Below are 67716 nucleotides of genomic sequence, written 5' to 3'. Positions count from 1 at the left end.
TTAGATTATAATCTTTTCGGAATTGGCTTTTGTAAGTTTGTGACTAAATTTCCTCAACATCCTGAATCAGTACTAAACCTACGAAGAAGCGCTTCATACCGGCGTTGAACGACCAGTTACAGCTATGGAAAATTGAATCGACTAGTGGATCTGGATCGTCAATTGAATCAACTACCAATATTCAAGTCTTAATGTACTTTTTGGTCTTCAAACGTTACCTGCTTCACCAATATGGTGTAGTAGGGTTGCCATGGCTTCTCCTGCAGGCTAGACTGCTTTACAAACTGATATCTCGTCTCTCCTGCTCTCTCTTGTTCCCCAAGCGCAAATCCAGTGTTTTTCGGATTGTTGGAGTGTTGGTGTGGGGTAAATATCGCGATACCAGCTTGTAAGAGGCTCCAATGTGGATCGATATTATCGATATATGTCCATAATGCGTAGGCCGAATATCTGACTGCTATGTTAGCGACTTCTATGTGTTCCCTTCACAGAACTCAGTTGTATTTCGCGAGTAGGTGGTTAGAACGAGACCAGTTTCGGGAAGTTCCACCAGTACGAGCACTTGGGACGCGTAAAGTGTTCCTTACACATCTTTTCATCCATGAAAAACTCCATAAGCCAGCACCATTTCCTATGTCGGCATCAACAAAATCCGAAGAGGATCTCGTAGAGCACCTTCAACACAATTGAAAGATGGAACAAGCTTTGACGCGCAGAGCTGGAAGGCCATATGACATAATCGTCTGGTAAGTCTCGTTACGTACTCAGGTTGCGATGTTTGGAACACGTTTGTCGGCCAAATTCGAGCTTAGATCGCTGACATGTCTTCATACTCATTAGGGGAGCTACTGGTATTCTTGAGATGTGCTACTTGGTCAAGATAATCGCTCTCACTCGTCCTTTTTTCTTAGGTTTCACTGGACAGCTCGTTGCTGAATGTATGCAATTCCAACTTTTGAGAGCTTAAGCTTATCTTATCGCCAATGCAAATTACAAGAATTTCAAAAGATTGACAGCTTCAGAGCTCATCAAGCAATCTGAATACCAGCTAACGCTCGTGCATGTCTCTCCTAGACTTGGCAAGATCTGGACCTGCCGATTTACGATGGGGAATAGCTGGCCGTTCAGCCAAGAAACTGGAAGAAATCAAACAAATGGTCGAATCAATTCGCAAATTCTCCAAATTCCAGGTCTTTGTCGCCGACTCGGATGACAAGGCATCACTCGATGCATTTGTAGCTCAAACTCGTGTAGTCTTGACAACCGTCGGACCATTCATGAAGTACGGAATGAAACTCGTCGAATCATGTGTAAACAACCAAACACACTATATCGACTCGACTGGCGAATCGCCGTTTGTCAAGAAGGCTATTGACTTGTATGGCGAGAAGGCCAAAGCTGAGGGAACTATATTGGTGCCTATGAGTGGATTCGATAGTGTACCTGCAGATCTGGGCTCTTTCTTGGTTGCTCAGCATTTCAAGGTCAAGCATGGAAAGAAAACGGCACAAGTTGCTGCTTCAGTTGTTAAGATGTCTGGTGGTATCTCGGGCGGTACTCTTGCGTCTATGATCAATATCATTAATAGTGGTGAAATGGGATCCGCAGCAGGTCCGTATGCGCTGACCCCAAAAGGTATGCACAAGAAAAATCGCACATTCGTGCATCTGCTGACGTACCTTATTCGTAACACTAGAGTACATTCCTGCTGATCCAAAAGGTAGATTGTTAGAGGATAATAGTACCACTAGCTTATATCGCTCATTACCTTCATTTTACAGCCGCACCTGGTCCAACCATATTGAAATACGATCCAATCATCAAAATGTGGCGATGTCTGTGGTATGTGTAGCACTGATTATGTTTGTCTCTTGCAAGATCTGAAACGCCTTCGCCGAACACTTAGGCTTATGGAAGCTGTCAACACTCAAGTCGTCATGCGATGTGAGTCTTTGAGGATTGTGTCCTGAGACATCACTACCAAATTTAACTGCAATCGTCTCACAGCAAATGGTCTTTTTGGCAACCAATATGGAAGCAAGTTCAAATACTCTGAAGCTATGGGACGCAAAAGTATCTTCTCTGCAATTGCAATCAACGTTTCGAGTAAGAGTTGTTTATACAACTAGAGTTTCAACCTTTTGTCAATTGCTAAACTACGTATGTTCTTCTTTGTTCTAGTGGGTGTGGCAATTATCTCCGTTTTGATTCCCGTGGTACGATGGTTCTTGGCATATATGATTCCTCCAGGAACTGGGTAAGAGTCGCATCGTCATTGTGAAGAAGTATCAATATCTGGATTCCCCACTTTTGCAATCGTATTCATCCTTAACTTCCCTAGTCCTACTCGAAAGCAAATTGAAAATGGTTCAATCCATATGGTCTTTACTGGAGTCTCTGAAACTGCTTCTGTAAGTGAACCTGGCGAGATTCGACACCATTGATTTCAGGCATTGACGTAGTTCGTTTTGATTAGACTGAGGAAAAGCCTCTTCAAGCTATAGCAGAAATCAAGTTCTACAAAGATCCTGGTTATGGTGAGCCAACAGAAGGCACTTTATTGCAACATCCCGCCTTGACATTTTTTGCTCACCCGATTTCGCTTTAGGTGAAACTGCGAAGATGCTGGCTGAATCAGCATTGAGTGTCCTTGATCGTGAGAAAATGAACAAGTTGCCGGACGGTGCCTTTAAACCTGTTCCTGCGGGTTTCTTGACTCCTGCTACAGCTTTTGGCAATATCTTGATTGATCGGTAAGTTTTTCTAGTCATCTAAAGATAGAAGTGATTTTTAAACTTGTGCATCTTAACTAGATTGATAAAATCAAACTGGAGTGTGACTGTTCGTGACGCTTGATTTCCTGCTTGAAACTTTCCTTGTGTGTGCTTGCTTGTGTATGTAAAACCGTATGTATCAAACAAAAAGAGTTCATAAGAACGATCGTTGCTGGATTGTTTGGCGATATTTCAAAATTTATTAGAAGCAGCATCTATATTATTCTATCACAAACTATAGCAACAGCGACTATAATACAATTATGCTACAGGCTTTGAATCCAAATCAGCCAATACAGTTCTTTTCTCTGGCTTTTTCTTTGGGGGAAAGCCTAATACCAAACATATGGCAAACCCGGCGAGACAGACTGCCAGACACAACGCCATGGATGCCTTCCAACCACTAACGCTATAGACTGCAGAGCAGGCCGCACTACCGGCACTGAATCCAGCAAACCCACCTATTAGTAGAACGGATGTGATTCTTGCTGTTGAATTAGGTGCCTTGTTGAATGCTGATGATTGAGTAGGCAGGAAAATCAGCTAGTAGAGAAAGACAGATTTAGAAACGATTTCGTCTTTCGCTGATTCTCCGGTCGATACGTAGCATACCTGAGATCCAACGTCTAGGAAGAACATTGAGACAAAAATGACGGACACATGGATCTCTCCGGCAAACATGGCCAGGAGAAGTGATGTTGTGCACAACATGTAGGCTTGGTATCAAAGTGTTAATGTCGTTAGTTCAGGGTGTATAATGCTACGACGATGAGCAAACAAAATATTTACCTATAATGATGGTGGTATAAACGCCAAGGGTATCAGCAAATCGTCCAAGTGGAACTCCTAATAATGCACCGGCCATCCCTACTAGCGCTACCAACCCAATTTGTGCAGCGTTGAAAGAGTATCGGTCTCCAAGTAGGAATGTCAAGACTGTGAGGAAGCCATAGTTGAAGAAGTTGACGCAGAAGAACGAGACCAAGCCCTACGTTCAGCTTTCTTTAATCTTAACACCATTAAGGATAATTAAAATTCAAATACGTACCACAACAACTTCCTTATGCTTGACAAACATGACACACATACTCTTGAGCAGATTGCCATACGACTCTTGCGTTCTCGACGGTATGTCTGGCAAAAAGACAAACAGTACTAGATCTAACCCAAGCATGACACCTCCAAAGATACAAAAGACTGCTCGCCATCCTAAGTATTGAGCTATAGCACCTGATATGACTCGACCACCCAAACCCCCTATTAAATACGATCCAGAGAGATACCCGAGAGCTTGTCCCATCTTTTCTGGTTTGGCGATGGCGGAAATTACGGGGAAGGACATGCTCTGTGGTACGGATAAGAATCCCCATACGAAACTACAAAAGAGGGTGTGAGATTGAATGACACTTCACCTAATTAATGACATTCATGACAGGAACATGACACTTAAACTAAGTGTTTTCGAGCTAGTACGCAGTTTGTTCGCTGACAACACAAGGAACTCACAAGAGAATCTGCATTGTCAAAATGTTCTGACACAATGAAATCAGGATGGTCAAGACACCGTAGACTACTGTGAAGTAGACCATGAGAGAGCGAGGACCGAACAGATCGATCAGTGGATTGACAAAGATGTTTGCCAACCCAAATCCAATTCCCGACGTGGTTGGTATCAGTCCAAGCTGCGATGGCGTGGCATGAAATTCGTCTCCAATCAAGTTCAACAATGGGTATACACAGGTCTAATGAGTGAAAAGTAAGCGTTAAATGATCGATAAAGTTCAAGAATCGACATCAGAGCCTAAGAAGTGATGAATGATGCAGGATCAACACTCACATTAACAGAAAAGTAGACAAAGACACAAGCAGCCATGAAAACATTGAACGTCATTGTCAGTTCAAATGTCTTTGGGTCGTAATGTGCTGGTTTAGGAACAGGCAGACCCATTCTAACGGACTTCATCGGCAGGATCACCTTCTCAGACACTATACCAGCTGGATCATCGTCTTCCACCACTACAGCTGTCTCATTCACACTGGCAGCTCGTTTCTCATTTTGGGCAGTTTCGTGGAGATCACTTTTGAATGCGCTGGTGATGTCCGCAGACTCTCTGGGCATAGATTCGCCATTTGCAACCGTTTGATTATTCATGGCCAGGCTGCCGTCGTCTCCTTTCGAGTCAGGCATCAAGAATCAACTTTTTGGTGCAAGTTTGCTAGGATTGGAGCAAAAACGAAGAAAAGGTCAAGAAAAACATATGCGGTCGGTTGAAGCTAGTAAAACGATCGAATACGTGATATATTTTCAAAAAGTTTGGTTGCTTTCGTAGCCAAATAATGTGGTGTATTTCAGTGTAAGCATCAACCAAACTATTTTTCCATGTACCTTTGTGGCATTCTTTTGGTTTTGCTCATCAAGCTTGTTGCAGTTCTGAAGATCCTGGAAAATCATCTTTCCTCCATGTGCCAGATCAACTGAAGCATCAAAGATCTCGACCGTGTTTGGCACAGTGTGAAAGATATCACCATGCATCAGTTCAAAGACATTCTTCCCGATATCAGAGAGATCGTTCCAGATACGACTAATGTTGACATGTTCATTTGCATTGGATGCCACATTCTTCTTGACTGATTCGGCAGTATTGTCAGTTGGTAGTTTGATGACATCAACCAGTGGCGCTGGCTTGATGACCTCGACGTTGGCCTTGGTTTCTGGCACAACGAAATGGATACCGCCACGGCCACGATCATGATACTTGCTATCTGTAAGAAGCAACTTGTCAATGCCTGTATGTTGCAGACGTCGAAGACCGGATGCTCAAACCATCAATGGCATGTTGAAGACCTGCACCCACATTCCTGAAGCCCCATGGTACAGCCCTTTGAGCAGAGGAAGCAAGTACGAGTAGCAAGACCCCTTAACTGTATGGCGAGATTAGTTAGTCTGAAGGCACTTGACGGAAACAGATCCGAACATTGTTACCTTCATGAGCAGCAACATGATCGTCAAACTTTAAACTAGACGATGATAGCACATAGCCTTGTCTCTGAGTAAACAGTGTTTCTGGAAATTAATGTTGACTTTGGCTAAATATTCACGCCACACAATGCGCATCTGCATCGACTGCCGATGTGACAAATTTGACTGCAACAGCCTGATCACAACTAGGAGTCTAGACTTCGGGTTACGGATTTGGGACGGTCTGTAAATGTTTTACTGATAGTATTCTTCCGCTTGTACCCGACCAATGAATCGAAACATATAACAGAACTCGGTCAGCACTTTGACGTCGACACCTTATTTAGCCTAATCTAAAAACAGGGTTATTGGCACTGACAGCTCGTATCGCTCCTGGTCAGTTTCATGGAGATCACTTTTGAATGCGACGGCTGCAAACTCTCTCGGTAGGGATTCATCATCGGCTATCATTTGCTTGCCTATGGCAAGTGTATGCCGTCTCCTTTGGAGACAGCCGTCAGAAATTACAGCAAACTCGCACGAGAAGTTGACTGACAAACGACGGAAACCTTGAATACAACATAGGCGGTCGGCTGAAGCCAGGCATTACTTTGAATACGTGATATATTTTGCAGCAAGTTTGGCTTTTTTAGTAGCCAGAGATATGATTGTATTTGGAATGTTATTCGCCACGGGTGACCATCAGAATTTAATCAGTTTTGTTGGCATTCTTTCTTTTTGCTCAGCATTCTTTTGTTTCTGTTCTTCAAGCTTTTTGCACCAGATTTGGAGATCCTGATAGATCAGCTTGCCTTGATGGGCCAGATCAGCTGAATCATCAATGATTTCGACCGTGTCTGGCACAAGGTCAAAGACATCACCGTGAATCAATTCAACGACATTATGCCCAATATCAGAGAGATCCTGCCAGATTTGACTAAAGTTGGCATGTTCAGTTGCATTGAATGGCACATTCGTAGCGACAGAATTGGAAGTATTAATATTTGTAGTCTCAGCTCTGACATCCGATACGAGATTCCTTCCACTATTCATGCCATCTAAATTCAACAAAAAGAAGCCTGTCAATCATTTGGTATTCATCCAGCTGAGAAAGGACATTACGTACCAGAAGTAACAGTTTCAATGTCTTCAGAGGAAGGCGCCTTTTTAAACCACCCAAAACCATGGACACAGGAGATGAGTGCAAGTAACAAGACCACCAACTGGGCATTGAGAAGATTCGTCAGTCTCACGAAGAGCAAGCATACCACGAAAACTGGACCAACATTGTCACCTTCGTGAGCGGGAACATGATCGACAAACTATATAAGAGTTGATACAATGGCTGGGGTTATGTCTTCTCAATTAACGTTTTTCCGGTTCTTGTTGACACTTTCGAGCACATGAATGCCATTACAATTCGATATTCATGTGACTGCCAACGTCAACGTTGACAATCTGGCATGTATTGCCTAAATTGCAAGTACCACTTTGAATTTTTATGATCATTGACTTGAAACAGTCAACAAGCTGTTGCAGATATTGTCTCAAGCATTTGAAAAACGCCATGTAATCGTAACATCCGAACATTTCAACATGACGTCGGGGAACCTTTCAACTTTGACAATTTTAATCAGCCTAATTCAAATGCAAATTTAATTGACAGATTGTGTCAGAAAATAGTGGCAAACGACGGTTTCTTATGGTTGGACAGTGGATTAAGCAACAAAAGGACTTGAAGTCAAAATCTGAAGGTGTTCATCTACCCCAGGGTGAAGAAAAGGCAGTCCCTTTCAATTTGAAGTCGGCACCTGTCACTGCATGACTTTGGCAGCTGGGAAAATTCTTCAGAGAGCTCGCCTTCACACAACTTTTTACTTTCACTCGAAAGCAACACCAACATCAAACCAGAATTATACACACATCAACTTCAAACTTCTTTATCGAATCAATGACTAGCAGCAAGAATCACTGTGTCCTCATCTTCCGTGCCAATGGCTACATGGGCTATGAAATGTGTCGTGTATCTGCGAAGGTGCCAAAACGAAACACTTGTCTCGAAAACCTGAAGCAAAAAAACGGTGCCATGTCTAATAAACTAACACAGTTTCATCTCGATCTAGTTGATGTTGTCTCATGTGTCTCGCACGCCATGTATCAAACCTTGAGCAAATGGGATATACCTCCAGAAGTCCCCAAGGGTTCTACTTGACTGGAAGTGACAGCATCACTCTTCAAAACATGATTGATATGATGTCCCAAAGTTTCAATACTCCAATTGCGTACAACAAGGTCCAAATTCAGCAATGGAAGCAATTGTTGCAAGGAAAGATCTCATCTCTTGCTGTTTCGCTCAGGGGAGAACTCTTTGAGATGGTGAGATTTAGACTGTTTGGTTGCGATGTTAAGGCCTTTATGCAACCAGAACTGTCCACATAATTGGTTTGCTTAGATGGAAGATGGCAAATTGATGAGGTACTCTGGCGATGCAGAAATGCTATTGGGTCACAAACCTGAGCGTTTCGACCAATGGTTGAGCAAACACCAAGCTGACTTTGGTGGAGCTCCTGCTCCCAATCAAATGTAGAATGGTTTATCACTTTTACTTCTTTTGGTTTGTATATACGAGATTCAGAAAACTGCTGCTTCAAGTAAAATACAAGTTATATTCTGTGACATATACAAAGTGATATTTTGCGATATTCAAAATATTGCCTTTGGGACACTCCAACCTCATATTTAGCAACAGCGCTTTACTATCTACTTGGAACAGGTCAAATATACATTCAGATGGCGTACACTCCTATCAAATTGAGCTCGACACGAATCAATATCGACCTTCCACGGAAGTTTGATGTCGGCATCATGAAGGTTGGGCACGCTCAATATGAGCTTATCCAACTCTACATCAAGAGTCGCCTCCTTTGTTGACTCCTGTAGAATAAGAATGTTCAGACACTTGATCATCAATCAAAAGCCAAGGACTCGACATACCACAGCGGGGAGACGTATCTTGACCTGAATATATTCCGGACGACCAGTTTTTGGAGTTGGGATAACCTCGTATTCAGGAGCAGGAAGCTTTTTCGGTTTGGCTGGAGCTTTTGATGGTGCATCTGGTTTGTTCGAGATTATAGGTGCTGTCTCAGCAATGGAGGGTCGTTTGGCTCGATAGATTATATGTTTGGCGAGCGGTCCTTTGGACTTCATTTTTGGGAATGAGATGTCTATTACATCGACAATTAGCACAACGTCAGAACTGACGAAGAATAGATTCCATACCTCGACTGAGCAGCATTCCACTCTTTGTTTCGACGTGTTGCAAGACCAGTTCCATCAGGAAGATCTGATAGTCTTCCAGCCTTGATGCGAGTTGTAGCGCATTCGTGTGTACACAAACATCGTATACGCAAGCTTCTCGTCCAGCTAATCTTGAAGTAGTGAGCATTGTGAAACCCATAGATGAGACAGTATATGAACGTACCTTTATCCTTGTCTCGTCGAGGAGTGCTTAGCGAAGTTGGTACCTTGTAGGTTCCATCTTCAGTAGCTATAGCCTTCAGGATTTCTTCATCGCTTCCAGGCGGTGGACTGGGAATCTGAGACGAGTGTCCAAAGTTGATAAAGACCTAATTGAAGGATGAAAAGACTAAGCCTTGCTTGACGAAGACATAAAACACTGCTACTTTTGAAAACAACCTTTATCCCTTCAGCCCATTCCCCAGAAGCAGACTTCTTTCTATTCACTGTCTTGAGCACGAATCCAGGCTGAGGAGTCACTTCGTGTCTCTCCTTTTGAGTGTCTGATGATGCATTCACTTTGAGGGTTGATGGCATCGATTCGGCTGATAGTGAACTGGCCAATTCTGGATTCTGGGCAATCTTTGCCATTAATTCTACAAATTGTTCAGCATGTTCTGCTGCTAGTGGCAGTCCAGGCGATGGATCTCCTGATTTCTCCATAGATTCCAGTAAAGCACGTAAATCTGCATCTTCAGTAGGCTCGTTGACCATCACGAGAACTTATTCTTCTTTTCAGTATCGTAAGAATGGATAATGCGAAGCCGACTTCGTCTATTCGCCTTTATCTTGCTTCAAGCTCGGTGTAATAAATATATGTGTTGTTCAAGAATGTTGGCTTGGACTTTACATGAGATAGTGGAGAGTTTACAAAGTGCTAATGCATGCAAATCCGTGTGATTTATAGGTGTGAACCTCTTTTACTTCGCGAACGTTTGGTATTCGCCGTGCAATAACGTGTTTTTACTCGCAGATTCTGTTTTGCGGGTCATGACCACGGTGGAGGAAGCTCTCAAGTGTATCGACGATGCCTCCGGGAAGTACTTGAAGGAAGTGCGCTCCTTGTCACGAGAAAAACGTGAAAGTTTTGTCAAAGGCAAGACATCAACCAATTAATTTAGCGATTCTTCTCATATGCTGACCATATTTGATTTGTGACTTATAGACTGCTATGTCGTCACCTTTGGAATACGGTACGCGTTATTGCAGGTCAAGTCGACCCAGCCCCTTGTTGGACGTGCACTCACACGTTTCCTCGAACAGGTCTGCCTTCCTGCAGGACTATTTTTGGCCTGAAGATCAGGCGAGCTTGGATCTGTTCGCTGTTGAGGTCTCAAAAGTACGCATAACCACACCGTTTGACGTTTAATGCTGTGTGTTGACAAGTCGTTGTCGTGTAGTTGAACAAACCGTGTCGCTGGCTAGTACTTAACGAGGATTTCGCCTATTTGGTGAGCGAGGATGTCAATGAGCTCACGAAACATGTAGAGAGTGAGCTCCAATCTCGAGTCATCGTGGATGTTTCTGGGACATTGGGTTCTCCTGAGGTGCGTAAACTGCTCTAGCATCGAACACTAGGATGCTAATGCACAGATTGCGCTAGATTTCCACTGATTATAGTCAGTTGATGGCTTGTTTCAGTACGATAGAGCTTGCTCTGCTGTCAAGCAATGTAGCCATTGTCAACGTGAAGATCGAGCAAGCTCATCAGATCCCGGCAATTAGTGCCTTCCTTCTTGAATATTCGGTGATATACACTCTCAATGACGATTCGAGTGGTCGTAATTGTCTGGCTATGGTGCCTCTCCGGCTTTTCAAAGTCGTTCTATGGTATGTTCTGTCTCTCTAGGTGCAAACTACCCATAAAACGGTTAATGCTGATTGTTTAGGTATAAGTCAAGTATTTGGCATCATATGATGAGCTTTAGCTGCCCAGACGCGTTGGTTCGTGCCAATTTAGCTGGTGAGATCTCGCGACGAAGACATTCAAGAATAGGCGCGTTATTCAGTTTGAAGATTGAAGAATCTATTGTCATATTGCCCGTAGTCGCCTTGTAACAATATCACTAATTTTCCTTATACTCAAGACAACGTTGCGAAGATTTGGTTGCTGCGAAGCAGTGGAGTCAAGCTCCCGATGCATTCTTCGCTCAGGATCTTGACTACCTAGTTCGCCTTCAAAACACACGAATGAACCCGATCAGTAATTAGATCAATCTTATATTCTTTGGATCTTCTCTGCTGTTGTTTCTGGACTTGTTCTTCCTCTCGCAAATGTTAACTAGCCCTTTGACGCAAACATCTGCAACGTCCTCGTTGATGGTAGAATTCGCGACATGGAGGAAATTGGATTTATTGAAAAAGACTGTTGAATCTATCTTGTCGGATGCTCTGAGAAAGGTACCAACTGTTTCAATCTTAAATGGCAATGACATTTGAGCTCATGTGTTGTCTTGCGAATAGGTCTCCGCAATGTCGGCAGTCGAGAGAACAATGGGTCTAAAGCAATTGGTTGAATTCCTGGCTACCATGGACGATGTCACATCTGCTATGTTTTGCTCTATTGAAGACGCTGGGTCTTGTCGAGGTACAGAATTAGCTTGGAACTCGGTTCGTTGGCTCCCTTTTGCTAACTGTACTACATGTGTATCAGTCATGAGAAGTACTCTGATGGTACTACGTGCTTTAAGCTCTGGATCTTCCAGAGGTGAGAAGTTTGTCGTTACATGTTTTTCAGGTAGGAAATCTGACTCTCTTGACAAACCTAGGATTCTCAAACTCTGAAGAGGCCCTTCAAGCATTTCATCTAGTGGAAGGATTAGTGCTCCTTCACCCAAAAAGCAAGCAAATGGCCTCAACCAGTGACGTTATTGAAGTAAGACTTCCTTCGCCGTGGGGACAGGGATCCAGGCAAAACCTAACCTATGCCACTATATTTTTTCCAGTATATTCTCACATGGTTGCAACGAGTCAACCCATCCACTTCAGCAAACACCACATCAGCAGCCCTCGACGCATTGCAAGCCCTCATGGTCGAATCGTGTCGTTCACTACGCGCATTTGATACAACAGGAGGCGGTATCGAAGTCGTGGCCAAATTACTCTCATCCTCAACTACACCAAAAGATTTAAAGTATGCTCTTCAATTCAAGCTTCCATCACCTTGAATTTCCCGTCTAACGTTTTTTTTTACCCCAGACACAAGCTTTTGGAATTGCTCTTCGTCTATCTTCACCCTGAGACCACATTTCCAGATGTACTGCAATCCAATTTCATGGATGTCAAGAACAAACAGTCTCGGTTGGCCATGCGTCTTGGCAACGAATTTGTGGAAAAGATACTACATAGTTTACGGGTGAATGGACGGACGCTACATCAGCTCTCATAGGGACGGGACTAACATCGCAACGATGCTCAACACCCTCATGTTTCTAATTTTGCCGTACCGAATACACACAGTCATCAGCAATCAATTTCCGATGTTGTTCTTGATTTTGCTAGTGAATTGTCACAAGTATGAATATTCATATTTGCTCTCCTTAAAACCGAGGGTATAGCATATCGTAAATATGTCTGCGAAAAACAAGGAAGTATGCATGACAAGCCGTAAATCTCACAAAATGACTGCATTTTTCATATATGGTTTCTATTCAAGGTCTGTGCTAGCAAACGATACAAAATTAGCGATATTTTGGGGACTTTTGCCATTACTTCACATCATCATAGATGATTGAGCAGAAGCACCTGGACCGAATTCCGCTTGATGTTTTCGGATCCAGTCAGCCATGTTCATTGGCTCACGGTCACAGAGCTTCTTCATGTCATGGGTGCAGTGCTTCATCTTGCCGTCATCCATCTAAAAGAAGTGCAGTCCGTTGCGTACACTATGCCAAAAAACCCTCCACACTTCTAATCCTTACCATTCTGAAGCATTCCATCATCATTTCGATTTCCATCATTCCCATATGGTTTTGAACCATTTGCTTCCATTGGTTTTCATCGACTTGTTGGTATGAGTAAGCTTGACCCAAGTTTTGCGACATCATGTCCATCATCATTTGAGGAGTCATCATGTCCTTGCCAGTAAGGTGGTACTTCATGTGTTTCTTTGAAGCAGCACCCATTCCAGTGGATTGCATGACGGAAGCCATGACGCCTGAAGCAGAGCCAGAGTCCATTTCCTTCATGCATTCTCGCATGCCTTCGATGCAGCAGCATGCCATGTCGCCTGTTTGGAAAAAGGAAACACCATTTAGCCGTGTAAAAATGAGACTGCAAATGATTACAAAATTTCGAAAATACAGGCAGAGCTGATACTCACACATTGACATGGGACAGCACTCAGCGTTTGGAGATACAGGCCATGAGAGTTTCTTTTCTTGACGAAGTTCCTCTCGGTTGGTCATGATGCATTCGAACATCATGTTGTGGTACATGACTAACGAGTCAAATGCGTCAGAAAAGAGAAATTGATCGAGCTTTGAAATTCCAAGAAGTTCGAGTATTACCACAACAGTGTCCTTTGAAGTGCTTTTCAGCAGCCATTTCGATGCATTGATGAATGCGGTGCCACATCTTGTATTTGGAATCATCAGCACAGTAAGCTGTGGTTTCAACCATGCATTTGCAGTTCTACAGGTCGAGATGTTGAAACGTGTCAAGATTGCAGACATAAGTGACAAACGAAACAAAACCAGAAAAAGCAATGTCAACCTACCAAATGGTGGCACATTTCAACAGCACACTCCATAGCCTTGGCCATGTCAGCATAATCTTCAGCCACCTTGCTCTTCATGTGACGCATGGCAGATGGATCAGTGCAGAGCATCATACAGTCGACCTTGCGCTAATAAGAAATGTAAAAATGACGTGCATTTTATTCAAATACTGAAAATGCAGAATCACAAACTGATTGTCAACAATGTCACAAGTAAAACTCCCACTCACAGTGACATGCTTCTTCCAGCAGTCCATGTCAGTAGGCTTGTCCAAGCAGATGACCTTGCACTTCTTGCCAAGGTCCTTGAGCTTGTCAACCCATTTGCCTTCAGAAGAGCAGCAAACTGCATAAACTTCTTCCAAGTGTTCTTTCTTGGCACCTTCGCAGAGTTCACGGCACATGTCATAGCCCATACAGCCGTTGGCAGGGAAGACGAGGACACAGTGCTTCTTGCTGCTAGTCATTGATTCGGTCACCATGTTTGAAGTTGGAGTCGGAGTATTGGTGGTTGCTTGATGTTGGATTCTGGTGTTGAGAAAATGAAGGAGAGAGTGAGAGAGAAACTAGCTCTCTAATGTATTGATCCGGCTGTCAAAGTCGTGCGCTGACAGGGGCCGACTTCAAGTTGAAAGGGATTGACTTTTGTCGAATGAAAGTTTAACAGCATGGTGAAACTTGCAACAAAGACATTGTGTTGTTGTATTAAACGTCCTGCAACAAGAATCCTCCTTTGCCACCCCATTCTCACGCGATCTGTCAGTTAAGGTTGTGTTTGAAGTCGGATCACCGAATTGTCAAAGTTGAAGTGCACGACGACTTCATGTTGATAGGTTTAGAAGCTCCGTGCATAGGTTGTTCCGAATGTTTGAAGAGAGCAGCAGTATGTAGCGAAATGTGGTCCCAAATCATGAATCTCTCCTTGCAATTGCAATTCCTACAGTCGAAGTCAGAGTGTCATTTTTGAAGTCGGCAGTCAAAATTTTGGACGTGAGGGTTTATCCAAGACTATCAAACTATTAAGTCTCAATCACAAACATCTGGCTCCCAAGTGATAAGGCCCTTCACTACTGTCGACTCTTCTATAATTGTCCATCATGTTTTCGCTTATGAAGGTGACATTGCCGCGGCAGCCTTTTGTGAAGTATCAGCTGCAATTGTGACTAACAAGACCTTCTCAAAACATAGTCGATAGTCTTGCTTCTCGTACTTGTGTCTTGTGTCCAAGGTTTTGTATTGTGGCCGTTCTACAAGAAGACGCCTACATCCCAAGGTTCTCAACGTGCTATTTTTGGTATGTTACATATTTGCCCGATGTATAGCATTACATTGACGGGTTGACTTTTTCTCCAATTTAGAGGGAAAGCAGAGTGGAACTATTTCTGCAACTTTGTCTGAGACAACAACGAACACTACTTCCAGCTCAGACAACACGACCAGCTCAGTCAATACGACCACTGCACTCAATGCTACTGAGCACTTCAACGTGACTCGAATCTGGGGTGATCTTTCTGACGTCGGGAAGAACGTCTATGATGTGATTCACAGTGGTCTAAAACATGTTGTGAATGACACAACTGCGATTGCTGGTGATACCAAAGACTTGGAATATGAAGGAAGCTTGATCTTGAAGGATCTCAAAGATTGGTGTAGTAAGCTCAGAGCACACAGTCAAAAGTCTACCAACAACACTACTTCTACAAATAGCACTACAACGTCCAAGTAGTGAAGCAATATATCTGGCTGTCCGACTTGTTGAAAAGTATATCACATATTCAATAAAATGAGTAAAAGAGTAGCATCAACCGGCATCAACCGACCGTGCATGTTTGTTGCAGCTTGTGCTAGATTTTGCCAAATTGCTGATCAAAAAATAGTGTCGGATGCCTGACTCGAAAGGAGACAACGGCAGCCTGGCCATAGAGAATCATATGGTATCCAATGGCGAATATATGCCCAGAGAGTCTGCAGACATCACGAGTGCACTAAGAGATGATCTCCACGAAAACGAGCAACGAGCTGTCAGTGTCAATGAGACAGCTGTAGTGGTGGAAGACGATGATCCGGCTGGCATAGTGTCTGAGAAGGTGATCCCGCCAATGAAGTCCGTTAGAATGGGTCTGCCTGTTCCTAAACCAGCACATTACGATCCAAAGACATTTGAACTGACAATGACGTTCAATGTTTTCATGGCTGCTTGTGTCTTTGTCTACTTTTCTGTGAATGTACGTGTGAATCTAAGATGATTGATAGCTTATTAGACTCTGGTGTCGCTTCTTCATCACAGATCTCAACCAGACACGCTTTCGTCAATCCTTAGACCTGTGTATACCCACTCTTAAACCTAATTGGAGACGAATTTCATGCTACTCCAGAGCAACTGGGGCTGCTACCAACAAGTCTTGGAATTGGATTTGGGTTTGCAAACGTTTTTGTAAACCCACTAGTCGACCTATTCGGTCCTCGCTCTCTCATGGTCTACCTTACAGTGATTTACGGTGTCTTGACTATACTGATTCCATTGTCGCAAAACATTTTGACCATGCAGATTCTATTGTAAGTCTGTCTCTAATCTCAAACAATGTTATAAACGCTCAATCCATCCGCTTGATAGTGCTGTGTTTGGGTTCTTATGCGTGCCGCAGAACATGGCCTTTCCTGTAGTTTCTGCCCTCGCAAAACCAGAAAAGATGGGGCAAGCCTTGGGGTATCTCACAGGATCGTTTTTAATCGGCAGTCTCGCTGGCCGAGTGATATCTGGTGTTATTGCACAGTATTTAGGATGGAGAGCAGTCTTTTATATCTTTGGAAGCGTCTTGTTGCTTTTAGCTCTGGTTCTCTTTGTCTGTCTTCCAGATATACCACCGAAAACGCAAGAAGCGTATGGTGCTTTGCTCAAGAGTATGATTGGCATGTTTTTCAAACACAAGGAAGTTGTGGTGGTATGTACGAGCCTTCTGTTCGTCTCCTTCCAATTTGGAAGTCTAACGAATCTTATTTCAAGGGCTTGGTTTCATTCTTTTGTGTTAATTTCTTCAACTACGGCTTCCTGACCGTCTTGACATTCCTACTCGGAGACCGATATGATTTCAACGCTGCGCAAATCGGTCTCGTGGCTCTAGTGGGGCTGGCTGGTGCAGCGCTAGGAGTTCCAATTGGACGACTGGCAGATACTCTCGGTGCCTACATCACCATCACTGGAGGTACGTCTTCGAGTGCTCTTGCCCTGGAATCTGAAGATACTAAAACTAAAACCTCGTCTCATTTCAAGCGTACTTGTTGTGTGCTGCTTCACTTCTTCTCGTCTTGTTTGCTGGAGAGATTCATGTTTCCGTTATCTTTGTGACTATGTTTGCCCTTGATGTTGGATCTCAGGTATGCGAATGCAGCAAAATCGCTGTCAACCAACCCTTTCTAACCATTCTTTCTGATTAGCTCGTATTCCTACCTGCACAATCAGCAGCTTTCAACAAAGCACCGACATCAACAGCACGAATCACATCCGTGATGCTCATAGGTGCTTTCGCTGGATTCAGTGCAGGCAGTGCAGCTTGTTCTGCACTGTACAGTTCTAGAGGGTGGAAGGCATCTATGACATTATGTCTCGCAATGTGTCTTGTAGGACTTGTGATATGTGGAATATTAGGCTACCCCACAAAGAAGGCATCAGAGAAAGATTCTTGTTTGGTGGCCTCGGACGAGAAGGCTTTAGCTCAATAACATGATACTGCTAATGCTTGCCATGCCAAAAAAAACTAGTTTGATATAGAATCATTTATAGATGCGTGTTTCTAATAATACAATAATACTTGAACATTGCATTCTACAGCAATGACATCGATTATGAATTTGAGTCTTTCATTCACCGGCCGTCAAACGCGAAACATACCAAGAAAATAAAGGAGATCTCCAATTGATGACTGAGAGGTTCTGGAGTTCAGAGCGATCGCGTCTCCTACATTATAATTTCTCAAATCAGACCATTCTTCCAAATCTTTACATACAGTCCGGCCCGTTCACTAGAAATGAGGCTCTTGGTCGATTTTGCTCTTGCAAAAATCTCCTTGCCCCAATCGCCACTTTTTACTATCGATCGGTCTTAATGAAGGAGGTTCTAGTAGCATCAATCTTAATCAAGCATTAAGATTCAGTCCATTTCTTTACGACACGTGGGACGCTTAAGCTGGAGACATAAGTGTGGGGTTTTGCGAAACTCTGTGGGAAAATTGTGAAAGGAAGCAGGTCCTCTCCGCCAAGTGAGGCAGGCGACTGGCTTTATAGCTTATTACAATTATATTGGTCCTTTTTGTTGATTTATTTGGTCTGGAACTGGTTTTAACACAGGCATTTGTGTGATAGATCTCGAGGACGGATTTGCTGGCCAAAACATACCAACACGTAGAAGATCTCTCTCAGAAACGCACGAATGACTTCGAAATGTATCGAGGACTACCATCTTCAAGTCTCATGCGGACCGTCACATGGCAAATTATCGGTGGCGAGTGTCAACGACGAGTCGAATCCGATATATATAGAAAGTGAACACTTTGTTGGGTATATACTGATACGGGTACTCAATTTCGAGGGCAAACCAGCAACGGGAACCGCCCCTATACATAATCCGTCATCATCATACTTTCACAACAAACAGCGACGATATTCTATAGTATTGCAGGGGAGATTCAAGGAGGCTTGGAATGGTGATGATGTTATATTTTGCAGGTAGGCCTCGTTGTTGCCCTTACTTGTTAGATATCCACTGCCTCTGTCTCTTTACGAGACTGGGTGTTTTTGTCACGCTGTCCTTTTCTTAGCATCATAAATTTCAGTGGACATACTAACCAACGTCTCTTTTAGTGAACTAGACCACCCTCTACATATCATGCCGACGGGCGCTTCATTATGCGTCAAATTAGCAAAATGGATGGACCCAGCCATAGAAGCAGACATATATGCTGCCAAACCGTACATGAACAGCCCGCTACTCTGTGCCATGAACTCCATGTCCATATATAAAATTCACGATGGAGTCGCCACGATATCAGCCAATATAACTACAGCCAAGTCTCCAACAAAACCCTCAAGGTTTACTCTATCATCCCGAACAAATTCAGTACAATCAATAGCAGAAACCCATATAAATTCACCGACATCATCGGAAATAATACTGAGTAGTGAAAAGTTTGATGCAGGGAACTTTGTCTTTGGGCAGTGTGCTATACCAGAGGATTGTAGTGCTCTCTTTAGCAAATTAGATGTGACGCCACCGAGTTTGCCTACGTATGAGAAGAGGAAGAGGCATTTCCTACATGCTAATAAGCGTAGTGAAGTGACGTTTACGCCGGACGAGATCTATGCAATGGACTTTTATGATGCCTATATAGACTTTTCCACAGCTAATATACGTCTTCCAGGACTCTGCTTGCCGGTGTGGAAGTACTGGGAAGGTCAAAGGGTTAGCTTCTCAGCCAAGTCTCGAGATGGTAGTGCTGTATTCTTTGCAGTAGCATTCGAATTGGTGCTTCGTTGCAGCCCACCTCCAGAGACGGATAAAAAATAGTGTAGAAATACGATAAATTGATCCTCTCAAGTTGTGTCTATTTGGTTTGGAGAAAACAACCTCTACATTTTTGATTTCGCTCTGATATAGTTTGTAGAAAAGTAATTTTTCTATATTTATAGTAAACCTCCATATCTAAACATGTCAAGGAAATGCATTAGTGATTCGACAACAGAATGACGCATTCCGCAGCACTTACCCAAAGGTAGCCTTGATGGGGTTCCAGTAATATGTTGTCCAGTTCTTCTCGGTGATTTCCTTCTCACCGACAGGGACATCCTTCTGGACTAGCTGAAGTGTCGTAGATTGATCCCCTTGTATCAGCTCGTAGCTAAAGAAGGATGACAGCAGAATGTGTTATTGAAAGGCCGCAAAATCTGGATTACAGCAAACCCCAATCCAGTACCTAACAGTTGAGTAGTGCCCAGAAGGCCAGCTCTTGAGTCTCCATTTTTGCACAAACTTCTTGCCAGGTTCGTATTCTAGCAAGGTACCGGTCACATTATCTCCAAACAGCGAGAATTCTGATCCAGCCTCTCTCGAGACGACGACCTTATTCCTAGACCAGGCTTGGACACGACCCATATCAAAAAATACTTCCATCAGGTCATTGGCTGAGCATACGAATTCTATGTTATCTGTGATGGATGTAACGCCTCCTTTCAGCGCTTTTGATGACTTGCTTGCGTCAGGAGCACTCGTACTGCTACTACTAGCATTGGGTGCTATCGATGGTGATGGTGTGTATGTGGGTGTTTGGGGATGGCTATTCATTTCTTCTGGAGCAATGTATACATCCTTCATATGACTGGAGATCATGTCACTTTGGAAATCTTTAAGTGCATTTGCAATCATTCCAGGGAGAAGCGACCTGGCGACTTTTAGAATAGCCGCCTTTTCAGGTGTTGTCGTATCACTCATGGTTATTTGCATTTCTAGTTTGTCAAGCTTCGAATCGTGATCAAACTCGGGAATGTTGATTCTGCCACCTGCAGTATTCTCAGCTTGATCGCTTCCTAAGGAGTCATTTCGTGTTAACGTTCGAGTAGACTTGACGATGAGAATGGTTGGAATGATACCTTCCCATCCGATAGACAAGTCAGAGAAGTCAAATATGGTAATGATCTTGTTTTTCCTCTGACTCAATTCACAGTCGCCCTCCACCGAGTATAAATCCTTGATGGTAATGGTGATTTCATCTTGAGAATCGGTTGCATCTGTAAGCTTGGTCTTCATGTAGTCCCTGGACCAGTTTGTGATATTCTTATTGACCCTAAGTTTCAAGAGTTATAAACACGCAAACAATGCGGGGTTTGCAATACGAAGACTCCTCACCAGTGCCTGCAGTAAGAGTGGTAAAAGAGCTGTAAGTTTCAAGTTGGACGTTTCGTCTGCAAACCAAAAAAACTGATGAAGTCCAACCAAACAAGAACAAGGTGGACTAAAAATGACGTACCAATTCCCAACATTCTTCCAATTAGTCTGCGTCATCGCGCTCTCCTTGCTTTCTAGTGTAAGACTGTCTGTCTTTTGCGAATTGCGATCACTTTTTCGTTCTTGGATAATGTTTCGATGGTTTTCTACGGGGTTGAAGCGGCGTGAATCGTAAGAAGAGCGGACAAGGTACGCGCTTATTCGCTTTCGCAACATATAAATACACGTCTTGCGATTGAGATTGTATGTGATTTCGATCGAAATTGATCGAGAATAGAGAGTTCTTGTTTCACCAAACGAATCGGGGCGGGCTTCGGACAGCTTCTAGCCTCTAGCCTGTAATATTGTCAACTATTGACGTGCACTTTGCATCGTTGGTATTCAAGTTGACGTTGCTCATAAGTTGCTTGTGGTTAACAAAGCTCCAAACACCTCACCATTTAAGCCTTAGATGTAGAGGAGAAGCTTGATGAATCTCTGATAAGGCTCATAATCTGCCGACTATGGAATCCCCTCCCTCACCCCGACAGAGGTTTGGAATATTCAAATCCAGAACCTCAATCAATAGGAATGTTGCAATCCAGGTAAGAGAACCCAGCAAGTTGATTTCTTTCTTGTTCATTGTGTCTTAATTGGCCTTCTTGTAAATCTTGTGAGCCTTTGTAATCCAATGCTCACATCACCAACCCACACATTTTTGTATAGAACGGTAAAAGCTTCATTGAAAGCCGCTCATTTCACGTCAGACTCTTATAAACTCTTGTCAATCAAGGGGGGAATGAATCTCACACTACATCGCCGATACAATCAAGGCCCCCAAGTGTCTTTGAAAAGGACGACGAACCATTCATCCCAGCCTTGTTATCACATGTTGCCCGATACTTTAGAAGAGATGTGCCACTGAGCACACATACCAAGGATATGGTGAACTACAAGGACAGCTTCACAGGAAAGGAAGCGGTCGAGGTCCTATGTAAAATGCTCAACACCAAAGACAGAGGTTTGGCATTGATTGTTGGCCGAGCTTTACAAGCCCAGAGATTCTTTCATGGTGCGTGAATGGTTCTTCAGGTTGATTTCTTTCCGTTCTATAGCTGAAACCTCCACATCCAGATGTCACATACAATAATACGTTGAGAGATTCGACGAATGAACAGTACAAGTTCGAGTCAGCGCTAGCACCGCTAGGTGCAACAGATTCTCAAGACTCAACAGCTCCTTCCGCTCCCACTGGTGTCTTGACCTATTTGGCGAATTGCTATTCGCCAACTTGTGGTGAGGACTGTTACTCCGAAACATGTCGACAAAAGAGAGAGAACGTAAGCCCGAAGTGGACCCCAATTATCATATATGAATGCTCCTTCGCTAACATGCCATTGAGACTTAGAAACGAGTTGGTAGTCAACAGCTGGAACGTAGTGAAACCTCGTTCTTTGGAGATGATGAGCTAGTAAGCCACGAATTACTACGATGATATTTAGCAGACACTGACGAGACGTCATGGCTTGCAAAAAGTTTGTAGAAGAAACGGAATTCTGGTCCACATCGGTCTCCCAGGAGATTAGAGAGTCTGTTTCCGAAAACGAACGAAAGAGACAAGAAGCTATCTTTGAAATCATAGCCAAGGAACGAGAGTATGTCGCTGACTTGGAACTCGTCAAGAATGTAAGACATCTTGTTTACCATGGGGATATTTTTCTCTTGCAATCAACCTCTAACTCGTCGAACTTGCTCACCATAGACCATCATCCATCCTCTCCGTGAATCCATGGAAATCTTTCCTACCGCCACCAAAGAAAAGATTATTACTGACATGTTCCTAAACATGGAAGAGTTGTTCGATATTAACTTTGGCTTTCTTCGCAAGTTGGTTCAACGACAACGAACCAATCCTGTCGTAGATGCTATAGGTGACATCTTCTTGTCGATGCCCTCTGATCCTGTTGGTGGAGCTTATATGTATTATGGTTCAAATCAAGTGTTTGCTGAAAACACATATAGATTGGAGAGAGCACAGAATCCAAGTTTCAACAATTTCATTGAGGTACGTGTGGTCATCTCAGCATCGCACGTATGCTGTTCATTTGTCGTTTGGATAGCAATAGAACTCAAGTCTTGCTGCAATTTAGGCCGTCGAACGCGAACCAGCTCTTCGAAAGTTGTCTGTCTTGAGCTTTCTTGGTAGACCAACACAACGAATGGGTCGATATATTCTCTTATTGGAGGGTGTATTGAAACGTACTCCAGAAAACCATCCCGATGTCACGGCAATACCACGTGCGAGGGATTCTATCAAAGCTCTTATGCATGAAATCAACATCAAAACGGGAGAGGCTGTGGATGCTTTAAAGCTGAAGCAGTTATCTGAACAGTTGTCTTTCAAGCGAGACAAGATGGTATGAAACCTGGGCTCGCAAGTCTGAGAGAAAAAGGAATCGAACTTCACTAGGACTAATAAACGCATGTTCAAACAGGACATGGACGATTTGCGCTTGACTGAACCAGGTCGCAAGATCTTACGAGAAGGCCAATTTATGTATCGTAAAGAGACAGGTGTCAAGGTCCAACTCACAGTATTCTTGTTTGACCACCTTTTGCTGATGGCCAAAGAGAGATATCGAGCTTACGGATACAAGGTCCACAAGATGGTAAAGGTCCCCTTGAGTTGAGCGCTTGAGCATCGTTTAAGGTCACCTTTCTCCCATTTAGCCAATACCATTAGAGTTGCTAGTTCTTCCATCGGAATCGTCGGTAGCAATGGGTGGGAGCAAAAGAGCCTCAGGGAGATTCGGTTCTCCTATACCCTCAAAAGGATCTCTAAGCGACGTGGCCTCATTTACGACTAGTAGCAGCAAGTCAATGTCATCGAAAGCCTCTTCAGTCACGCAAATGATTGAACCGACAGATGCAACCAAGTTTCCCTTCACGTTCGCTCATCTAGGTAGACCTTCTGTAATATATACCCTATATTCCAATACCGAAGTTGATCGTCTCACGTGGCGGGATGCCATTCAAACTCAACAAGATACCCTACTAAAAGATAAGAAAGTGTTTGATCTGGTTGTATTAGACGATGGAGGTTTCAGGACATCCAATCGCGTCCTATCGTCTGCTGTATTTGGTCGTAAACTCGTATTAGGCACCGAGAAAGGATTGTATATCGGAGAGGACGGATCTTGTGTTGCCAAAGTGACTACAGAACTGCCATCTGCATTTACCAAGATACTCGACTTGGATCGTATCACACAGGTTGACGTATTGATTGACTTTAATATCGTATTGGTATTGCAAGGACGAGAAGGCAATCTATTGGTCTTCCCGTTATCATTACTTGATACGCCTGACGTCGATCTCGTGGCTGCGGCTGCTACTGGACAACGAGTTGATGTTCATATTGCATTCTTCAAAGTAGGAGTCAGTTTGGACAAGACTTTGGTGTGTACTGTAAAAACACAGACTCTTCAAACTACAATCAAAGTGTTGGAACCAATTCAAACTGGTAAAAAGAAGAAGGGCAGGTGGTTCTTGTCTGGAAGTAATGATGCTTTGAAAGTGTATCAAGAGTTTTATATACCCGTAAGTGACATACTCATAGCTTTTGAAAGAGGAAAAATATTAACCCATGGCTCAAATAGGCTGACTCCACTTCGATACATTTCCTCAAAACCAAGATATGTGTCGGCTGCAATAAGGGCTTTGAAGTGATTGATTTGACGACACTAGATACCATTGGTAAAGTCCGGCGCATCTCTTTGCTGGTCAACGACACGACACGTTTACCTTTTTTATTTAATGAAGGGTTGTTGGATCCTCAGGATGCTTCTTTAGACTTTGTTTTGAGCAAAGACGCTTTGAAGCCTATGTCCATGTTTAGGTTGAAGGATGGAGAGTTCTTGTTGTGCTATGATGGTGCGTAACGCAAACTTCCATGTATAATCCACAGGGTTTCATCTTTCTTTTTTTGGCCCTCAGAATTTGGGTTCTACGTGGATCGTCTGGGACGAAGAAGCCGTCCTGATGTGCTGGTGAATTGGACAGGCTGTCCCACGTCTTTTGGTGCGTATTGATGGAGTTTGTCAATTTGCCAATCGGTCTGTCACCAACTCTTTTTGCTTCTCTACTTGTAGCATATTCTGCTCCATATTTACTTGCATTTGATCCCTCATTTATTGAAGTTCGCAATGCTCTTACTGGTCAACTACAGCAAATCATTCCCGCCACATCGTTGCGATCTTTGGCTACAGAACCTGATCGAATTCACGGTGTCATGTCCAACCCGTTTGGGAACGACATTGTATTTGCCATCAGACCCATCGCCTCGTCATGAGATTATTGTGTGTATATATTTGTGAAACCCCAATACACTATTGGTAAATTATCGAGGTACTCCGACTGGGGTTTACCAGTATAGTGCAGTTTGGCCTGCTGCTAATGTTACGCCAGAGCATAGGGTGACCTGAGTAAGAGGATAAATTGTTTGTATAGTCCTCCTTTTTTTGCTGAGGAGCAGCTGTGGACGAAACTTACTGCAACAGATCCATTAACATTCAGCGTAGGTCCTCCACAAACAACAGCGGGATTGAAAGTAGTGGAACAGTAATCACGAAGAACAATTCCACTTCCTACAAACGTATCAGATCGTTTCCTCTTCTTGTAAAACAGCGAGCTACCCGAATAACTGTTTGGCAAACACTTCCACATTTCGTATAACGATGTCGAGGTATTGGTATATGATGAGGTTGTCGTTGAGCAGCAGCAGTTGGACGTAAAGTCAGACCACGAAGCGTAGCCAGCAAATTCAAAGTTTGTTGCGCTCGTGTTTGAGAGCTCGGCATACTGTAAATGGAAGGAAGAAAAATCGACTTTAGTGGTTTATTAGGAATGAAGATTTAGGTTCGATCACTTACACTTGTTGCACCAACGACATCACTGTCTGAAGCAATACGGATGATTCCGATACCGGTCATGCAGAGACCCAAAAAGACGGCGAGGCCCATCACCAAGAAGAATTGGACCAGGACTCGAAGGAGGAATACGTTGAGTTGTCCGTCAAGTCTTTTGACCAACTGGTCAAAAAAAGGGTGAGTGATACACACAAAACAAATACAGTAGGGATATGATAATGTCTCACCTCAACAAGTCTCTTCTCTTCCGGTGTCATCTCAGGCTTCTTCTTCTTTTTCTTATCCTTGAGCGTCTTTTTGTCCTGTCTGTGATCCTCATACTCGTACTCATCTTCCGATTCTTCAGACTCGCGATCCAAATTATCTCCATCATATCCACCCTGCTCCTCATACCCACGAGTAGCAATAGCAGCATGCTGATGATGCTGATTCGAAACATTTGCCTTGCCTTTAGCTCCTTTACTAGGAACTTTACGGCTGGCCATGAAGGACGGCAGAGCTTCATCTTGCCCCGGATCAGCGTGCACGCGTCGTCCACGGTCCTTGGCGAGTTGCACCTTGTTGGCGGGTGCACCACCGATTCGCGCTTTCTGGGATTCAATGATGCGTTTCTGGAGTCTGGCTTCAAAGTAGGAGCCGACTACGATACAGAGGATTGGGATTGCGAGGTTACCGGTTGCGACTGCGTAGATGGTGTTTGGGGGAACATTGAGTTGGAAGGCGACGAGGACGGCGAGGACAGAGTTTGCTGCGTTAAGGCCGACACAGGCGATTGATAGGACGGTCTAAAGCGAAGAAAAAATAATTAGTTACAATGAACTAGGGGCGCCAAAAAATGATTAAATAGAAGCTAATAAATGCTACCAAATCTCACCTCAGTAATGTTGACGTACGGCCTCGAGTACAATGCAGTTATGAAAAAGAAACAGTGGATGCACGCAATCACCGTCTATATAAAATCCAATTTGGAAATATCAGAAAAACTTCAAGGAAAAAAAAGATGCTTTACCCCAGCCTGATCTGAAGCTCTTACCGCAATAGCGATCTCATGATAAACTGAAAACACAAAGACAGCAACAACCAAGAACTTTTGAACCACAACGTTCAAATTGTAGTATCTCCACTTGTAGTGGTATCCAAAGTACAGGGATTTGCAACTGTTTTGGGACAGACTACCGTGGATGAGCCACGACTCGGCTTGAGTTGTGGCCCCGAGTGGGGGAATGTCTTTGAGGAATTGGGATACAACGGATACGAGGGTGTGGATCAACCCTGGAGAAAAAACGAAGTCGTCAGATACGTAATGTCGTCCTTTCGACTTGAGATATACTTACATGGGAATCCAAGTGTAGCTGATATGACGACGAGAACAGCTCCTGGGAGGTCTAAATGTTTGAGTCAGTATTAGGGTGATGTGCATACGCGAAGAGTAAAAGCACTAAAACCGCTCACAGAAGGGGTATACTTCTGAGATGCAAGATAGTGAAGGGTCCTTGTTCTAAGAGAGGAGAAGGAAGTCAATGCAAAATTCAACTGTCTATCAGTACTACCAGCGCGACTTTTACCAGTCGCAAATCGGACACAGAAGGACACAATTGAGCTGCAACATTGGCAGGACAAGTCGACTGGAAAGTACATGCTGTGCATGCGGTACTGTTTGTAGTGTTTCTCAAAAAGGTTGAAGAGATGGATGTAATGTCTAAAACGATTAGGGCGGCGTTAGTAACAAGAAAAAAACCGAGTTCGACAAGATGCGAGATGCATTTTCATGACGTACCCAAATCAATTCGATTCGTAACGAATTGTTGACCTAGATTACAGATTTATGCGTTAACGTGTCCCGGTTTCTTTCTTAATTTCTTCAACCATTGAGTACCTGCAGAGCAAGTAATTTGAGTACACGGAAACACGTTGAAAACAGCCGTAGTTTGGGGAATGTACAGAATGACCATGCCAAGTAAAGCAAATTGTGTCATGTTCTTTCTGAAGAAGGAGTTCATTCTCTTGTTCATTTTGCGTCCCTGTTTTGTCAGAATGTTAGCAAAAACAAAGAGCTGCGCGGCGATTGCACTATTGCGGACTTACAGCCAAAAAGAATCCAGATATAATGTTGTAGGACAAGAGAGTTCCAAAGACCAACAAGATGGTGCCCAAAGCAATAGCAATGGGCTGGATTTGCTAACAGGATTTAGGTCAACGACAACAAACAGAAAATCTGAGTCCCAGATTGTATACCTGTCCCTCAACTTGAGACAAGTAGTCACTTGTGTATGGATTTGAAGTTGCTCCGACCAGCAGCAATCCAGAATATAACAAAGCACCGGCTACAATCATGTTGCGTAGAATCTTCCACCATGCTAGCGACACAGCAAAATAAATGCTTAACAATTTTGCAATAAAACAATGGGGATAATGCTTGACTTACGCTTCATCTTGTAATGCGACCCAGAAGCCAAAAGCTTCAAGTTTGGTTTGATTTCATTCGACAGAGCAACCGTTGAGACACTTCTAGCGTTCAAAATGTCGGCGACATTTGGATGTCCAGAGCTTGCAGCGTGAATTCTCGCTTTCTAAATCAGTTTGTCAAAATGTCGATGTCAGCAAAAACAAAGCCAAAAGTACAAATAAACTGTACCTTTCTCTTTGCTAAGTGTCTTCTGACTGCCCATATGATGAGGTAGACTACAAGGAGAAATCCAGCTCCACCACCACCAGCCGACATCAAAATGGAAGCAATGTTTTGTTGTGACGAATATTGTGTTGTTGGTATGAATTGTAATGCGATTCCTAGATGTGTTGCGGGTAAGCCAAAAAAATACTTATTGCAGGACGAAACATAGCTCTCACCGGCAGCAAGACATCCAAAACATCCTAGCAGCAATCCATACCAAACGACAACTTGTGGAGACTGGATTGAGTAAAGGGGGTTCAGAGAAGCGATGTACGTCGCTCAGAACACTTTGCCCTCACCTTGAAGAAAATCAACATGAACAGGGTAATAAACATGGGTATAAAGTCTAGACATGAGACAATCAGGGTCAATCTCAGATCACATTCATGAAACAGTTCTGCGAAAAAGAAAGACCAAACTCACAGGCCAGTATAATGTACTGTGCCCGGAAATCAATAGCTGGCACATATGTCGTAAATTGCACAGATAGATCCAGCCTTAAATTTTTGACCTGTGTAAAAAAGCTGACGAGTCAACCAAAAAGCTCCGTTTGCGTAGCTCTGGTCGTCAATTCGTTGAAACTTGCCACGGCTAGAAATCCATTCCATTGTGCAGGCCATGGAATGTTGAAACTACTAATAATGGACAAATGCTATAGAATGGTGATATGTTAGACAAAATATTAATAAACCAAGCTCTCGCGACAAAAAAACGAGACTACAAAATAACAGATTATGGAATCTTGCATACCTGAGCAAATGTCACAAGAATCTGAAAGATATCAACCACCCCCATTTTAATAGAGTGGTGTAGAAGAACACAAGCAACCTTTTGTTAGGTGTTTGTGATTTTTGCAATTTGCAAACAGTTAATATAACAAGAGCCAGGCCCTTGATGGTGTATTCTATAAAAAAGGGCCTCTTTTGAATCCAATTGTAGTTAAGCTAGGCCTTGACGACCAAGTTGCTTTGCTTCTCTTGTTCCGGTTGCTCAGAACCGGGTTCGAGAAATGAGGGTTGACTCTTTTGTTTTTTATTTGTTTGGAATCAATCCTTGTTTATAACCACGTATGCTGAAATATGAGTAGCGATCACCGACCATAAGGGCAGGAATTCGCTTTATCTAGAAACGCTCAACATTTTGCGAATTTGGAACTATTCAGATCTATCACGTATTGGGTGCAGCTACTCATCAAAGTTCGCTTAACGCAAAAAACACTTTGGAAATCACATCACCTCACAGAATGTGGAAGATAGTCTGGTTATCACCAGCCGCTCCACTTTTAGAGTCAATCTTGCTCTCGCACCAATTAGAAAAGCTTACCGAGGGCTATTGTAAGTCATCCATTTTTCACGCAATTTGTTAGCAAGTTTTTCGCAGCAGGTTTAGTCCACAGTCCTATGAGATCTTCCTTTATAAAACTCCTCTGTATCAAGACCTGCATGTCCACGTTCTGGTCACTTTCCTCCAAGACCGCGCAGTCTCTCCCCATCATCATTTCTGGTAAAAAAAGTAACGATTTGTGAGAAAGTTCTTGAAAAGCTGCTAGTATTGGACAAGTAGGTCGCGTAGGAGGCTATATTACAGTACGTCTTGAAGCTTGGAACGACCTAGATCTACCGCCCTCACCAGTAACTTCTCTCCCTCTTGCGAAACAGTATTTACAATGGAATCGACAAGAAACGAGGGAATGGACCCATCACGGTATCCACTACAGAACATAAATACAAGCTCTACATACTATGCTGCCCTACCGAATCCACATAGGCCTGCTTCTCCGTCTGCCGCCACGCCATTTGTCCCTCCATCATCGATACATCAACCATACAATAACATGATCAACAATAAAACACCAGGGATGGAAGCAGTCTTGTCGGCATTACAGGAGCAAGCCGAAGCGGTGAAAAGTCTGCAGGCTGCTATGCTGGCCATGGAGAATGCATCGTCGTCGCCAATACGCGCTACGGCCCGAACCAACAATATTGTTAAAGAAGGAGGAATAGATGGTGGTAGACGAGTCGGGGAACTAGATGCTGAGTTGAGGAAGCTACGGGGTCTGAGTCCTAGTCGAGAACCAACACCGAAATTACCCAACGACAATGTGATGACTCCGGCAATGTTGGCTGCTATCGACGCTGCTGTTGCTGCTAGACTGCCGCTGCTTGTGGAAAAGGCTCAAAAGCAGTTACGAGATGACATTAGTCGTCTTAATAGTTCTGGGGCTGTCAATACTTCTGGTATGGCACGGTATGATCGTGAACGTTTACATGGACTGGTACACGATGAGGTGTCTGTGCAGTTAGCCAAGAAGCTGCCAATGGAAATCACTACGCGGATAGAGACAGCCGTGTTTCCGCAGATAGAGCATTTGCTGGAAACATGTAGGGTGCTTCAGAAAAGTGTATTGGCCAAACCCGACAAGGACGAAGTACACTATGACATATCAACTAGTATATCAAAGACGCTAGCCGCTTTAGATAAGCGAGAGTCACAAATAGAAGCTGAGATATTGCAGCAGGTTTCTCACAAGGTCAATGGAAAAATCGAGACCATGACACAACTCCATCAGTCATCGCTGGATCATAAACTGGAAGTATTTAGTAAGCAGCTGGAGACTTTTAAATCTGAAATGGTAGCTCTAAGTCATGAGAATGAAGAATCTCATGCGCGGGTCCTGTCTGGCCTACATGATGTATCGGGTATTGCATTACATGAACCGAAAATCAAGCAGATGATTCGGGATGGGCTGGACGAGTCAGTTACCGACCTACGTAAAGTAATCTCACAGAAAGTAGATCATGCTGTGCTCGAAGAACTCATGAGACATATAGCCAGTCGAGAGGAACTACGAGCCATGCTAGACAAGAAACTACATACGTCTTCTGGTGGTGCTGAAGACGGTATCAGCAGTGTCGTAAAAATATTCGAATCGAAATTATCAGCATTTCGTAAAGAATTGTCGTCAAAATCGAAGAAGGCGTCAGAGATACATACCGAGGCTGCTAAAAGGGATATAACAGATGGGATACTGCAACATGTGCATAACGACTTACGTGCCATGTTTTCTACATGCACTGACGAGATAATGGGATCAGTTAGGAATGACGTAGATCTGAAACTGATTGGACTGAAACGGGACATGATTGAACGATTTGGGCGACGTACATCACCTAATACATCAATACTGCCAGAAACCAACCACCATCATCACCCCAATAACAGTGAGCCGATAACGAATGCTGGTCCTGGAGTACCGATAGCTGATATACTCGCAAACGAGGAACGACACAGGAACCAAGAAGAACGAGTGCGTTGTGAACTACGCCAGTTCATAATCAAGTCTCTTGAACAACACTATACCGATTTAATGAGAGAAGCAGATGGTAAAATAACGAGTCTACGACGAGAAGTTCTGGATGCACTACGGAAATCACCACAAGGAGGGGCTATAAGCAATAGTAACAACAATGGTGGTGAAGTTCACGTAGTAGACATGGAGAATGCCGTGAAGTCTATAACGAGAGATTTCGATGAAAAGCTGTATCTGGTATGCTCTGATGTATCTGCCGTCAAGTCTGCACAGGAGCAGATTCTTAGGAGACCGCTACATCGTGTTGCTCAATGGTTGTGGAAGTCTCAGACTCTCAAGTTTGGATCCGCGGTACCGTGGAATTATCAGAGTGTCAATACAGGTAAAACATTAAATTCGGTTGGCTGATGGACAAAAAGGTTCCACTCTTATCGATGACCTGCGTCTTTCACTAGATCCCGACAACTTCACATGGACGTCAGACTCACCACATATTCGAGTACACGACGGTGGCCTATACGAGATATCATTTGCCTTCTTCACCAAAGCAAAACCGTCAATCCAGCTGGTTGTTAATGGAGAATCTGTCTTGTCGGCCATCAATTCGGCATCGTATGTTGTTCATCATGGTTCTGGATTTGTTGTATCTGGAGAAGGTGCTATGGAACCGGGAGTTGTTAGTGGTCTGAGTCTACTGGTATGAATCTTGTGTTTGCATATGATTTTCATTTCTGGCCTTTGATCTAACTTGCTGCACCTCATTTCAGGACTTTTTGGCTCTACCGCCTAAATCTACACTATCGTTGCACTATCATGGTGCCAAGAAACAGATACTGGGACACGGATTCTTCAATCTGCGACGATTGTATTGAGAAATACACAACCCTTTTATATATGTGAATAGTTTGTACCTTTTATTTAGAAATTAATTTAGTTTTGGTCTTGCATCAGAAATAATGCTTGTGTTCTATCGTGGCTGCTTGGCGCCCGTTTCTCATATGAGGCCTTCCGTCCATGGCTCCTTGCCAGCTCTCTGACCCTTGCTGTCGAGGAGTAGAGTCACGGGGCCATCGTTCTTGATGTCTACAGACATCATGGCTCCGAATACGCCTAGGCCAAAAACGTGAGGAAAAAAAACCTCACTAGAGAAGAGATATTGAACTCATATTTTCGAGTCTTCCATACCATCCTTTATCTTATCTTCCTGATAACTGGATCGCAACTTTGCCAGAAACTTGTCGTAGAATTCTTTGGATGTATCTGATTTCATTGCTGAGAAGAACACTGCGTGAGCCTTCCATTTTGATGTTGGTAAACGAGCGTGGTTGAAACTTGCCTTGATGAAAGTCAGGTTTTGAGCCCTTGTAAGCTGTTCCGTACTAATGAGGATCGTGCAAGTGAGAAAGCGTGATACAACGAATGCTGCACAGTTTCAACCACAGTTTGGATCTTCCAAAGACATTCATCACGTACCAGCGTGAACTGCGACACACAGAGGATCTCTAGCTGGAGATCAGTCACAGATCTGAAATAACGAGTCCGAGTGTTAGCACAATGCTAGCGTGCCTTGCGAAGCTTTGTTCACACACTTTGCCCATTGCTTGTTCCCATCTGGATCAGGAAACAGTCTGACCGAAAGTAGTTTCTTGGCTAACGCGTCCATATCAGCTTCCTGTCAAGCAAAGCGATGAGCTCTGATCGTCATCACGTCCAGAAGTTTTGATGTTGGTTGATGTTGATGCTCAACGCACCGTGTCATCGGTCGTAATGCCAACGAGAACACAGAATCCACGTCCGATTTGAGAAATAAGGTCTGGCCCAACTACAAGATTGAATGATTTGACTTAATGTCAGCTATCGTGCAGAAAAAGAAGACACGAATTAACAAACAGTGAGTATTTCGAGACTTGCCCGTGACAGATGCGCCTGTTACGCGTTGGATTACAGCCCTCATCGTTTCCCAATATTTAGATTCCCTCGAGGTAGTTTGGATTCTAGAGCCAAAACCTGCGAGAATAGACCCATCGGCAATCAGACGAGGTCAGTGATTGAGTTTTGAAGGGGGCCAAATTAGGTGCATAAATCTAACAGACAGCGATACGTAGAAATTGTATTAGATATAGGGTCATAGGTCTCACTGGGCTGGCTTCTTCAGTTTCAGAGGAAAACGCCAATTTTGAATCTGGAGACTACGAGGGTGCGATAGTAGACTAGCACATAGTATCGGTCTTGGAATTGCTCGGATAATGACCTCGACAACCGTGGCTGCCAAGCGAGTAGCAAAGAGACTCGCTGGAAGCCAACATTCCCTGCTTTTAAGATCACAACCATCGTCCAAAAACGGGCTAGCTATAACCACTGGATCTCTAGTAAATGCTTCCGCTTCCACACAATCCTCTGTCGCTACTGCCTCCTCTTCCTCAACCGTATCCCACTCGTCGCTAAAACAATCAACCTCCTCGTTTCGAAGGTCGGGTGCAGCCGCTACTACTGGAAGCACTACTTCCAATAATGCTAATAATGCTAGTACCGTCGCAACTGGTCCTACAAACGCTCCCTCAAGGAGTACTAGTCCTCTGCCTTCGTCTGCTTCCACTTCTGCTAGTCGAAAGAACAACATACATGCAGGTATGTTTTGTCATGAAGAGATGAGATCATGCAACATATATCGAACCGCGATCAATCCATATTTGATTTGCTCCCTGTTATACATACCATTCTTCCACAGGCTTCGCAAAAGTCTTGATCAGAGCACTGGAAATCTTGAACACCAGAATGACAACTAACCACACCCTTTCCCAAATAGCCTCAAAACCCGTCTTGGACAGGTTACAAACAACAGGTACAACCTCAACGTCCACAAACCCATCATCGCCAACACAGCCCACCAATAATTCCTTTTCGCAACATCGTAAATGGTCGGCAACTAGTGCTTCCACATATCATACATTCGCGCATCCTGTAACACCAGCCTCATCTGCTACCTCATCGTCCTCATCTGCGTCATTTGGATCTACCTCATCGTCTTCCTCGTCATCCGCAGCTCCTTGCTCTGCTTCAACTAGCTTGAAATCATCATATCATACGCGAGCCATAGCATTACCCGTGTCTGCCATTGGTAATAATAATGATGGGGTGCCGTGGTTTGATAAACAGTCGGCGTCTAGCATATTTGAGCTGTTTGAGAAAGTCAAGGTGTGTGGGAACCTGTTTCTTCAGTTTAGGATGTCGTTTTTTGGTCTTCACCGCCCTGCGTAATTTGCTGTACTAAACAAACATACCCTTTGATCTAGGCAATTCCACAAACTCGACGATCATTTAGATTTACACACGCTGCTTCGGCTATGCCAAAAGCATCGAATCAAACAGTTATCAATGATGGTCGATTTCTGTCGGTTGGTGCTGGAGAAGATGCCTTCTTTTCTAGGCATGATTCTATGGGTGTAGCTGATGGAGTTGGTGGTTGGAGTCACGTAAAGGGTGAGTTCAGAGAAATGAATGTGAATGCATCGACCGTACTCCTTTTTTGTGTTTTTTGACCCATGGCCACCTGTTACTTACATTCTCATCGCCATCTTTATAGGAGCCAATCCTGCTCTGTATTCTCGTAAATTAATGCATTATGCTTCCCTCGAGCTGGAGAAGTATGATGACATTGCCAACAATGACTTTGATATGGAAGAATACTATAATGTCGATCCCAAAGTAATACTTCAAAAGAGTTATGATGCTGTACAAAGTGATGCTCCAAAGGAAGGTCTTGTCGGTAGTACTACAGCACTCATTGTTGTGTTACGAGTGAGTATCCCAGCTTGTAGCGCAATTTTTTTGCTGTCGCAGCGCCCAAAATCATAGTACCTCACACTGAATCTGCTGATCCTATCTTACAGGACGATGAATTAAGAATCACAAATCTAGGGGATTGTGGAGTCATGATTATCCGTGACAATGAATCCATCTTTCGCACAGAAGAGCAACAACACTCATTTAACTTCCCCTTCCAACTCGGAACTGGATCGCATGATACCCCAGACTCTGCTCAATCCTTCCAAATCAAGGTGCAAGAAGGCGATATAGTTATAATTGGATCAGATGGCATGTTTGATAATGTGTTTGATGAAGAGGTCGTTGATATTGTAAGATCAGTGACTGATCGCGTAGGAGTAGCCAAGGATGGCAAATTAAGAATAAGGGATGTAGATCCACAACGGATTACAGATGCCTTGATTAGTCGGGCACGAGAGGTTGCTGAAGATACGAGATTCGCAGCTAGTCCCTTCCAAAGTCGGGCTATTCAAGAGGGGTTGTATTATCAGGGCGGTAAATTGGATGATATTTCTGTGCTTGCCGGTGTTATTAGGTGAGTTTTGAAGCTTTCGTGACGTATTGATTCCATGTTGCGTTTGGCATGCCATTGTCGGATGGAAAGCGTATCCTTTTTTCTTCGTGGTTTACTGATATCTTTTAACAATAGGTTAAGTGAGGACTCTCCAGATCGTCGATAGATTGTTTGTTTGTAACTCTTGCCGAGTTGTGTAATTCAAATTTCTGAAAATAGACTTTACGGTGAACAAAACATGGCACTTGGTGATGGTAGGACAGTTGTCGTCACTGAATCAACAAACTTTCAACCAGCATGATCAAATGTTTCTGAAAAGCTAAGTGGGTTTGAGTATTTACAATGACAAAAGGGTTACCACTTCTTCTTCTAGCATAGAACTGCAATCACGACTGCCACTGGCACCAATAATGATAAAGGGCCGTGTTTTGATAAAAGTGTGAGTTTTACGCATAAGCTGAGCAGTTTGAGCTACTCAAGGCTTGAACTATGCTGCCGGTTTAACAACCTCTTTTTTCTCCTTAGAGCATCTTTTTGACTGGCTGCATATTCGCTAGTGCTGGTCTATTCTGCAAACTCGACTATCATTTAGATTTTGCATTCTGATTCGTTATGCTTAAGGCCTCGAATCGGACAGTTCATCCATAATGATTCGATCTCAGTACGGCTGCCTTCTTTCGAGGCATGATTTCATGGGTGTGGCTGATACAGAACAGGTGGTAGTCTCAGAAAGGGTGGGCTAGTTGTGAATTGAAGAATATGTCTATCCAAACGTGGCGGCCCAATTTTTTTGACACTTATTTCGTTTTATTTGAACGTCTCAAACACGATTTCACACAATCGTAGGATTTAATCCTGCTCTGTAGTCTCGTAAACTATTGCCAATATTCTTTACAAATTTGGAAGTCCGTTGGCCTTGCTACAGCTCTCACTGTTGCCTTACGAGTATCAAATGATTGAAATCGAACTCATTTTTTTACCTATATGGACCCCAACACCATGCTGCTAATATGCCGAATGTCTCTTTCATTTCAGCCCCGTGAGGTCAAAATTCACATATCTAGACGATTGTAGTCATGATATGTGGATGACAATCCATCTCTCCAACAGACGAGCAATACCCGTTTGAACTTGCCCTTCCAACTTGGGACTGGATGAAACGATACCGTACAGTCTGTCTGCACCAAGTCTTCCGCAAACAGGAAGGGGATATGGTTATAATTGGGTGCGATGGCATGTTTGACGAATTGGCTGATATTGTGAAAATCAGATTGAGTAGAAGCAGTCAAGGACGAGAAATTAAGAATACGGAATGGAAATGTAGACCATTCACGGATTACCGATGCCGCGGGCACGAGAGGTTGCTCGCAATACTAGATTTGCGGCTATTCTCTTCCAAAGTAACGCTATGCCAGAGGGGCCGTATTTAAGATGAGAAGATAGAGGAATGACATTTCTGCGCTTTCTGGTATCATCAGATGCGACCTGTCACTTATCTGCGAGGATCATCGTGCAGGTGCTCGATACTGAAGACTATTCGTAGGTTTTTTTGTTTATTGGTTTACTGATTTCTTTTACCAATCCAGTAACTGAGGACTCTCCAGATCGATCCGGATCCCATGGGATTGAGCGCCATTCTTGACGAGTTGTATAGTTCGAAATTCTGAAAATAGCCTGCACACTGAAAAGCACACTGAAAAAAAAGTGTGGCTCTTCTACACGAACACAAATGTTGTTGCTGAACAGCACTCAATGAACGTCTTGCAAACTGATCCAATGCTCCTGCTATATTGAATATTTACATTGACTGCGCGTTCTGGACCAAAAAACATCTAGGGCGACTCAATATCATGCTTCTAGTGATGTCTGTTCTACAGGTTTCCTATCTAACATCATCGGAGCGACATGATGTTTCTTGACCGATGGTTGTGATGGTGTTGGCGCTTTTGCCATCTTGTTACTCTCACGATGAGGCTTACTCTTCTTCTTCAAACCCACACTATTAACTTTCTCCTTATTTACCTTCCTGTGTGCCAAATTACCAACCTTATTACTATTATTATTATACCGTGTAGCATAAAATACTTTGAATTTCGATAGATCCGTCAAGTACGAAAAGCCCTTGATATGTGGCAGCCAGGAGTTCAAATGTGCTTTTATATCGTCTCGTGGTCCTGATACGGTGATTAGACGGCCGGGGACTTTTGAGGTGTCTGGTGGGAGTGGGCGGGATGGTATGCTGTGTATGACTATAGAAAGGACATAAATAAGAAGAGCAAGCGCAAAAAGAAGCGACCCGGGTCATGATTTGCATTACCTTGAGCACACGCAACAGAATCATCACCGGCTCTAATAAGTTCCGCATCAACTTCATGTAATAATGGTCTGTAGAGCTCGGGTATTAAGTTTTGCATACGTGCTGGGAGTAACTACAGAGGAGAAAAGATGTTTTGAAGGAAAGTGTGATTTCAACCCACTGGCAATTCAAGCACACAACGACTTACCGATGCAGCACACATTTCAGGTGTCAAAGCAGGTACTCTCGTATCCGGAGCCATAACAGCCTCATCCTGTTGCTTGACTGATATAACACCTTCACCAACAGTACTCTCAAGATACTTGATGACATCAGTCGGCGTCGGCGCCCTCCCCAAATACAGTATGCTATAATCCAAATGCTCTCCTCTCAGCCCACCATCCAAGACCCATGCCATCCCCTTTATCCACTCATCCACTTGAACATTACTACCACTACTATTCTCTATACTTTTACGTTCCTTGGTTCTCGGATCATGCGCCATCAATATGTTTTCATCAATCCCCAATTTACAGAATGTGTATAAGCCTTTCGTGGATATACCACCTCGTTCTCCATCCGTTGATAAATATAAATCTTTGTGCTTTTGTCGAAACTCGACATAGGTATTCCATAACGACGTGATTGAGACGTGTCTCATTTTCGGGATTGTGTCGCCGCCAGAGAAGACTGTTAGGAGGGCAAAGTCTCGTGCTATGCGGTCTGGGAATGCGTTTGCTGGGAATTTGGAGGCGATTGATTTTGAGAGGAGGGATACGTCTAGGATTTCTTGTGTTTGGGACTTGTAGATGAATACGGGGAGTTGGCTTGCCATAGCTATGGTGTCGTACAACGGTTTTTTTTAGCTTCACTAGAGTAAGCGATTTGAATCAGACAAACTTACATAAAGCAATGATATCAGCATCAGCAGTCACAAAGCAGTACGTGTCGCCCTTTTCTTGAGTTTTTAACAGATGTTTGGCTTCCTGTATCAGTTTGAGCTATACGGTGTCGTTGTGTCAGGACTACGAACAGGCCTCAAAACCACTTGCAGATCTCGCTTTATGAGAAACTTGCCTCTCCTTCACCAGGCACCCGAGATCCAGAAACAGTGAGCTCTAGAGGAGGCTTGAAGGTGTCCATTGCAAAAGCTCGAGCTGCGAAATTGACTAGGTAATTGTCCATCCTGTGATTCAAGATTTCGTGTCAACTTTTGCTGCCTTAGTGATCCAACAGCAGCTCAAGCACTTACGTGTTCATAAATTCACACCCAGGCGTGAAATTAGCAGGTGCAAAGGCTGATTCAGTTTGTCTCTCCTATATGTCCATAGCGTGAGAACAATTTTTGGCACAAGGTTGAAACACACTTTACCATTCTGTTAGTAGAATCGACCCTCCTCCTCCTCTGTTCCATGATCTTTGCCATTGGACCAGGTCCGTCCATGGCCAAGAAGAGGGACTTTGTAGGTATGATGTTCTTTCTCAACTCCATCAGCAGTTTTTGATGGAATGCTCGGATGACTCTGACATCGGTGTTTGCACTGGACGCAGCTCGATGGATCATGTTGTTGCAGTCGACTAGGACATGATCGAATGCTTGTTTCGGGGACGAGGATGTGTCTCTATTGTGAGAAAGACGTGAGATCATCCAATGTGGATATTTTTGCGAAGGATTAGCTTGATGAAAGTAGATCTTATTTACGCTTTTGTGCCTGGTAGCAGTCGAGTGAATGGCTTCGGACATAGTGTCTTTAGCCAGGTGTAGAATCCTGGAATGCCCATTCGTCTGACTTGAGCAACACAAATCCGAAAAAAAAATAAAACGTGTAGAGGTCATCTTTAGCTTTTGCTTCAACGTAAACGCAAGCTCCACGGCGGACATTATATATTTAGTGTCTCGAAACACGAAACCACGTGGCGGTTGGCCCTCGTTACAGCCCAGAACTGTTGTTTAACCGTGCTCAGTTTCGACGTGATTTTGTTTTCTCAACCCGACGCAAATTGAAACGATGGCATCTCAGAGGCCCGTATTCATACAACCGCAGGCATCAAGTAGCTCTAGTATCAGCACTAGCAACAGCATGCTGCCAAGCTCCAGCTCATCAAGAGCATCAAGACCCAAAAATCAAACTGGAATGTCTGCTCACGACAGAGCAAAGAAGCTTTCAAAGGCTCTATCCTATATATTACGACATGGTGCTATCAAGGAAGGATTTGATATCCGTTCCGATGGGTTTGTCAAAGTATCTGATCTGGTACGTGTGCCTGTACATTTGGCGTGCCTTGTTTTGCTCTGATGCAACTAGTGTTCTCACCGGCTTTTCCATCATATTCATTACCCAGTTGGCAAACTCGAGATTCACAGGCTATACCTTTGAAGAGGTGCAAGCTGTGGTGCGAGACAATGACAAGCAACGCTTTACCCTCATGGAAGAACAGGCTGATGATGGTCAAGTGATACATTGGATTAAAGCAAATCAAGGACAGAGTATTGAGGTACCTTTTGGTAGTGTTGTGTGTGGAAGCCGAATGCTGATGGGGCGCATGTTGATGTGCTGGTGGGACTGAACCTTTTGTTCATAGCTTGAAGATCTGGATTTACAAATCATACACAGTGCAGAGGATCTACCTGTTGCTGTGCATGGTACATTCAACAGCAAATGGCCCATGATAGGTATGACGACAGTGACTATAGCGATACAATTCAGTGGCAAGAAAGTTCTTGGCAAAAAAATATTCTGACACTGCAATCTAATAGCCAAATCTGGGCTGAAACGAATGGCAAGAACACACATTCACATGTCGCCTGGTTTACTTGGGCAAGATGGTGTTATAAGGTAAACCTTTGTCACTTGCTGTCGCTCCTTTTCACGCTGACGCTTGCATGTCACATTAGCGGAATGAGAAAAGATTGTGAAGTATATATCTACATCAATGTTGCTGCGGCCATGAAGGGTAAGAACATGTCGTTGAATGTTCGTTGTGTCATGGTACTGGAATGCTTTTTTTGTCGTGGTTTAGATGGAATAGTGTTTGAGAAATCACCAAACAATGTCATATTGTCTCGTGGTCTGGATGGTGTTATAGTTCCCAAATACTTTGAACGTGTAGTGGATGAAAAGGGGAAGGTAGTACCTATGCCGTGATTATCAAGATCGGATTGTAGTTGTGATGTTTTATTAGAAGTAGTTAGGAGGGAGGACCTGTATAGCTTAGAGTGCATATCACGTTGTAGAATACGATCTTGAGCCCTTTTTTGCATCAATGACATTGCCTTGACAAACATTTCGAATGCCCGCTTAAGAGAGACGCGTCCTTGCATCCTTATTAATATTAATTTACTGTCTACTGTCTTCATGATATATTGAAAACGCGTTATGTGGTTCTCGGCTGTTCTATGGCATCTTCCCATATGTGATCGCTCACAAATCACGAAGCTCGTTTCTGCTGCACCAAAGAGCAAGCTCCTTAGAAGAAAGTGCTAAATAGCATTACCACTATAATTCTCAATATACAGATTAGAGTATCATGGGAGATTGGGGTATGTTATGTCTTTCTATCCATGCAGCCTGTGGTGTTGAGTTTTTTCGTCGTTTAAAGCTTGCTGACGAGCATCTAATACATAGATGATGAAGATGCAGAAGCCCCTGCTATCGCTCCTATAGCACCTATCGCAAAACCTAGTCAATGGGAAGGCGAGGATGTGGAAGATGAAGACGTCAAGGCAATAAAAAAAAAAGTTACCTTCCCAAAGCGCATGTCATTACTGACAAGACACCTTTTGAATATTTGCTTTAGGAATCATGGGACGACGATGAAGAAGAAAAGCCAAAATCCCCATCTTCTACAACAACCTCTGCACCAGCACCTGCAAAAAAGAAGCAAACTCTAGCTCAAAAGATTGCTGCTAGAAAGGAAGAAGAGGATAAGAAGCGGCAGGCTGCTGCTGATTCCGCCAAAAACGTAACGCGAAAGTCGCATTCATACGTCAGGCGTGACAGCTCACATCCAACTCGCAACAAATAGACAGCAGAAATACAAGACGACTATGAAACACCAGAAGAGAAGAAGGCACGACAACAAAAGCAAATTTTAGATTCTGACTTGGAGAATGCCAAAGATTTGTTTGGTTCTACAAGCTCAGTGGTGGTGGAAGCTCCTCCAAGCAAACTAGAAACAATGGATCCGAAAAGCAAGGAGGAGTTTGAGGAGTACAGGACTGAGCTTACGAAGCTGATATCCAAGTTTGAGGTACCGAATTTATCCTCGACAACATATGTTGCAGTGGCGGATGTCTTTTTGGGTTGGATTTTGCGAAAACTCACCGTTTCTTTCAATCCAGAAACGAGCACAATACTCATCATTCGTCGAATTCCTGGCTCGAGACTTGTGTGTATCCATGGACCCTACAGAAATCAAGAGGATAGCAACCACATTAACGGCTCTAGCTTCTGAACGACAGAAAGCAATGAAACCTGTCGCTCCTGGCAAGAAGAAGGCTGCTCCACGATTGGCTGCCTCCAAAGCATCGAGGAATGATGATTTGGATCTTACTGCTTATGATGATAGTAAGGCTTGATCAAGCGATATGATGAAATGTGATCGAACACTAATGAATTTACGCTTTACTGAACAGACATTGACGACTTTGACGATTTTATGTGATTTGATACCTGTAAAAAGACTCCAAATGGCTGCCTTCCCCCTGATCTTGTAACCCAAAACATTTGCATCGTGCTTCTGAGAGAGTGATAATATAGATGTTGCTTTTTTTCATTTAATCCTTTCAAAGGTTTACAAATTTTCTTCAAGCCTCGCATGATCTGCACACACTTCATATTTTTATTGAGCACTTTCAAAACATGAGAGATGCTATTCGTTGCGTGCCAGACCAGATATCCGGACTGATATACTATGATTCGAATCAATTTAGTTGTTCTACCTGTTTGACTCCTTTCGCCATTACACCGCCATTGAATCATAATACTGTCTCGTTCAGTGGCTAGTAAGCGCAAGAACTGGGATGTATATACACGGTCTATTGTATTTTGGGAAGAGTATGTCTTGGATCGTTATGATTGCTTTGAGACTGCCTATTAACAAAGAGAAAAGGGCAAATACGTTGGTGCAGGTGATGCAATCCGTCGATGTGATTCAGAATTCTTTTTTGCCCGTGTACACTCTTGCTAACAGACACCCACTCTCATAAAGTCTCCAATACCGACAGCGTCATATAGACAATCTCTCCAATCCCCTCAAATAACCATACGCTCTCAGATACTCTACCAGATCAATGGGCGCCGCAATGGCACATGCAAATAGCCCTCAGAAGGAAACTGGAGAATAACTCAACACACGCAATTTGCGAGTAAATGCTTCATATTCTATTTAGCAATTTCAAAACATGAGACATACTATCCGAGTCCATTCCAGACATGTCTCGTAATGAAGGCAAGAGGTCTAGACTGATATACTCTGAAGCCCTGCCTCGAATCATTGTTGGTGTTCCATCAATACTGTTGAGCTTCTTTTGCCACTGTATATGCCATTGGGTCATTATACCGGCTCGTTCATGGGTTGGTAAATCCAAGAATTGGGATACGTATTCACCGTCGATCGTGTTTCGGGATGAGTGGGTCATCGATCTGTATAATGCTTGGTTGTGGCCTATAACAACAAGAGGAAAGTGAATGAGTTTAAGCATGTAATGCAATGATGACAATGTTCGTGCTACTTTATCACAATCACACCATCCGCGCCTTACCAAGAACAGGTCTCACAGACACCCACTCCCTCATAACCTCTTCCAAAACCGATAGAATCAAATACACAATCTCTCCAATCCTCTCAAACACCCATAAACTCCCAGATACACTCCATCCATAAAACGCATCACGATTCCATGGATCTGCCCTGCTTGGTTTTGAGGAAAACATGTTTAAAATATCAGTACTGTCTGATTTCCATGGAACAAGAATGTCGGGTGGAATCGCTCGGCCTATTCCAGCTGAATTCGTTCCACTTATATCAATGGCTGGTGGTGCAGACGAGAGGTTCCCGTATTGGAGACGTAGTATGTAATCTCCAGTATGGAAACTGGCGATGGTGCGTAGAGTCTTTTCCGCTCCTATGAGGGCAATGCAAAGATTGATTCGGTATTTTTTGCCGTTCATGAAACTAGTACAGAGTTTACTTACTAGTTTCTGCACTAACAATATACATATTTCGAGACTTGTCTGTACAAATGACCAAGTTCTCATCAATCCAGACATTATCGGATGCCGATCGTGTGTAGTAGTCACTTTAGATTGGAATTACGAGTTACATCGTTTTCGCTATGTCAAATACACTACCTCATACCTGGAAACTAATTCAAACGCTCTCTTGGTAGAATCATATTGAAAAACAGTTACAGACTCCTTTTGAGCGCCAACAATGACCTTCCAACCATTCGTCTCAAGCGATTGAATCTTCCATCGCACTTCAGCTTGAGCTCCAGATACAATTCTAAGTGTGGTGCTTGTCAGCTGCAACCATGACGCATCGGTTGAGACCGCACGTACGTCCTAGTGCTGGCGTCAATCTTTAGCAGATAGACCGTGTTACCAGAGGCAGCCAATAAGTAGCTGAGGTGACAAACAGACATTAGCAACCAAAACGATCGCAAACACAGTAAGCTCAACGAACACCTTCTCATAAACGGTGTAATGGCCACCACTTCACTCTTCGTATGAAATTCTCCAAGTTTTCTCATCTTGTATTGCTCAGTCTTGACCTATCGTGCAATGCAAACGAATCAACAAGTAGATATTAATAACCTCACAAAAACCGAGCAGAGGTTCAGACATTACCTCAGCTCTGTCGGTATGTAACTTGAGATTGTATATCAGCACTCGTCCCTTCATATCACCACCAGCTTGATCCTGAAAACCACCAGTTCCAACACAAACGTATCGTTTCTCTTCTTTGACGGGCCATTCTATTAAGATTTTGATGTCGAAAGGTGTTGCAAAAAACGCAGTACTGGAGTGAATCATTTACCATTCAGAGCATAGCAAATCTCTCCCTTTCTCAATGGCTCCTTGAAATAGATTCGATCTCTATATTTGAAAAGATAGTCAGGCAAAACGAAGTTACCTGTGGTTATCTGATCTCAAACACATACGTTCTCGGATCAACCAATTTGATTTCCGTCTGCACACCACCAGAGACTTTTCCTGTAGTGGCTACTAGCAATTTGGAAGTAGTCTTATCATACAAAACACGACGTGGTGTCTGTTTGTAAGGCACAAAAAAAAGGCATGAGGATCAGGTATGATTCAGACAAATGCGATGAAAAGCTCATTTACCTCGTTAACAGCAATACTCCTAAATCGGTATCCCACACCACCGAGCCTCACAAAACTGAGATTGCCATTAGGTTCCAAGAACGCAAAGCTCTCAGTAGAAGAGTTCTGAAGCCCATAAGCCGCAGCCATCACTACTGGTTCAAAAAGCAGTGGGTGCAGTTTTATGGTAGCAGTTGCAAGCTGCATGGATGATAAATCGAGACGCCAAGGTCTGTCTGAAAGGACTAGACACGATGAAGCCAGGGATGTTGGAATCAAACGTGCCGGAAATGCTCCTAACGAATATCTTGTGGGTTTTATGGACGGTAAAGTGGATATGTCCCATGGTTGTGAGAGGAGGCTGCCATCACGTAAAGCTGTTGGGGATGAACAAGCGTCAGCGTTCTTGCCGCGAGACAAAGACTTTTTAACCTCAAACTCACTTGTAAGAAGGGCTGTCGTTGTGCTAGACGACAAAAGCAGGAATGATTGAGGTATATTTAATCCATCGCCGGATTCAGCATTCGGGGTATCTACGTGAAAAGGTTTTAACCAAAAAAAATAGGCAACAACTACGAATCACACTCACCAAAGGATTGTGTATACACGACTTGAAGGCCAGGCAGAGACAGAATGCGTGCATCAGCCATGTGTGTTCCAACAATAGCAAAAGGTGTTCTACAATATCTGAAGTGTGAAATAAAAAATGATCGCTACCACACTTGCAAACTTCTTACGGAAGAGTTGGATGAGAAGGCAGATACATGGCAGTGGTTTCTGCATCGAGAGAAATGCGGCTCAACTCGTTCATTGAGAGACCATGACTGTAGTGACATGTGTCAATATATCAAATTCGATGACAAAACTGGAACGAGTCTTCACCTGTCAATCCCAATCGTCAACAACACAACCAGATTGTCCTTTGACAACCCAAGCAAAATTGTAGATTCCTTTGTAGCACCACATATGACATGACAGCTATTTCCAGATTGCCAAAAAGCGGGTGCTACAGCATGTAAAAATCAATTAATTTACGAATGAATAGAGGAATGACTTTACCGAACATAAATACCTTGAATGTCCATATCGTACCCAACGCCTGATAATGGATTTGCTACTACAACCCCATCTCTATGTATTTGAATAGCGAGGTTTCCTGCTACACCAGCAGCCAACGTTGGATTTGTCACGACCAGACCACTCCCTTCACTGATATCTTCAATGTCACCCTCTGCATTATCATACTGACGGTGAGACAGCTTGTTCAGAGCAAAAAGAAGGCATGTATTCTTACCAGATAAAGACAGGACTCGGGTCTCTTCCACAAACGACACGACAAGAATACTTTGATCTTGCTTCACATCGAGAGCCCATAATCCAGTAACGCCAGCAAAATCGTTACTGAGACCATCAACAATAACGCCGACTCCATGTCTTGCTTCTCGTATGCAACTCGAAGATCCCATTCCTGATGTACTGAAACTAGCATCTCTGCCTTCATTATATAAATCAACCAGTTTGAAATCTAGTACTGGTGCCCAGCATGATATTATCATATGCCTGATGATCGGTTCACCGGGCTAACGGTGTATTTGGGTCGTAAACCAGAACGAGACTTGTCACAACCAAAAACATTCACTCGTGAGACGCTACCTCGTAAAAGCAAGATATGATCTCTCCATCTCCTGTTTGCCCTGCCAAAGCGAGAACATCTGAATCTTGATGGCCTACATCTAATACAGCCATAGCACTGGTTCCTATTCTCTTGCCCATGAAATCGAGTGATAGATGAGCAGGTGCAACGGTGATGTTGGCACGATGAAGTGTGCCATTATCACAATTGAGGTACAACGTCTGGTGTGTTATTTCGGAAGAGTGAAGCGCCAGGTACTCTGGCAGATCACTTGGTAGCGCAATGGCAGATACCAAACAACCTTTGTAAAGGAATCGACTGCACGTTTAGTATCGCGAATCGTGATGGCTCTGACGCAAAACAAAAAGCACACACTTTCGTTGCCGTTCTGCGGTATCGATAGTCTTGTGGTCGCCAGAATGGTGTCTCTAACATGTATCAATACCAGTTCAGTTTCCTAAATATGTCAATTGTAAGACGACGTGTCAAGACAAGTGTTGGATCGAGCATACCGTGACAAGCACCATCGATTCAGGATAAAGGGGCAAGGAAATAATATGCAAACATGTGGCTAATTGTCCCTGATTAATTGTCGTCTTTTTGGGGCGCAATGCACATTTCAAAGATCATACTTTTCTCCATATCCAACGGCTCTAGCTTTCTGATGGTGCTTCTTATATCATCTCGGTGATATTCATAGATCATAATTTTGAGATTTTGATCCCTGTTCCGTAATGAAACCGCCGTAAGCTCAATAAAGAAAATAATCTCAGATTACGCACTTGGAGACCGCCAATGACAAGCGTATCCTGTCTAAATTATCACCATCGGGATACAAGAATGCCATTGCTGTTATAAAGCCATCTTCTACCAATGGTATTTTCTACAACCAACACGAGTGATTAAAAACAACGGCCTTTCTTGGTTTGTATTTGAATCTTACTGGACCAAGGATCTCCACATTCAGTTCCGTGGATACCGACAGAACTGGAAATATATCAAATGAGTCTTGGTGAGCAGCCACAGCGATTGATCGTGATCTATGGCAAAAGAGTCTGTCAACATTCCGTCAAACTCGGTCCAACACCATTAAGATGCTACAATGGGTCGACGGCTAGGAAGCTCCTCGCATTTATATAATCCCAGCCAGGATTCGAAACGGTCACCTTAGTTGGGAAAACACGTTACTTAACAAGTGAAGACAAAGCTAGCCTCTTTCAACAAGCAAACCTCAAAGACAGGAAAAAATCTTCCAGGAGCAGTGGTTTCTACATCATCTCCGTACTTGACAAAAGCAAGGAAAGAGAGCTTTCCAGAATCAGACAAACAGACCAGGATATCGTCGCCTTGAATAGATCTAAACCTAGAGGTTTGCTCTTCCCTGTCAGATAGCGTCAAATCCACGACGTTCTGAGCAGTGGTGTTATGTGAAGTTGTGGTAGCAGTGGGTATGAATGTTGTTCGATGCAAGATAGAGCAATCGCAAATGTTTCCAAATGTTGGCTGCTGCAAGACTGTTCTCCATTGACACGTTGCTACTTCGTAAATGACGAGTTCCAATAAGTTTTCCTACATAAATACGCTTTCAGATCTTGTACATGAAATCAAAATCTCTGTTAAGTAGCAACCTTGATGATGATAGCTTCCTTGAACGCTTGGTTTTCATCTGAAGCTATAGAGCAAGGGAGAATATCCTTGACTACGGGCGCCTTGACAGGCCTCTGTGCAAAGACGAAAGCCTGCGATAGAGAGTCTGGCAAGGCCATATTCTCTTCGTCTTGGCTTGATCAAATTTCAAATTTCAACGAAACGGTTCAGGTGAAGGACTGACGCCCTCGGCTGTGATGCCGATATGAACTCGACGTGTTTTCTTTCATCTACAGAATTTCTTGATATGTGTTCACATACAAGTCTGTTTTCCTTACGTGACTTTGGCTTTCTCACCATCAAAATCCTCATGCTTCGAAACCTACAGATCCCAACATCAAACTTGGAAGCACCCAGTTGATTAGAATGGCAGACAGAGAAGACGGAGAGATAAGCGATGAAGGCGAACAAATGACGTCTGCTGGTGGTGGAATTAGACGGACCACCTTGAATAAGAACAAGCAGCAAAGGACTCCATTAGATATACCTCGAGGTGGAAGAGGACCAAGCGACTCTTATAGACCTGACATGGATTCGCGTGGTCTTAGTGGTCTACCGCCACGTGGCCGGGGTACTTGGATGAGCTCTCTATCTGTAAACTGTAAAACATTCAACATTTCATGATGATTGACATCCACATGCATTAAAATATAGGCAAGACGAGCCCACGCAAAGGGGATCGCAAGAATTCGTCTGAGCCCATCAAGCGACTGTCGCCTCCACCTCCTCGCACAAGGAGTCCACAGAAAGCTGCTGTGGTTCCTCCAGCACGAAAGAGCCCAGCAAAGGATTCAAAGGCTTCAAAAAAGTACGCGAAGAAGCAACAACAGCGACAGAATCAACAACAAAATCATCATCTTCCTACTTTTGAACCACTCTTTCATCAACAATATCCGCCATTCCACACTAAACTTCCAACTCCCATGTTTCCTCAACCAAACAATGGGTTTATGGCTCCTCACCCATCGTATGTCGGTCATGTTCAAATCTCTGTATCAATATATATGGCTCACCAGTCTTCTCATAGTATCAATGCTGTTTACGAGGCCTTTCCAGTTTTGGCGCAGCTAGTATCTCTAGGTCGAAACTCGCCTGCTCAATATGATTGTACGTGCTTACATTATTGTAACGCACCAGTATCTAACAGGTCTAATACCGAATCCTTTATCCTTTTAGTATGCTTGGTAGACTTGGATGTTTTTATGGGTGCTCGTGAAGCTATTCGTGCTCTAGCAAGCTCTTGGGCCATGACTGCTGAGAATATCTCACACTGGGTTGGCATAGACGCTGATATAGTTTTAGGTGCCTTGGAAGAACCAGGAGGGCCAATACCAGAAAATATAAATGATTTACAGCCAAATGCTCTTGGAGAAGAATATGCTGGACAGTTTGCTCTAGAGTCATCCGGTGTAAAAATAACAGAAATACTAGACGACGAATCTCCAACGATAGCAACAGGAACAACAACCACATCAACGACAGCAAAGGCTCGAGAAGATAGTATTATGGATATTGATAGCGAAGAAGCGGAAGTACAATGGAAGCAGATTACTCAACACAATGCCACTCAAAAGCCTCAACCTCCTATTGCTTCAACACCTAGTTTCCACCCGCCTATACCATCGAGACCATCAGCAATTCAAATGAATGACTATACTTACGGTGGCAGGAATAGAGCCCCTTCGCCAGGTGGCAATTATGTATTAGACTTGAGTGACTCCGATTCCTCTGAAGAGGATAGTGACAACCCTCCAGCACTCAAGGAACCATCTGTAAAGGCACCAGCTCGCAAACCAACTTCCAGCAATAGTATGAATAGTAACACTGCCAGTAATCCGCAGATTCAGGTTAAACTGACGCAAACAGAACGTGAAATGGAAATGATGCGTCAGAGGATTAAAGCCCTAGAAGATGCTCGAGCTCGTAAAGCAACCAGACTTTCCAAGAAGGATTCTGAAGATAGTATAATTAGCAAGAGTGGTGGTATGGTTGGTGAAGCAGTCTTGACAACGAAGAAGACAACCGTAGAGACAGTAGTAGACCCGGAAGGTTCTCCTTCTATAAGCGCAAAGGCAGATACTGATGATGCCATGGATACAGATAGCTCGACAGAAGAGTCTCCTTCTGCTTTAAAGGAGGTTGCATCGACCATTGTAAAGGAGATTATGCAAGAAGTCGTAGTAGTAGCGCAAAAGCCTGCCGTAAACCAACCAGCCACAGTGCTAGAGGCTACTGCAGCATCATTGTCATCGCCTTTAAATACCGTAGTCTTCTCATCCTCACCAAAACTATCGAAATCTGCAGATAAATCCGCATCATCTCCCAGTCCTCCTATAAATCAGACCGTGGACAAGCCCGTGCCTCCTGGTCATAGTAGTAAACTTTCGTCTCCTAGCCAGGTTACGAAAGCCGTTGCACCAGCCAAGTCGTCAGCCTCAGCATCTCCTGCTTATCTATTGGTAATTCGCAAGAAACTCGAACTGGAATTATCGAATGCAGAAGAGGAAATAGCAGGTCTGACCAAGAAGGGTACTGAATACCAAGTTATTGTCAATAAGGCAAAAGCAGAGCTCGCTACTCATGCTACTCACGTGTCGGAATGGTCTGATCAGCTTGGCAGAATAGAATCAAAGCGCCAAGAATTGGCAGCAGAGTTGGAACGGTTGGCCAATGAAGAAGCAGAACTTCGCTCGAAAATGGTAGAAGGAGACGCCATCAAAGAGAAATTGAATAGACAGCTGATTTCATTACGTAACGACGAAGTCGCTCTCATGACGAAGCGACAAACGTTGCAGTTAGCAATAAATGGCAACCGCCTCAAACTTCTGGAAATGGCCAAGTCGCCACCACAACCACCGGTACCGTCATCATCACAACAACCTCAGTCTACTGGCTCTAGCAGTTTGAAGAGAACTGCTGCTACCAAGGAAGCAGCCAACCCAAAACGTCAACGCCCTGCAAGAGATACCGAGAAGACTCGCTTTGAGGAGCTCTTGAAGCTATCTCTGGTAGATAACACAGTGCCGTTCCATGTCTTGAGTGGCCATTTGACTCAGACATCGTCTATCGCTGCACCATCTCTAGTCCATAAGCTCACAAGTGATACTGAAATGGTAAGCAATCTTGCAGGCTTCTTTCCTGGACTAAAACGTTTTGATTTTCAACTGACTTACAATCGGATCTTGTAGGCAACAACCGCACATTTCGCAACTGCCGTGATTCCAGATGCTGCCAGAATTCATAGCACAGTAGCCAAGACGACGGCTGGTGCCTCGATCAACCTACCACCACGACTTCCCGTATTCAACACTGGTCTTAAAAAGCTGTTTGGTGCGGAAGCGTTGGGCTCTGGTCGCTACTACGATACACCGCTGCTTGAGAACGATTATAAAACTCGATTGGATGCCAATCCGACTAATGTATCGTTATGGATGGAGTACGCTGGTGCTATGATACCGAATGACCTCAATATCGACTCATTGGACGGTGCCTCCATCAAGCTCACCAAGGCATTAAATGTATTGACACGAGCTCTTGAGATCAAAGGCAACCAAAATAGTGAACTCCTATGGAATTTATATCTCGAATTATTATCACGTAAAGGTGCTGACAAGGAGTTTAGAACCATGTGTCAAAAGGCTGTACAGACATTAGGTGCAAACTCTACACGTATATATTGGAGATGGTATATGTGGGCTAGAGATAAGGCTGATTGTGAGAATGTTTTGAGACTCATGCTCAAGGACTTTGGTGACAAGCACTATGCTTCGCTCGGTGTGTTTGGACTTACAGATCCCAGTCCTTTTGCTCCCCGCTGACTCACTTGTATCCTCAACAATCCAGATGAAGAGGATCGTTCTCAAATCATACTCGATATCGTTATACAGCGTGCTCAGAATTGTATCCAGTCTGGACGAGAGGGTGACGCAGCGGCCTGGTTGCATCGATTCTTGACCGAGTCGTCAGTCGCCTCCATCCTGTCATATGAGATGGACTTTGAGTCGCTCCACTCATCGCTCCCATTACCATTACCAACGTCTATATCATCTAGTGTAGCAAGTCGATGGTTGTCGTTTAAGGATCTCAGCTATTGCTGGCTCTTCCTGCTACATTTGTTATATTTTGGTGATCTTCCGAGTGCCCTCTTCCACCCGTATCCATATGACTATGTCATACGAAAGGATTTTTATTTTGTGATAGACTGGTCGTCTGCCTCTGTGCCAGCCAATGCTCCCGTCGACTTGATTGAGGACTTGTTGAGAATTGTCGTTACAGAATGTCGGCCACTAGTCCAGATGGAAAATAGACATCCATATGTAGCACTAAGATATAATTATGTGGCATTGCTAAGGCATCGTAATCGTCATATATCCCAAATTATGGAAGAAATCGGTGGAGAACGGGACATAGAATTTCCAGAGCTTGCAGACCTGTTTGTTACTGTTTTGGTAAGCTACAGTATTCCAAGTATTGTTTTTATGCTTACATGTTTCATTAATTCCTGTTAGACGGGTGAAGAAGATTATGATGTTGCAGTAAGCATGGTGGAAACCTTGGCAAGTCAGTTACCGGCACCGGCTTTATGGAATCGGTTGGCTCGTTTGCATGTAGATAGTAATAATGTCTTGGAAGCTATGCGTGCCTTGATCAATGGTGCTGCTGCTTATGTAGCCCCGTCTTCCAAGGTGAAAATACCAGTCACCTAGTTTTCCATTATACTTTTGACGCTCATATACTGTTGAACCTTTTCCCTTCTCGAATAGGCCGTCTATCAAGTTGATGGTCCTTTTGAATCGCGAGCAATTGCTCAAGTTCCAGCTGAAATGGCATTGAATGTGTACTGTACATTATTGGGAATTACTTTTCAATCGACGGTGGAGATTTCCCTTCGACAGGAAATTTCTCGTGTTGCTACCAAGTCTGACCTTTTCGCATGGCTCAACTTTTTGATGCTTTACAATTTGAGTCTGGATGGATCGGAATTACCGAAAACCAATGAATTTTTGCAAGATGCATTGGCGCAAGTTGTGGATAGAGCTGAGAGGTGCATCCTTTGGACTGAGTATGTTGCTGTGGTTTTGAATCGTTTTGCATGCACATATGAAGTGAATGGTAGACCATCTAACTCCCATTCTCTTTCTTACACTCCATAGAATAATCTCGCATGAATCGCACTCCCAAAGTGATCCCGTGAAAGCCGTCACCACTGCATTGGGACGAGCACTTCAAGACATGCCAGCAACTTTGTCAAGACACGTGTATGGTGCTGGTGCTGAAAACGAATCCGATTTATCCATGAATCTGCCATTGGCGATACCGGACTTTCGACGACGCATCATGGCTGCTGGTTTGGAATCGTTACCAGCTGACAAGCGTCTTGGAATGTTGCGAGTTATTGATGAAGCTATGCCCGATGTAGCTAAATCTGTCAGGTATTCACGTTCGCGTTTTTGTTTCTTGCGTTTCAAGTTTGGCCAAGACAAGAAAATATGGGTACCTAGTTTCGTCAAGATGCTATATGATGCTGGAGATCTACAAGCGGCTCGCAGCATTCTACATCTGTGCTTGCAAGATGCACCAAGGACTGATAGGTTGTGGAAGCTGTAAGTTGAAGTCGCCATCTTGTGTTTTTGGGGGAGAAATGGGGCTCATTGGATTGTAATCTTCCTTACTTAGGGTTCTGGCTTTTGAATTCATGACTGGCAATGAACCGACCGTCAAGCATTTGCTTAGCAAGGCTCGATCATATCTTCACCCTGAGTCTGCAACATGGAAGGAGGTGCGGGAATACTCGGCACTTTCAGAACTGTGATTATGAGTTTCCTTATCAGATGTATTTGCTAGTTTCAAACGTGGAAGGGGGTCGAGGGTTTGCAGTTGTAGATATGTTGATGTAGGTAAGCAATGATACTTGTGGTTTCGACTTTTGTCGGTTCTGAAGATCTAGTCACCTCTTTGGATTGGTTTTTACGCCTTGCTTTGTGCTTCGTTCATGTAAGTGAAATGTGGTGTTGGATATGGAGATCAAACTGTGATTGTTTAAATGTTACACCCACAGGTTTTTAGGAGGAATGTAGATATGACAAAAGAAGAAGGAAATAACTAATGAAAAAAATGGAAGGAAAGAATTCGTTCACGAAACGAAGAAGAAGATTGAGCAACCAGTCAAAAGAAACGCAAAACGACGACCCATTTGCAAATATCAAACTGGTGATGGTGTGCTTTTTAAAAAGAGATCAATGTGGCATATTGGTGCTATGCTACCAAAGAATAAAAAGGAATCATTCAGAAAGACTGGTTTAGTTTCGTGTTTCGTGAGAAAGGCGTTTGCTACTGACGTATTTTTTCTAACCCAAGGGTAGGCTAGCACGACGAAGAATCTGACATCGAAATATATCGACGTAGCGTGGAGTGGATCCGATATGTCGAGCCCTGTCTTACATAGCAAAAACTAACGAAACCTTGACTCAAGTTACGATCTTGTTGAACACTTTGGTGATGATTATTCAGTTTTCAAGCAAGGAAAGACTTGAAATGAAAAATATCGCGTCGGGGTGCTCATACAGATCACATCTTCTGTACTTCGGCTCGTTCTACAGAGAAACAACAACATTATGTATGCCATGGGAAAAAATTGCAAAACCACAAACAGGCATCCAGTGCTGGTTGCCACTTTGATATCGCACGATTGCATTATTGTTCGATTGCATTCTTGTTAAAGAGTTCGATACTAACACCCGATGTCCCTTCTAGTCACGTTCTAACCGAAATAAAAAGAGATTTGACAAGAAAAATAGGCTTTTTTGTCGTTGCTTTCGTGCTTGCTTTCGTGATGAAGTGATAAAGGCGTTCTCGAAGTGTGTGACATCATTCTGCGACTTCCATTCAACCAGATCAACAATGAGCTTGAGCGCAGAGTTCGAGTCCAGTAGCACCTTCAAAAGGATTGCACCAAGACCGACAGGCCATGATGCATACATCTTCACTACTCTCGGTGGCAAAACACGTATCGAGCAGTTTGATCAATTCTTTAGTCAGCACGAACAGCGGCTAGTAACCGTTATTAGGATTGGAGATGGGTATGTATGAGTCGTTCTACGTTTGAATTGAGTAGTCCTGCCTTGAAAATGTGCTGATCAAACGTATTTTGATAGACTATGCTCACATCCATGTGTGTACATCAAACATTGCGATCAAGATATTGGGGTTAGCAGCTCTGAGTATTTAAATTCTTTTAGCACTCATGCACGGTGGAGTCTGTGGCGGGCTCGTCTCCCAATGCATGCTCGACACCGCCAAAACTGTAGTATCATCATCGAACTGGACGCTAAAGACCTTACACGTCGACTTTAAGGCTCCAATCCTGGCCAAATCCTCCTTCCTATCTACGTGTCGTGTCGTCAAGTCAGCAAACACCGAAATGCACGTCGAGGGACAGATTTACAGAGACAAGACCATCTTTGTTGCCTTCCGTGGAGTCATGATCAATGTCGAAAAGACCCATGTAAAGCATCACATACCGGACTTTCCAGATACGCATTGCCCCGACTCGACATTTGAGTGCCAGATTGATGTTGGAGGGCATATGGGTGGGCCGCAGCATTTGCTGCATGAGGGGTCTACGATGCATACGTATATGTGGAGGAGTTTCTTTGGGAAGGATAAGATGGTGAGATTTAGAGAGCTGCATTCGCAAGAAAAGAGAGAGATGAGTACTGTTGTGCAGTTGGTATGTGGGACGTTTGAGCTTTGTGGTGAACTATTATAAGTCCAACAACTTTTGTTTGTTAGGGACCTCTGCTACAAGTTGGTGAACCGGATTCTGGTGTTTGTCATCCTGGCGCTATTTGGGGACTCATGGGTATACCTATCACAGTCTTTGGCATTGAAGCTCAATATTTGCATGTCCTTACACGCTCTCTTCTTTCGTAGACCACGTCATGAGCCATGCACAAACTGATACCAAACAACGATCGTATGTAACAGCTGCTTTAGATATGGAGTTTGAACCATGTGAGGCTCCTGGACTTATAGAACTATCAGGACGGCAAATTAGAACGGATGGGAAGAAGGCCTTTGGAGAAGGTAGTGCTATAGATCGAGTAACTGGAAAAGTGATTTGTAAGGGGACTGGATTATGGATTGAGGTACCGGCTAGGTCCAAACTTAGATTATAAAACTGCATTGCTATGATGTTCGGTGGTTTGTGAGTGTGACGAATATAATTACATACCAGAAACCTTATGAATGCTCGCAATTTGGTTCTTGGAAAGATTATAACTGGATCGAAGTCTTGCGATGAAGTATTTGTCTATTGCTGAACTTTCAACTACTTTCTATATTACAATTAGTTGAGCCTAATTTATATTTCCCGTTGAGCCTGACGCTCTTTTTCGTTGATTGAATTACTCATGTTTACTTCCTCGCGGACTGGCACAATCGGACTCACGTCCTCAGCCAAGAAAGATCGATACGACCTTGACGACCTTTTAGACTCGATCCCTTCCTCTGGATCCAAAGACTCCCTTGAACCTTCCTCCTTCCAAACCCACCCGAATGCCTTCCTTCGATACGATACAATCAAACCACCAAGCAGCGACACAACACATAGCGTTATTAAAACAGTTCCATATACTGGTAGTCCTGCCACACCGCTTGAATTCGAAACTGGTAGTGGTATTGACAACGTCACATTCACAAAAGGTCGTATAAGCCCATATCCGGTTCCAGAAGTAGCGTCTTTAGCATTTGTGGTAAGAATGGGTGTCCAAGTTTGGTTTTCATATACGACTACTGTCGAGTCGTTGACTCCCGGACTACCGAACTTGCCTGCGGCCATAATCGTTGTCTGGTTCCATTGGAGTATTGCGTTTATGAAGCCTGGTGGTGATGGGATTTTTACAGGCTGTGTAGTGTTTTCGAGGCTTGGCAAGTATAATACGTATGAGTTTGTTAAAGATGAAGCTCCAACGATGACAAGTCCGTTTGTGGAGTCAGACATTAGTGATGTTACGGGCAGAGGGATCGTTGAGGAGTATGGGACTTGTGAGAACTGGGGATCAGACAAATTGAAGACTTGGAAGTTGTCACCACCAAGGACGAGCAGATTGTTCTGTGAGGTTTTGATTTGTTTGAAGTTAGACTCGTCTGCAGAATTTGTGTTTGGAAATTTAATGGTACCTGCGTTAGAGCAGATGCCAATACACGTGGAGTTACAGGTCCACCCAAAGAACGCCATTGAGAGACTCGTAAGTCGAATAGACAAGCATTGGAGCACCCTGATCCATCCAGTGTATCAAAAGATCCAGCAACCAACATTAATGGACCGTAACCTTGAATTAACGAAACAAACGGGATGCTACCCGTCGTGACTACGTACAAGTTCTTCAGTTAGAATGATGTTCGCCAAAAATAAGTCGTATCCGTAAGGCATACCAAAGTTCAACGTTGTATCCACAAAGCTCGCGACATTAGAATTCCAGATGGCAAATCCATGCAACAATTTAACGGTGCCATTGTAGGCAGCAGATGAGAATTTACCACCAAGCCATACTACACCATCATCAGACACAAACACAGCGTATGCCATCCCATTTAACGTAAATCCAGGAGACACGTATTGCTGATGTTTCGTATCCCACGAAGCGACATTACTAATGTTACTATTATTCACTGTAAATGACCCACTAGCCCATATTTGTTGTCCATTCGGTGCAAATGCAGCAGACACAATTCTTCCTGACATATACATCGACTGTGGCCCACTGACAGAGCCAAATGAGAGATCGTTGGAGAGTGGAAATGCGTTTGTTGCAATTACTGGTGCACATGATGTGAATTGACCTATCGCCATTTGGAGAGTGCTGTTGGGGACTGACACAAGACTCATCACGTTTCCAGTAATGAATTCGCTACCCATTATGCGACTCCACCGGTTTCCTTGTAATTGATATGCCGTCGTTACACCTGCATACTCTGGTGTGTTGAATGGATTCCATACCCGAAGCATTGAATTGCTACCCGTTGAGAGTGACATTCTCAGACTCCCACTTGTATAATACAGATTCATAAACTTCCATGAGGACGTCGTGATATTGTAGACACCAATTCCATATTGAGTCATATTGAAAGCTCCTGCCACTAGAAATGTGTCTTCAAATGCTAAGATTTCTGAGACAGACTGTGCAGGCAGGTAGATGGTCATGGCTGGAGATACGATTGCGAGAGCACTGAAAGTGGCACCGGATTTCAGATTGCCGCCTATTGCAAACGTTGATCCAGAAACAGCGATTGCAGTGATAGTGGATCCTGTACCAGCAGCCGGTGTGCCTGTGTGAAACGCCTATTAGTATCGTGTATTCATAATTGAATATCAAAGTACTTGCCAAATGCGGAAAGGGTGGACGAGGTCGTAGAGAGAACCGTAACTCCATTATAGACAACAGCAGGGATCTTGACCAATACCAAACTCGTGATAAGCAACGATCCCTGACTAACGAGCTGGAGTTCTACTGATGGCACAAAGCCAGACTGAGATGGTTCCAAGCTTCCCGCATAAATCTCTGGTTGCGATTTCGTAGAGTTCACTAGCATCGAAGACAGATATACGGTGCCATTCAAATTGACTGTAACTTGTATGGATGGCTGCGTATTGAAGCAAGCCGCACAGTCGGGCAGCGATAGCAGTACTTTATATTGACCAGCGGATGGAATAACGGGTATAAATGTGACTAACGACGTGGTGGCGTTGGTTTGGATGCCTTCTATACTACTAGCCCAAGGGCCTTGTATACTTGATTGACCGACTTGGGCATTGCAAGATAAGGGTTGTGATAGAGCACTTGAAGCGAACGTTGTTAGGTCATTACTGTAGAGCGAGAGTAACGAAAGACCTTGAAGTCCTCCAGTAGTAGTTATGACGTTGAATGTCAGACTTGGAATCAATGTCCTGGAGTTTTTGAAATAGAATGTCTGAATGTGGGGCCCGGCTTGGAGTGGACAAATCGTACATTCAACTAGATTGGTGCCGTCTGGGCTGTAGACTAGAGACACTAGGGTGCCTCCAACCGAGACACTGATTAGAGAACATGAATGTAAGTGTGGGATGAGTAAAGTTGCAGAAAATCAGATCTAGATGGTCTGCACAAACCTAAAATTCATGGAATCTTTTGCAGAGGCGAGGTTCAATGCTGATATCGACATCGATCCAAACAAGTTTACGAGAAGACTTGCAGAGCTTCCAGTGAACACCCAGCCACCATTACTGCCACACATGAGGTTGGATACACTAGTGGTTCCTTTTGATGGTGTCACCTAGTTTCCAGAAAACTGAGATTTGCTTCAAACGGTATATGCTTATTTAACGGATGTCGACAACTTACAGAGGCATAAGCGACTTGAACATTGTCACTGGCACCACTTCCAGAAAAATCACCACCAACCAATATAGACGTTTGTGAGGCCGACACCAACGTTTGAACTGCATCATTAACATCCGTCCCAACAGCTTGCCACGCAGCTTGATTCCACACCGCCAAGTGAGCTTTAGAGATGCTTCCGTCAGCCGCTAATATGAGAAAAGAGCCTCCCACATAGACGTTCCCACTGCTTTCATCACATAGCATGGCATTAACGGTTCCTTGCAGGTTGGTACCAACGGGTTCAACACGCATGGTACCAATTAGATCGACTCTTATTACAGGAGAACGAGTTGAATTTGTTGGCATCAACGAGTCTCCGCCAAAGTAGATCAATCCGTTTAGGGTACATTGGCTGTTAGATACCCCAGAGAGAGTTTCCACAAGATTACAAGCTTGAGTTGACGCAGTATCCCATGTTATAATTCGAGGTAGACCGTCAGATCCCGAGCGGATATACGTAGAAATATTTGGGTTGGCGGCAGTTTGAATGAGTCCTTGGAAGTCACCGACGAGATATGTGTTTGATGAGGGAGGTTGAGGACCTTTTTGACTGGCGATATGTGGTATAATGCAAGCTAATATGAAAAGCACCTTCCACGTGTTTAGATCACGGCCAATATGCGATGTGGTCATGATGTTGCGTTAGAGCTGGCAAGGAGAGAGACGTCTGGGGACCATCTACTGTAGAATCGATTTGTTCAAATAATCTCGTAATTCAACAAAATTCTACTCGAATACATCCTCGCAAACAACACGACATTCAACACACAAATCCGCTTACAAGACAATAATGGCAAGTCGAGTCAGCACAGTCCAGCGAGCTACAACTCCAAAGCGACCTCCTTCCGTATCAGGTCGTCCCGTATCTCGTGGCAAAGGACAGCAGCAGAGTTCGACAGTAATCGGTTCAAACGACAATTTATCAAACAAGAAGAAACCGTCATCGGCTGGTATCTCCTTAGGCTGGAACGATGTGGATCATGAGGTATGTGGCATTTACATGGTGCCTTGTTATTGTAGTCGAGCCGCATCTACTGTAGAACTACTTTTAATGCAACATTTGGTTTGACGTGTTGACAACTGGTTATATATGTAGGCAGATGCTAAGGAGGCGACAGCTATACTAGCTGCATCGGCATTAATGCCAGATGTTATAAGAGAACTTAACTCTCTTGACATTGATGACTGTGTTGGGTATGAGGTCGCGAATCATTTGTCTCCTAAACAAGAAACTCACACACTTTAAACCGTTAATAGCAAAATGGCATCGCTGGTATCGACTGCTAACTGGAAGGACGATCTAAAATCAAACATACGTGTCTCATATTGTCATCAAGCATACATGTGAGCAAAGACTGCACAGACCTATCACAATTACGGAGCTGAGACGAAAACTCTATTAGGTTTGCACGAGAAAACTCATTCTCCGATCCACAAACATCCTTATTCTTTACACTGATGAAAGGGTTACTGGACAAGTGTATAGGTACCGTTCGTTATCTTGCTCCGTAGGACGATACAACAACTTTGACGCTTTTCCACTTACAGATAAAGGATACACAGTTGAACGAACAGTCCACATCTTCCGTGCCATGGCAGTCAGCTTAACTTCAACATCGACCTTCAACTACCAGGAATTGGAAACAATAACGCAGTTTGTTCTCTCAAGGTAACATCAGCGGATTTTCTCTTTAATCCCACACTCTAATCACAACTCCCGAATCTAGCGTGTTTCAACACTTCCGGCTATATCGATATGTGCTATCAACAGAACAGGAAGTGCAGACTATACAAACAGTCCTACCAATACGACTTCAAGCTCCACTACCACCTTTAAATCAAGCGATCACGCTGGAAGAACATAACGTAGAGCAGGAACGTAAACGCAAAGTTGAAGAGGCTGAACGGTTGGAACGGGAGAAGAAGGAGGAGGAAGAGAGATTAGCTCAAGGTATAGTGCTTCTTGAATCTGAATTCGTCCCACTACCAGGCTATGGTCTGATTTTTTTGGCCGTTCTATATCCCAGCATCAAACCCATTGAGTCCTCTAACCGAAGACGAAATCAAATCACTGGCTGCTCAATCAGTCACATCAATGCTGGATGGTGTTTTACATCAAGTGGAGAACTCTCTTCATTCTCAAGAAACCAAGTATCTGCAACTCTTTTCTCGTTTATCAGTTCGAGAATAATTAAGCCGTCATGTAACAACAAGGAATTCGAAACAACCAACTGTGGATCAGTTAATAAAATACATTTTTTGGAATCTTGAGACCAGGCGAATAATATGAACAGGTGTGTTAAAAGTGCTTCTATAGTTCTCGTTTTCTACTGGGTGAGCAGGTCCTTTGATGGCAGTTTGGGTAGATTTGACTTTCCGACTGGTACATCGTCATTCTTGCCAAAGGCATCCAACTAAAAAAATGGCCATATCAGGACTAGACAATCAAAGGACTGAAAACAACACATATATCCTCATACCTTTTCCAATAAAGTATTTCCATACGATGGCGAATAGTACTTGATAATCTCTTCAGGGAAGCACTCATTAATAGCTCTAATATGCTCTCCCATCTTGGTCCCAATCAATCCCGTAGCAGCAACACCACCCTCAACAGCCGCAGCAGCAGCTCCAAATCCAACCTCAACCTTCTTGTTACCACCACCAACAACACTAGCCAACCCACCACCAAAGCTAGCCGCAATCTCCTGCACACGCTGCAAACATCCACTCGTAACAAACCATCGACGAGCAGACACATCGTGAGGCAAAATCTTTGCGAATTGTGCAGCAACGTATTTCAAAATGGATGCTGGGGTTGTTGGGTTTAGTAATGGTTCGAGGGCGTCCAGTACAAGGGTTTTTTCAAGGATGCATTTCAAGGCTCGTTTGCATTTGGCGTGGAGGTCAGATTCGGGAGCTGATGCAGTCATTGTTTTTAAGAGTTTCAAGAGGATTGCATTGTCGGCGAGGACTTTGGCGTGGTCGGGTGAGTGGCGTCCGATTTGGCCGAGGGACCATGCGCATGCCGCCTGAAGAAAAATATTATTTCATTAATATATAGTATTTCGGCTCCAAGTTTTTTCTGACGAATATAAACTTTTCGAGAGTTATACAAACCTTGATGTGCTCTTCACTTTCTTGAGTCAATGCCTGAGCCAGTGGAGGAACACCACGGGCCACAACAACAGATAATGCAAGAGTCTCTGAAAAGGCTGAAATGTATCCCAAACACATGATTCCAGGCAATCGAGCTGGTCCACGGGCTTCGTTGACATAGTCGACTACGGCAGCGATACCTCCCGAGTTTACAATTAATTGTGAGAGCTATGTTATTAAACGAAGTGATACGTTAGTATCTATACCCATCACAGGTTCTAGCTACCACCTTCGTTTTGTGGTTTCGTACCTCAGCAGTATGTTTAGCAACCTCACAAATCAACGTCGCAGCATTCTTCCTCACGAACGGTTCTGGATCTCTCAAGCACAGCAACACGGTTGGGAAGATTTCTCCATCGACCACCGTTTCAGCTAGATCGACAGTGTGTTTGGCGATTTGGCCTAGTGCGGATGAGACTTGTCTCTTTAATTTGCCGTCTTGGTTGGATAGGAGGGGAGCGAGGACGGGTACAGCGCCAGCGTCGACGACTGTCTGGGCGAGCTGGGTAAGAAGCATGGTTTGTAAGATCATGTGGATATATTTTGGTCGCTCTTGGAGAAGGATACGATACCTCAGGAGTATGCTTTGCAATATCACTCAACGCCGAAGCAGAGATCCTTCTTACAGCCAATTCAGGTTCTTGTACACACAGGACAAGAAGTGGCACTGCACCAGCGTCAACTACAGCTTGTGCGAGTTCTAAATACGCAAAAAGAATTAGTCATCACATTTGAGTCGATTGCGGGACGATGAAGAGGCAAGCTACGTACCACCATTGTGTCTAGCAATGTACCCAATAGCCCACGCTGCAGACTCCTTAACACCAGGATCAAACTCCTCAAGACACGAAGTCAGCGACGACAATGCACCAGCATCAACAACAGCTCGGGCCAGTTCAGGAGAATGTTTGGCAACCGCTCGGAGCACGAAATTAGCTGCCTTTTTATAGAATCTCTGTATATCAAAAAAAGAATAATTCACGTAAGCCAAAAAAAAAAACCTCACTGCAAGAGGAGGTCTCGTCCAATATCCCACATCAACTCACATTCTGCTCAGTCAACGAAAACACAAGCTGTGGCAACACATCTCCCTCAACAACAACATTTGCGAGTTTCTCTGAATGATTTGCTAATCTTCCCAATGCTAGTGCAGCAGCTTGCTGGACTGCAGGGACGGAGTCGACTAGCAGGGGGCGGAGGAGGGAGGTGGCGCCGACGGATGTGAGGGCTTCGATATTGGTTTCTCGTGATGCCATATCGGCTACGGATTGGGCGAATGCTAGACGTTCTTTTTGGTATCTCTCAAAGACTGAGAGGACGGACCTTGTGGACGCAGATGACGATGTGAGGGCGTTTGAAGCCATGGTTGATGGATTTTGATGGCTCTTCCTATATGAATGGTGTATTTCTCCACGCGTTTCTGAAGCTGTCCTTGTCTTTGAGCAAGGAGAGATCTTAAGTTGAAGTATTTTGGGATTCGGAAATTATCAGCGAAGTCTTTTCAGGTGAAGCTTACACTTAAGTTCTCACACATAATAGCTGGAATTATTGAATGCAACCTAGAACAAATCAATACAAAAGGAAAAGATTCGACGCAGCCCACTCGCATCGTAACGTGAAAATACAAAGAGTGGACCTTTTCACCTTTTTTGCGGTATCTTTCTCTATTTTATACAACAAACAATAAACAATCATCTAGCCTTACGTAACATGCGCATTTACTAGTTGTCCCAATGTTTTCATTCAGCTTTTTCATTCAACACGCTTTCCAACGAGCTCGCATTGTCCTTTGTCATCTACATTGTTAGTAAAAAAATCAGCTCCTCAAATTGCAAAATGAATGGGCACATTTCAAGAACAAACCTTGACGAGGAAACGTGTGACGGATTTCGCATCTGCCCCTTCAATACCCACAAACTCAACAAACTTGTCTCCAGGCCTTTTACAGGTCACACCATGGACAACGCGGATATTCAGCATGAGACGCAACGTCTTTTCACCTCGCATCACTATATATCGATGATGATTTAAGTCAGATATAAGACTTCGTAACGGAGCAAAAAAACCTTGCGCAACGCAGACGCCTACCCAATCTGGAATCATTCTTGTCTCGCTTGCTTTGATTCAGGTGCAATGTACCGGCTCCTCGTTCATTCCAGTCATTTTTGGTCTTGTCAAAGTTGAAGAGTTTGCCCTTGGCTGAAAACACAGTGATTTCATCCTCTTCCCCTGTCTCAACTGGAGACAAAAAAATGGTAAAGAAACAGTCAAACGTATTGCATACACAATCAAAATCAGACATACCTTGCACTGGCGTAAGGTTTGCAGCTGGAGCATTTGGATCCACTTCAACTGCTACCTCCTCCTCTTCCAAATTCTCGTCATCGTCATCACCACCAGCACCTGCTTTACTACTACTACCAGCCCCTCTTCCATCCTCTTCATCATCATCTCGTTTCTTGGCGGCTGCTGTTGTTGATGATGATTTGACGAAGGATGAAGACTGTAACAATGTTTGGAAGGAAGACGGAGTTCCTGATGTTGCTAAAGAAGAAGAAAAGGAGCTAAATCCACCGCCACCACCACCACTACTACTGGTACCACCAAATCCAGTTTTGGCTCCTCCACCAAACACTGTATTATTAGTCGTAGAAGATGAGGTTCCTGCTGTTGTTGTAGTGGATGAAAATGCTGAGAGTCCCGATGTGCCTGATCCGAATACACCGCTTGCGTCCTTTTCTGCTGTACGTCCTGCCAGTAATCCAGTCGAGAACCCGAGTCGTGGTGGTGATATAGATGATGATGGAGGCTTTTCTGCCAATACGGCAAATCCTGCTTTGGGTGGTTGACTATTATCGTTATTATGAGTTGTGGTGCTTGTTACGTGTTCATCTTCTGTCACTGGTTTTGGTTCTGATTCGCTCGTGTTCTTGCTATCATTTATGACTACTGGTTGTTGTTCGTCGTCTTGAGACTTGTGGGTGGTTGGTTCCTTTGAATCATCGGCTGTTGGTATAGGTTTTGTAGAGGGTGTTGCTGGTGGAAACAAGGACCGTGGAGAAAACTGCGACGAGACTTCCAGACGTTCCATTTGAACTCGTGCGGGAGATGTGGATAGCATTGGAGTGGTATTATCATTATCTTTCGTGGTAGTGGTTGTTGAAGGAGCGGGTATAGCGGTTGACGAAGCTTTGCCTAGAATGTCACCAAATGATGTCTTTGGACCTGCCAGATCACCGAATCCTGTTGGTTTGGAAGTGCCGCCACCGAATCCACCAAATACTGGTTTTGGTGGTGGTGAGATTGGTGTATCTATCATGAAGACCTTGTGAGCTTCATGGTTTCCAACAATGCTGCGAGTGAACTGTGTGCTCCCAACCTGACTTGATTGACCCATTCACTGGCGATGTTTCCATATCTCCAAATACCCGTTTTGTAGTATTATTGGACTGATAGATCAGAAGAATAAACTCTTTAATTCTCTTTGTAGGTTGATTTCAAACTAAAAGCCCCAACATACTTGAATGTGACCAGGAGCACCTTCATCCTCATGGTGTTTTCGTTTGCGTTCTATTTCTTCAGATGCCACTGCTACAATTGTCTTTTTTCGCGAAGGCGACCTGTCTTCGACCTCCTTTGTAGCTGCCTAAGATTTAAACGATGGGTTTGAAGTTTTGTTCAGAAATGTAGCGAAACAACGCAAGAATACAGGCGATTGTAAGACGATTTTAGCAAGATCAAGTCATACTTCATCAGGAAGATCGGAACTGGGTATTTCTGGCCTCTTTCTCTTTGGGTCTCCTATAGAAACAAAATGTGGTCGTTGCATTAACAACTCTGCTTTCTTTCTTCATAGAGCAACTTGATTACGGGAATTAGGGGCGTACCACGTGTAGAACTAGTCGAATTGCTGTCCTTTTCTTCGGATTTTCGTTCTCTGTCGGCCATTTCCTCGTCGTCAGCAGTCATCACTTGGTGCTGGACGATGAAAGTCGAGGTAACTGAATCAAATGTAGAAGAGCTACGTGTTAGATTCAGCAAGAATTGTTTGCCTTCATGGTGGGATACGGTGAGTATTCGCTTTGATCCTGGAATTCGACGTGATTTTCGAAAGACATTCACGATCTATGACGTGTAGCTTTCGTGACGATGAACCGATGAATACTGTAAGAACACGTTGATGTGAACTACATTCATACCTTAGATCCGCTCTCGCTACTCTGAGTCTCAAAGAAGATACCACACGTTGTCGCATCTGAAGAACC

At 43.7% G+C, this 67716-nt stretch overlaps 19 protein-coding genes across 19 annotated transcripts in view; 10 read left to right on the top strand and 9 right to left on the bottom strand.

Moving 5' to 3' along the window:
- The window catches only part of SmJEL517_g01041 (uncharacterized protein), a gene marked incomplete at both ends in the record, with an annotated part of 1811 nt that extends 1800 nt beyond the window's left edge, over positions 1 to 11 (top strand). Inside the window, one exon of the mRNA XM_031166969.1 lies at positions 1 to 11. This exon is cut by the window's left edge and continues 234 nt beyond it. Within this exon, the coding sequence (XP_031027064.1) occupies positions 1 to 11 (11 nt within the window).
- A 682-nt stretch (positions 12 to 693) lies between these two features.
- SmJEL517_g01040 (uncharacterized protein) lies at positions 694 to 2856 on the top strand (the record flags this gene model as incomplete). Its single annotated transcript, XM_031166968.1, has 13 exons — positions 694 to 746; positions 841 to 851; positions 912 to 938; positions 1075 to 1635; positions 1697 to 1720; positions 1782 to 1842; positions 1907 to 1944; positions 2008 to 2106; positions 2182 to 2257; positions 2342 to 2411; positions 2477 to 2537; positions 2609 to 2753; positions 2814 to 2856. The coding sequence occupies 13 exons, from the start codon at positions 694 to 696 to the stop codon at positions 2854 to 2856; spliced, it is 1269 nt and encodes a 422-aa protein (XP_031027063.1).
- A 5637-nt stretch (positions 2857 to 8493) lies between these two features.
- Positions 8494 to 9747, bottom strand: SmJEL517_g01039 (uncharacterized protein; the record flags this gene model as incomplete). Its single annotated transcript, XM_031166967.1, has 5 exons — positions 8494 to 8667; positions 8728 to 8960; positions 9016 to 9159; positions 9218 to 9362; positions 9433 to 9747. 5 exons carry the CDS (start codon positions 9745 to 9747, stop codon positions 8494 to 8496), a joined length of 1011 nt encoding a protein of 336 aa, XP_031027218.1.
- A 2998-nt stretch (positions 9748 to 12745) lies between these two features.
- Positions 12746 to 14232, bottom strand: SmJEL517_g01038 (uncharacterized protein; the record flags this gene model as incomplete). The annotated part of the gene is made up of 6 exons (XM_031166966.1): positions 12746 to 12889; positions 12954 to 13261; positions 13355 to 13471; positions 13542 to 13665; positions 13751 to 13879; positions 13981 to 14232. The coding sequence occupies 6 exons, from the start codon at positions 14230 to 14232 to the stop codon at positions 12746 to 12748; spliced, it is 1074 nt and encodes a 357-aa protein (XP_031027219.1).
- Positions 14233 to 18176: 3944 nt separating this feature from the next.
- SmJEL517_g01037 (uncharacterized protein) lies at positions 18177 to 19310 on the top strand (the record flags this gene model as incomplete). Its single annotated transcript, XM_031166965.1, has 2 exons — positions 18177 to 18472; positions 18608 to 19310. 2 exons carry the CDS (start codon positions 18177 to 18179, stop codon positions 19308 to 19310), a joined length of 999 nt encoding a protein of 332 aa, XP_031027216.1.
- A 116-nt stretch (positions 19311 to 19426) lies between these two features.
- On the bottom strand, positions 19427 to 20546 carry SmJEL517_g01036 (uncharacterized protein; the record flags this gene model as incomplete). The annotated part of the gene is made up of 3 exons (XM_031166964.1): positions 19427 to 19445; positions 19510 to 19641; positions 19717 to 20546. The coding sequence occupies 3 exons, from the start codon at positions 20544 to 20546 to the stop codon at positions 19427 to 19429; spliced, it is 981 nt and encodes a 326-aa protein (XP_031027217.1).
- A 768-nt stretch (positions 20547 to 21314) lies between these two features.
- On the top strand, positions 21315 to 25071 carry SmJEL517_g01035 (uncharacterized protein; the record flags this gene model as incomplete). The annotated part of the gene is made up of 13 exons (XM_031166963.1): positions 21315 to 21328; positions 21557 to 21795; positions 21858 to 22063; positions 22132 to 22194; positions 22260 to 22409; positions 22486 to 22788; positions 22874 to 23140; positions 23219 to 23392; positions 23454 to 24320; positions 24380 to 24476; positions 24543 to 24653; positions 24717 to 24800; positions 24872 to 25071. 13 exons carry the CDS (start codon positions 21315 to 21317, stop codon positions 25069 to 25071), a joined length of 2775 nt encoding a protein of 924 aa, XP_031027214.1.
- A 72-nt stretch (positions 25072 to 25143) lies between these two features.
- Positions 25144 to 29114, bottom strand: SmJEL517_g01034 (uncharacterized protein; the record flags this gene model as incomplete). The annotated part of the gene is made up of 20 exons (XM_031166962.1): positions 25144 to 25200; positions 25272 to 25580; positions 25652 to 25810; positions 25876 to 26433; positions 26523 to 26597; positions 26682 to 26920; positions 26983 to 27033; positions 27101 to 27146; positions 27214 to 27347; positions 27426 to 27458; positions 27525 to 27669; positions 27734 to 27826; positions 27884 to 28005; positions 28074 to 28218; positions 28284 to 28435; positions 28496 to 28556; positions 28619 to 28665; positions 28743 to 28830; positions 28909 to 28971; positions 29070 to 29114. 20 exons carry the CDS (start codon positions 29112 to 29114, stop codon positions 25144 to 25146), a joined length of 2622 nt encoding a protein of 873 aa, XP_031027215.1.
- An 895-nt stretch (positions 29115 to 30009) lies between these two features.
- Positions 30010 to 32501, top strand: SmJEL517_g01033 (uncharacterized protein; the record flags this gene model as incomplete). Its single annotated transcript, XM_031166961.1, has 3 exons — positions 30010 to 32011; positions 32085 to 32326; positions 32397 to 32501. 3 exons carry the CDS (start codon positions 30010 to 30012, stop codon positions 32499 to 32501), a joined length of 2349 nt encoding a protein of 782 aa, XP_031027212.1.
- A 122-nt stretch (positions 32502 to 32623) lies between these two features.
- Positions 32624 to 33583, bottom strand: SmJEL517_g01032 (uncharacterized protein; the record flags this gene model as incomplete). Its single annotated transcript, XM_031166960.1, has 6 exons — positions 32624 to 32739; positions 32815 to 32998; positions 33103 to 33154; positions 33219 to 33301; positions 33381 to 33451; positions 33520 to 33583. The coding sequence occupies 6 exons, from the start codon at positions 33581 to 33583 to the stop codon at positions 32624 to 32626; spliced, it is 570 nt and encodes a 189-aa protein (XP_031027213.1).
- A 292-nt stretch (positions 33584 to 33875) lies between these two features.
- Positions 33876 to 36134, top strand: SmJEL517_g01031 (uncharacterized protein; the record flags this gene model as incomplete). The annotated part of the gene is made up of 6 exons (XM_031166959.1): positions 33876 to 34257; positions 34436 to 34824; positions 34923 to 35109; positions 35213 to 35427; positions 35520 to 35989; positions 36104 to 36134. The coding sequence occupies 6 exons, from the start codon at positions 33876 to 33878 to the stop codon at positions 36132 to 36134; spliced, it is 1674 nt and encodes a 557-aa protein (XP_031027210.1).
- A 1682-nt stretch (positions 36135 to 37816) lies between these two features.
- SmJEL517_g01030 (uncharacterized protein) lies at positions 37817 to 40046 on the bottom strand (the record flags this gene model as incomplete). Its single annotated transcript, XM_031166958.1, has 8 exons — positions 37817 to 38217; positions 38286 to 38397; positions 38473 to 39101; positions 39169 to 39265; positions 39360 to 39450; positions 39517 to 39581; positions 39637 to 39886; positions 39967 to 40046. The coding sequence occupies 8 exons, from the start codon at positions 40044 to 40046 to the stop codon at positions 37817 to 37819; spliced, it is 1725 nt and encodes a 574-aa protein (XP_031027211.1).
- Positions 40047 to 40273: 227 nt separating this feature from the next.
- Positions 40274 to 41410, top strand: SmJEL517_g01029 (uncharacterized protein; the record flags this gene model as incomplete). Its single annotated transcript, XM_031166957.1, has 6 exons — positions 40274 to 40519; positions 40608 to 40760; positions 40848 to 40938; positions 41023 to 41101; positions 41161 to 41219; positions 41286 to 41410. The coding sequence occupies 6 exons, from the start codon at positions 40274 to 40276 to the stop codon at positions 41408 to 41410; spliced, it is 753 nt and encodes a 250-aa protein (XP_031027159.1).
- Positions 41411 to 41792: 382 nt separating this feature from the next.
- SmJEL517_g01028 (uncharacterized protein) lies at positions 41793 to 42843 on the top strand (the record flags this gene model as incomplete). The annotated part of the gene is made up of 5 exons (XM_031166956.1): positions 41793 to 41805; positions 41891 to 41982; positions 42063 to 42227; positions 42291 to 42515; positions 42607 to 42843. 5 exons carry the CDS (start codon positions 41793 to 41795, stop codon positions 42841 to 42843), a joined length of 732 nt encoding a protein of 243 aa, XP_031027042.1.
- A 798-nt stretch (positions 42844 to 43641) lies between these two features.
- Positions 43642 to 48991, bottom strand: SmJEL517_g01027 (uncharacterized protein; the record flags this gene model as incomplete). The annotated part of the gene is made up of 23 exons (XM_031166955.1): positions 43642 to 43931; positions 44029 to 44391; positions 44462 to 44565; positions 44625 to 44771; positions 44828 to 44890; positions 44954 to 45039; positions 45116 to 45243; positions 45306 to 45364; positions 45430 to 45539; positions 45614 to 45969; positions 46036 to 46125; positions 46182 to 46270; positions 46330 to 46416; positions 46475 to 46598; positions 46665 to 46823; positions 46887 to 47172; positions 47246 to 47526; positions 47601 to 47653; positions 48008 to 48108; positions 48169 to 48265; positions 48327 to 48391; positions 48456 to 48794; positions 48854 to 48991. The coding sequence occupies 23 exons, from the start codon at positions 48989 to 48991 to the stop codon at positions 43642 to 43644; spliced, it is 3615 nt and encodes a 1204-aa protein (XP_031027044.1).
- Positions 48992 to 49238: 247 nt separating this feature from the next.
- Positions 49239 to 54684, top strand: SmJEL517_g01026 (uncharacterized protein; the record flags this gene model as incomplete). The annotated part of the gene is made up of 11 exons (XM_031166954.1): positions 49239 to 49443; positions 49527 to 49839; positions 49900 to 49979; positions 50049 to 51985; positions 52061 to 52646; positions 52716 to 53320; positions 53381 to 53557; positions 53636 to 53934; positions 54026 to 54304; positions 54374 to 54475; positions 54549 to 54684. The coding sequence occupies 11 exons, from the start codon at positions 49239 to 49241 to the stop codon at positions 54682 to 54684; spliced, it is 4719 nt and encodes a 1572-aa protein (XP_031027043.1).
- A 7935-nt stretch (positions 54685 to 62619) lies between these two features.
- Positions 62620 to 64815, bottom strand: SmJEL517_g01025 (uncharacterized protein; the record flags this gene model as incomplete). Its single annotated transcript, XM_031166953.1, has 7 exons — positions 62620 to 62706; positions 62773 to 63324; positions 63413 to 63619; positions 63702 to 63953; positions 64024 to 64151; positions 64223 to 64406; positions 64498 to 64815. The coding sequence occupies 7 exons, from the start codon at positions 64813 to 64815 to the stop codon at positions 62620 to 62622; spliced, it is 1728 nt and encodes a 575-aa protein (XP_031027046.1).
- Positions 64816 to 65190: 375 nt separating this feature from the next.
- SmJEL517_g01024 (uncharacterized protein) lies at positions 65191 to 67399 on the bottom strand (the record flags this gene model as incomplete). The annotated part of the gene is made up of 8 exons (XM_031166952.1): positions 65191 to 65247; positions 65315 to 65460; positions 65540 to 65689; positions 65756 to 66763; positions 66831 to 66900; positions 66972 to 67097; positions 67200 to 67252; positions 67339 to 67399. The coding sequence occupies 8 exons, from the start codon at positions 67397 to 67399 to the stop codon at positions 65191 to 65193; spliced, it is 1671 nt and encodes a 556-aa protein (XP_031027045.1).
- Positions 67400 to 67436: 37 nt separating this feature from the next.
- SmJEL517_g01023 (uncharacterized protein) overlaps positions 67437 to 67716 on the top strand; it is a gene marked incomplete at both ends in the record, with an annotated part of 939 nt that continues 659 nt past the window's right edge. Inside the window, 2 exons of the mRNA XM_031166951.1 lie at positions 67437 to 67520; positions 67656 to 67716. The exon at positions 67656 to 67716 is cut by the window's right edge and continues 70 nt beyond it. Coding sequence (XP_031027048.1) covers positions 67437 to 67520; positions 67656 to 67716 — 145 coding nt within the window. The remainder of the gene's footprint in view (positions 67521 to 67655) is intronic.

Source organism: Synchytrium microbalum (assembly GCF_006535985.1).
Source record: "Synchytrium microbalum strain JEL517 chromosome Unknown SmJEL517_scf0003, whole genome shotgun sequence".
NCBI lineage: Eukaryota > Fungi > Chytridiomycota > Chytridiomycetes > Synchytriales > Synchytriaceae > Synchytrium > Synchytrium microbalum.
The sequence above is the reverse complement of the archived record's forward strand: the minus strand, read 5'-3'. Positions and strand labels throughout refer to the sequence as shown.